Here is a 69,537-nt window from a genome sequence, read left to right on the forward strand (position 1 = left end):
TCTCCATAAATGTTGCCCCATTCACCCTGTTACTCAGATTAAAACCTAGTCACCCCATCTCCTCTCTTTCTCTTAAACCTTCCATCTAAGCCACTCACAAATCCTGCCAGTTCTACCTTCAAAATTCACAAGGTTTAGAATCAGACCACTACACCCTAGTTCAAGGGTGACAGTAATTTTAACACAATTAAAATTTATCGTCTTTATACTGCTTAATTTACGAGAAGGTCAGAGTCTCCCACCCTCCCCAAGGTCACCTCCTCCAGGCAGTTGCTGCCCCCTTTCCATGAACGATGGCTCACTCAGGGTGGGTACAAGGGAGCTGGGTTGATGGGTTGTAGGTCACTCAGAAAGCTTGGTGGAAGTGGTACTTTTTAAATGGAGTGTGAAACATAGAAGGAATTCTATTCCCAGGTCACTGCTCAGATATTCCGGAGCACTACCTCCTCAGGACTTTTTAGATACTGTAAAAGTGGCTATCTTAGGACCCTCTGTTCTGATGTCTATCTGGTCTTCTAAATGGGGGATAGAGACATGGTAGAAATCTTGGCTGATTCCATGCTGGTCTCCACCCAGCCGAGAGAATGACGAATTCATGGTCAAGGAGGTGATGAGTGGGAAGAAGAGGTTTTGGACTTGGAGATCCCATTTCCAAGGGGAGAGTGTGGCAGGTATGGGTGTGCTGGCAGGTGAAAACAGTCTGTGAATGTCTCATCTCCGAGTATTAAAAAGGGATGTCTCTCCTTGGAAATACCCAAGTGTTACTGACTGGGTGGGGCTCTATCCTATTCCCAGGCTGAGTATGTCCTGAAGAAATTTTTATTGATTGGTGTGTTTTAGTTTAGTGTTTTTGTAAAGCACATGAATATTAGCAGAATGAAATTCTTCTTTTAGGATTGATCATAAAATCAACTTGTCATGTCCACCTATACGGATGTAACTCATCATTTTTAAAACTCCAATGGAATTCTCTTCTAGGAAAAACATGTGATTTTGGAACCTTGTTTAGTCCTTGAAAATAACAGATGTATGACATAGGATTAGTTTGTTCAACGTCAAAAAAGAGCCTTAGGGCTTCCCTGGTGGCGCAGTGGTTGAGAATCCGCCTGCCAATGCAGGGGACACGGGTTCGAGCCCTGGTCCGGGAAGATCCCACATGCCGCAGAGCAACTAAGCTCATGCGCCACAGCTACTGAGCCTGCGCTCTAGAGCCTGTGAGCCACAACTACTGAGCCCAAGTGCCACAACTACTGAAGCCCATGCGCCTAGAGCCCGTGCTCCACAACAAGAGAAGCCACCGCAATGAGAAGCCCACGCACCGCAATGAAGAGTAGCCCCCGCTCGCCGCAACTAGAGAAAGCCCGCACACAGCAACGAAGACCCAACACAGCCAAAAATAAATAAATAAAATAAATAAATTTATTAAAGAAAAAAAAAAAAGAGCCTTAGGGGATGAATCAGGCCTTGAAGCTCAGCTCTCAATCCATTCTTCCCCAGGGGCTTGGTGTCCTCTCAGAGATCTGAATAGTCCTAGTTGTTGTTCCTTGGAAATGAGCAGACACTGCTTCCTTTTCTCTAATCTATGGAAGGGTCACCAGGATAATGCATCCACTAGGCTGGAGACCAGCTTTGGGAGAACTTGAGAAAGGCAACGGGAGAAGACCATGAAAGGAAGGTTCCAGCTACACAGTCTGGCTATGGGAAAGGGTAAGATAAGTTAGGGCCAGGAAGACCCAGGACCCACCTCAGGGGGCTCAGAGGCTGAATATGAAGGCAGAAACCTTGGCATCTGGTACAGCCCTAGGACCTGGAACAACACTCATAATATGTTATGAGACACGAAACTTATCTGTTGGATGAATGAATGGAGGGTTTGCACAAGCACACTGCTCTATGAGAAACTCCTCAAAAATACCCCATTCACAGCAGGGCAGAGGAGACTGAACAGTTGTCACCCCAGGCTTATTTCCTCCCCCTTTTAGCAGAGAACTAGCTCAGCTTGTCTGAATTAGTCTACATAAAACAGGCTGATGTCAGTGGCTAAGCTTCAGAGGCTTCTTTTTACAAGGGCACTTCCTGACCAGGAAGATTTCATAATTTCATAATTGTCCAAGTGTTTCCATTCGGCCTATAAAATGAAGGGCATTACAGGGGTGTGGTGCTTCTGGAACCTTCTCACATGTGTCCAGTCCAGCTGTGCCAGGCCTGAGCCCACCTCTGGGTGTGCTCTGTGGCTTCTCTGCTGGTAGTTTCTCCCTAATAAACATTAATTGCATATGTATGCCCTGAGGCGCTTTACTGATGGGTGGTCCCTGCCCCTTGTTCATGACAGTGGCCCCATTCAGATCCTCCCAGCCCCAGAAGGCTATCTTGGAGGACAGCTCCAGAGTCTACAGAAGACTTGGGACAAGAAGAGGGAGGGATACAAAGAAGGCAGAGAACGAACCGAGGGAAGTAAAACCCACAAACGAGAGAGAGAATAGTTTTTTGGAAAGAATCATGCAAAGGGTTTAGAAGAATTTATTCCTGATCTGATACATCTGACTGACAGGCCAGCCAAATGCATTTTGTTTGATTCACACAGCAGTTAATTAAGCCAACTGTGAACAGGACCTCAAGCTGCAGGATGAAACTCTCCTACAGTATTGACTCAACCATGTACCCCAGGGTCCAGGATCCCACCAGCTGAACAAATCCCACCAACCATGACAGATCTGTACTCTAGAAAGCCAGGTGGCTTCCCCCTTAAGTCTCTGTATTGACCTTTCCTCTTGGCCCAAGGCATTAATCCAGGTGGGCAGGGTGTATTAGCGATTGCAGACCCCACTTGCTCCTGTAAGGAGGAAGCCTAGGGAGATTCTGTCATCCATAACAACCTGGCCTGTGAGCTGAGGCTGCCCTGAATGCCTTCCAGAGCCGAGGTGGTGTCGTTGGTCACTTCAGCTGAAATCAGGGACAAATTTTCACACCACCTTTTCTAATTGGATGATTCCCATTGCGGGGAAAATGCCCTCAGGGTGCACATACATAGTGAGTCTGAGAAAACAATGGTAGCCTCATTTTGAAGAGCTCTTGGCAGTTGTCTGAGGGCTACAGGAGCCACTGGTGGCGTTTCTTTAAGCACTCAAAGGTCTCTTATGACACCCCCAAGATACAAGTCACCTATGGGCCTGATAGGATGGAGACAGGTGTCTGTATCCAACAGAACCATGAAAGATTAAGTCTTTCCCTTTTCTGAGTTTCCCCAGCATACTTAGAGAGGTGTGTATAGCCTTTGATCCCTCTTGGGGAAAGGGAGACCTCTGCCCCGCCCCTAAGAATCTTTCTCCTTAAAGGAGCTTCAGTGAGGACAGAGGGGGATGGAGGGATCAATATCATGTCTCACTGAAATGCAAATCAAAACTACAATGAGTCATCACCTCACAACAGTTAGAATGGGCATCATCAGAAAATCTACAAACAATAAATGCTGGAGAGGGTGTGGAGAAAAGGGAACCCTCTTACGGCTGTTGGTGGGAATGTAAATTGATACAGCCACTACAGAGAACAGTATGGAGGGTCCTTAAAAAAATAAAAATAGAATTACCATATGACCCAGCAGAGAAAACCATAATTCAAAAAGACACATGCACCCCAATGTTCATTGCAGCACCCCAATGTTCATTGCAGCACTATTTACAATAGCCAGGTCAAGGAATCAATCTAAATGTCCATCAACAGATGAATGGATAAAGAAGATGTGGTACATATATACAGCGGAATATCACTCGCCATAAAAAGGAACGAAATTGGGTCATTTATAGAGACGTGGATGGACCTAGAGACTGTCATACAGAGTGAAGTAAGTCAGAAAGAGAAAAACAAATATCGTATATTAAAGCATATTTGTGGAATCTAGAAAAATGGTACAGATGAACCAGTTTGCAAGGCAGAAAGAAAAATGGTACAGATGAACCAGTTTGCAAGGCAGAACCAGTTTGCAAGGTAGAGAACAAACGTATGGACACCAAGGGGGGAAAAGGGGGACGGGATGAAATGGGAGATTGGGATTAATTTATATACACTAATATGCATAAAATAGAGAAATAATGAGAACCTGCTATATAGCACAGGGAACGCCACTTTGCTGTACAGTAGAAACTAACACAACATTGTAAAACAACTATACCCCACTTAAAAAAAAAAAAAAGCATGTCTCAGTGATTTACTCCTGGTTTGCTGGTTTCCTGTGGTGGCAATCTTGGTGCTTTATTAACATTATTTTTGTAGACTTTTAAATTCTATCCTGTATTTTCTGATGGATTCTTGGATGAAAGACTCAAGTAACATACACTGATTATCAAGTGCATAATTTATAAGCAGAAATTTAGTTGTATAATATGTAAGAGACACAAAGGACTTGAAGCAGTGTAGGTAGACAGACATAAAATAAGTTAATAAAAGTGAGCCTGTCTTATTATGTCAGTTTATGACAGATAACATTAAAACCTGGAATAACTGTGTGCCTACTTTTAAAGGAATTTTGTGTTATTTTAACTCAGTGCTTAAATTTGGGGCTCTGGAATGAATTAACAATTTTCCACTGAAATTAAACTTAATTATGCTTTTAACTTAGGAGAATTTGCCCCAAATGATGTTTATGGTTTTTTTCCTCTTCTGATCTTTGTTATAAGCATTTTCAAATTTAAAGTATAATGAATATGCATATATATGTGATCAAAATTTTAACTGCTAACATTTTGCCATGTTTGCTTCACTTATTACTGTTCTGCAAATGTTTTTGAGAATAAATTACAGCTATATTGACATTTCACTCCTTAGGTTTCTCTGAAAACTTCTCTGAAAATATGACATTTTCCTATATAACTAGTACAAAATTATCACACCTAACAAAACCAACAGTCATTCCTTAAACTTATCTAATAATCAGTAAAAACGTGTTTCTCAAGAATAAATTACTCACCTAAAGTGGGGAAACATTGTAATCCGGGATATAACCTGAAGATATAATATTTATATCTCTAAGAATCTATAATAGTTTTCCTGTGAAAAGAAACAAAATAGCTCCCTTACACATAGGAAATGATAAGTGACAGAAATTTTCATTTTGTCCAAAAAACCTTTAGACAGCATCAATGGAAAATTGTAAATTTCACTGCTATTGTCTGAATGTGCATCAGGATGGACAATATGTCCAAAGTTCCCAAAGGGGACTCTTTTTCTCAGGAATTAGTAAGAGTCCCTGAACTGGAGACACTGCACATCTTTTCTCTTCTCGTCAGATACACACCAGTGTGTGAGGTGCCCAGACCATCAGTACTCAAACCCAAATCAAAACCACTGTCTCCCAAAGAAAGTGACTTCCCTACCTTATCAAGACCCACTGAGGATGGCTCTGGCCTGCACTGCTCTATGCTTCTCTGTTCTCACAGCTGTGGTCCTTGGGGTCTCTGGGAAGCACAGAGACACTCCCATCATCAAGGCCAACAACCAACCCACAGCTACATCCTGCTCACCTCCTTCTTCCTGGGTTCCCTCTGTTTCTTACTCTCCATTGGCCTTCCCAACACAGGCATTTGCATACCTCAGCAAACAACATTTGCATTTGTGTTTACTGTGGCTATTTCCACTGTTTTGGGTAAAATCATTACTGTGGTTTTGGCTTTCAAAACAAAGGGAAAAGGATGAGGCAGTGGTTGATATCAGGCGCACCTGACTCTGTCCTTCCCATCTGTGCCCTGATCCAAGTCACTATCTAGAACCAGATTGGGACTCTCTCCTCCTTTCATTGAAATGAACACACACTCTGACCCTACACACATCACTGGTTGCATTAAGGGCTCTGTCACTGCCTTCTACTGTGTCCTGGGGTACATGGGATCCTTGACCCTGGGGAGCACTGCTGTGGCTCTCCAGGCCAGGAATCTACCTGACACCTTCAACGAAGTCAAGTTCAAGCGTGCTGGTGTTCTGCAGTGTCTGGGTCACATCCTTCTCTGTCTATCACAGCACCACGGTGGCCATGGAGATCTTTTCCATCTCGGCCTCCAGGGCAGGACTACTAGGCTGAATCTTTGCCCCTAAGTGCTACATTAGTCTTCTGCTGAGTCCTGATAAGAACATCTTGCAAGGGATAAGGAGTAAAACAGGTCCTAGAGCCAATAAGCATTCCAAAGATTTAACTCATGGCTCTCAAATAGATGAGTAACAGACACATGAAAATGAATCACCATTTTTATAGAGACAGCGAATCAAAGCCAAATTTATAATTTCTCTTTCTCAATTAACAAAGGTTTTTTTTTTTCTATGTGCTCTAGTAATACCAGGGGCACAGCCATGCTCAGTCAACAGTTCCTGAAACTTCAAGGTCATCTTGGATATTCTGCTCACCAACATTAAATCTATTGTCTATTTACATGTACAAGAACTTCATTTTACCCTCCACTTCTTGAATGAATTTTCTAGCTTATGCACTGATAGTTGGTACAGTCTACCAGGTGGTCTGCTATTTTAACTTGGTCCCCAAAACCATTAGGCAGCATCAACAGGAGTTCATGCTCATACTTAAATAAAATGATCTTTCGCATACTAATTTGGGGACTTATTCTGCTATCTCTTCTTCTAATATAGTTAGTTTTATTTTTACCTTTTAACTATTCAGTTTATCTGGTGCTTGTTTTTGTGGTCTGTGGAGGAAGCTACACCATCTCTTTTTACGAGAGAGAACTGGAGGGCATGTGGTTTGTTACCTGCCCTGAGTGAGTTGGGTCTACGTGACCAGAAGGGCCTAAAGTGAAAGACTGAAGAGGGTTTGGGGCCAAAAGCCCCAACTCTGGGGAGGCCCTACATGATGACAGGGTACTTTATAAGTTGAAGATGTCACAAGCAAGGAGGGAATAGAATCTTAGCTTCCTGGGAGCCTGGGAATCCTGTGGGGTCTGTGCCATCCAGGGGCCAGTTATAGGACACACAAGATTAGAGACACACAGAGGCTCATCAGAGGGAAGAATTTCCTGCACGTCAGAGCCACTCAGCATGAGAGATAGAGGTAGGAGAGATGGGATCTGCCCTGAGCTCACACTGCCCACCATCTGGAGTGACAGGAACATGCAGGGCATGAGGGAGTTGGAGGGAGTCTCTGAATTAGCCCAGGGCAGGGAGGATGAAACCTCACCAGTTATATTAACAAAGAGAATTTAATATAGGAGCATTAACCAGTTATGTGTTTTTTATTGCTGCGAGAGCAAATTATCACAAATTTTGTCACTTGAAACAACACAAATGCATTCTCTTTCAGTTCTGTAGGTTAGAAATCCAACACGGCTCTCACTGGGCTGTGTTCCTTTCTGGAAGCTCTAGGAGAGAATCCATTTCTTTGCCTTTTCCAGTTTCTAGAGGCTCTCACATTCCCGTGCTCCACTCCTGCATCTCCCGGGCCATTCCTCGGTGGTCACATCTCCCTCTGATTCTCTTCTGTCTCCCTCCTCAACTTCTAAGGACCCACATAATTAGATTGAACCCACCCAGATAACCCAGGATCAGCTCCCCGTCGCAAGGTCCTCAACTTAACCACATTTACAAAGTCCCTTCTGCCATATAAGGTGACCTATTCTCAGCTTCCAGGGATTAGGTTGTGGACATCTTCGGAGGACAATTATTCTGCCTACCACACCCAGCAACTGAAGAACTAAAAAGGCAAAAAAAAAGAATGCTCAGTTATATAAAGCAGCTTCCTCTCCCTAGGGCTGGAGGAAGAAATGGGGGAGGCTAAAGATATGAAAACATAGAAACTTGGAAGACGGGCCCTATGGGGAAGGAACCCAGAACTCTGAGAAGGGGGTGCCTCCCTCGGGCATCAAGAAAAGAACTGCCGTCCCTCACAAGGTGGAGGAACCTATGTTTCTGATACAGACGCTATCACTGTGTGCTGGATTTGTAACTCCAGTCAGAAGGTTGTCTTAACAGGGAAAAAAGCCACACTCCACGGGGCTGTGGCCCTATATGCTCCTGATGAGATCTCTGGCCGCTCCTCTCCAGGCAAGGATAGTGCTTTAGGCTGTTCTTTTTAGGTTACAAAGGTGCCGTTTCAGCCAACACTGGCCCTACCACGTGCTTGAAACTAACCTGTGTTGTTTCATTTGGTGGACATTCCACACACCCAGGTAGCTGACCCTGCTGAATAATGCCTTGTGGAAATAGAGGTTTTAGGATGAGAACTACTTCTCCTTACTGTGAGGGATGCTGCCGTTGGGGAAAGGCCACAGTTAGGACAGTGACATTGGGACTGGTGCCCAGCAGGTACCCTCCAGGCTCCCCGGCCCAGCCACGTGGTGGCAGTAAAGCAGTTTAGAAGACAAGGGTGGACGGGGAAGGAGATCACCACACACCAACTAAAGAGCTGTGGACGCAGAAGTGCTTAAAGAAAGCAACCAGCAGGCTGTACAGACTGCCTCCCGCTCAGGCCAATTTGTCCTAAAGAGCCTTTCCAATGACAGTGTGGGGGACTGAGATATGCAACCTGAAGCCTGGGGCAGAAGGAAGTTGACACGCAGCAAAGGCGACCCCTGGTGTTTTGAGTGGCAGTTGCCTGACAGTCACGGCTCAGCATACCCCATGTGAGGGCCAATTAACTTGGCTTCTAACTGGGCATAGGTGGACCATGAGAGACCAGCTCCCCTGTGTTGCTCCTCCCCGGCACATCTGTTATGGGATAAAGTGGGCCCTGCCCAGCAAGCACCTGTTATTAAATGAAACTGGTACATCCAAGAAAGGAGTAAACCAGCCATCAATCGACTCTCTCACCTGTGTGAATGGGTGACCCTCAGACGTGGGGTTTTCAGTACACCAAGGTCCCAGAGGATGCCTGGGCCCGATGCACAGTCAGACCAGTTATATTAAACAGTCCACTGTGGCTGGGGAGCCACAGGAAAAAGCCAAAGCATGCGGAAAGGAAAAAACTCTGCCCGTGGACAGAGATGCAGACTGGTGCTTGTCCTGGAAGACACCCCCTGAACACATCTTGTTACATTTTCACCAACTTGCAGCCAGTAGCCAATGGACATCAGTGTAGCACCTGACAACCGAACAACCTGGATCGAATCCCAGCCCCTTAGGGACAAACACTGTGGCAGCAGACTGCACAGGACCCATGCACTCTGTCCATGACCCCTGGAAAAGGATGCTTTGGCAATGAACATCAGTGGAACTGACATGCTGACCAATTCTTCATCACACAGGTAAAGACCACAGCCACCTGGATACATCATCACAAAGGGCATGGCAATCAAGCCATAGATCAAAGCCTGGCAATGCCAGCACCTGAGGCCAAGGAGGCCTGGCTAATGTGCCTGACTGGCAGCTCCACCAGCAAGTGACAAAGAGAACTCTGGGGTGCACGGTCCAGTGCACTAGACCCGGCCAGTCCTGGCAAATAGACTCTAGAAATCCTTTACCCTTGTCCCAGGGGTACCACTGGGTGTTGACTACAGTGATACCCTTTCTGGGTACAACACAACAATTCCCACTTGCAGAGCAAATGCAGGCCATACCATTTGAGAACTCCTAAATGTGCTGCTACATATTTGAACTCCCTGAACACATCTAGTCAGACAGTGATGCCAGCCTCATGGTCACGAGTGCCAACAGCAGACAAGTATCTGGCACTCATGGGACCTTTCATGTAATGCGCCTTCTCCCGCTTCCCTTTTCCCCTCCTGTGCCCACCTTCAGCTCTGCTCTGCCACCCACAGGTCCCGTAGCCTGGTTTCCTGAAGGCAGTAGTGATGGTCTGGGATGAGGTTGCCAAAACATTCTGAGATGACAAGCCTGGGGCTTCCCTTACCTCATGCCTATGCTTGCTGGATCAGGCAATTGTGGACATTGCTGATAACGAGCATGAGTATGAGATGACAACTCCTAAGGTGGTCCTGCCAGCATGGCCACCACGTTCTGGGATGCCACATAGGAATCTCCCAGGGATGAATCCAGCCAGAGTAAGAAATGGCGAGGACTTCTAAAAGGGTCAAGTCCCGGTGCTGCAGGGACAGGTCATACATATACTGACCGTGCAGCCGTGAAAGGACAGCTGCTCCGCTGGTGGGGAAGGAGCACCTCGGACTCCCGAAGGTCAGAGACATTGGGGAGGGGGGCGTTAGCGACTTGGCTCTCACCTGCAGGACACCTGGACCAGCCTGTCATCTCAGAATGCTTTGGCAACCTCGTCCCAGACCATCACCACTGCCTTCGATCTAAGTCCTGGACACCCACTCTCGGGACACTCTGAACTGAGGACTATTGACTCGGGAGGCAGGATGGCCTCCACCAAAATGACAAAATAAGATTAATTTTCTAGTTGCTGATATGATCTCCCTCAACGTCATCTTATTACTGCTGGTGCCCTGTGGTCTCCCTCTACTGTCAGAACAAAACAAGAACAAAACCAAACTTCTCTTGTGTGCTTCCTCCAGACCACAGCTAGTGCTCTAAACTGAACTAATTGCTGGATCTGTCACCCCCAACCTGGTCCTGCTGATGGGACCACCTCCCCCTCTCCTGGTCTCTTGCCAGCCCCCCTTGGATCTGAGGGGGCAGGCCTCATCCAGGGGCACATGCAGAGGTGGCTTTGGGAAAGACTTGCCCATCTCGAGGCACCTCCTGTGCATGTGGGGAGAGGGGAGGTGGCCCCGACTCCTGGGCTCCAGCTCACCCCCCAGGTGGAGCTTGGGCTCTGGTGTGAGGCTGTCTGGGTTCAGTTCCCATCCTGACCTAGCCGCTCAGTCCTGTGTTTCTCCAGGAGCAGAACATATGTTCCTCCGCTCCAGGTCTCCTCCTCCTTCCTAGATGGCAGAACAATAGTGCCTAGCAGCAACCTTCCTTACACACAGCGCAGAGGACCCAGTTAGGGGAAGGACTTGGCCGAGGTCATGGACAGGTCAAGGCCTTGGCAGCCTGGTCCCCATCCCTGGTTCTTGCTCACAGTGAGATAAAAGCCAGAGCTCACTTCTGCACAACTCTTGACCAAGCCAACCAGGAAAGCCCTGACCTGCACTAGGACCCTGAGCTGACCTGAACCTGACCTTGACTCTCACTCTTACTTCAATCCTAACCCCTAACCCTAACCTGACACTGACCCTGACTCTGACCTTGACCCTAACCCTGAACTTATCCCTTCCCCAGTGCCCACAGGAGGGCAGTCCCTGCCATTCGCTGACCCCACAGTAAGCAGCCATCCCTCTGGGAGCCCCAACAGCTGAGGCCATGTGGCCCTCACTCAGGTCCCTGCTCGGGTTACACAGCATTGCTCTGACTGCTCTCTCACCCCCACCTCAACTCCTTCCAGCCTTCTCTGGGGCTGCAGTGGGCAAGGGGCTGCCCAGACTGTGCACTAGCTCCCAGCACCCTCAGGGGTGGTCTGAATAAACAGAGACTTGGTCAGAACTCGGATCCGGTTCCCCCTTCTCTCGGCCAAGCAAGTACAGTGAGCTGTGTGCCTGGTGAACTGGGGGGAAGCAGGCACCCACCAGTCACACACCAGTAACGTGATGAGGCCGGGGAAGGGGCCCTGGAGAAGGGCTGGGGAGCGGGGAGACTCCCGCCCTGGGACACGGGGCTTCATGAGAGCTGGGCCTGCGAGGATGGAGCAGCCTGCGACCCAGTGGGACTGGAGGAGGACATTTCTAGGGGACAGAACAAGGAGGGGCAGGAGCTGGAGAGCAGGAGGTGGCAGCTGATAGGTTTGACTGTTGAAGGGAAGTAAAGGGTGGGGGGGGAAGCAGGGGTTGAGAGGTTGCATGAGAGACTGCATGCAGGACCAGGGCTGCACTGGGGGAGAAAAGTGGGGGGTTGGGGCGTGTGACTCGGACACATCTGCTCACTGAGAGGCCATTTAATAACTCTCAGGTGTCTCTGTCTTTCTCAGCCCCAAGTCCAGGCCCTTGAGGGCAGGGCCAGTGTGGCTTTTTGTAGCCTGTCAGAATGCCGTCAGTGAAAAGCATCTCCCTTGGCCTCTCTCCTCTCAGGCCCTGGTGATCATGAAGTCCTGATTGAGATTGATTGTGAAGAATTTTACCACTTCCTCACGATCACTGCTGAAAGCAGAATCCTCATCCTGAAGAAGAGATGGGGACCAGAAGGACGGAGGACAGAGGCTGCTTTTGACGTCAGCTGGATCACCCGAGGCGCGAGAGTTCCTGGTTCCCAACCAGACTCACAGAGTGGACACCAGTGCTCTCACTGCAGCGAAGGGGCTCCTGCAGCAGCCGGGGGAGGCCATCACTGGAGCGGGGACTCGCCTGCCCGCAGGTGGCCATCTCCATCAGCCTCCCCAGGCACCCACACGGCAGGTGGTTACCTGGCTCCAGGTGTCTCTTCTGTAAATGAAGAACTGACCTCAGTTGTCAATTCACTCGCTAATTCGAAGGCCCCTGCTGGCTCTATGGCTGTGCTGAAAGGGTCTGACACAGCAGCCCGAGCTGCCCTGGGAATCTCCTGAAGCCCTGTCCAGGGGCCCCAATTCAGTAGGTGTTGGGGAGGCCCAGCAAGAGGATGGGTGAAAGGTCCTGGTGAATCTGCACTGCGGTGAGCGTGCACTGACCCTGATGGAGCCGGGGAGTGTGCGGTGCTCTCTGGAGTGAGGCTGCAGCATCGCACCAACTCAGGGCTGCCCTTGGGCAAGGCTGTTGTCACTTGTTAAGGGACAAGAACTACCTGACAACTCCTGGAGAGTTGCCATAGTCCTGGGTGAGGTGCATGCCCACGGCATCCTGGATATCCTTACCCTTCCTCAGTTCAACCCTCTTCCAGGGACTCTGCGGGGACACCACAGGAGTGTCTGGCAAAACCAGAGCCCAGGACTTTTCTCCATTCAAGCTGCCACATTTGGCGGAACGAGCCAGGGAAAGCTCACCCCCGCCCCTTCCTCTGGAGGCGGCAGTGCATGGAGGCAGCTGAGTCTCTCCACTCAATGCCCCACAGTATCTCTGAGGGTCCTTGGATCACCCCCTGCTAAATCCTTGGGGATTCGGCCTTGGGCCCAGGCTTTCTTGGAGCCTCCCTCAGGGTTCTTTTTATGGAAGGCACACCCAGAGCCAAGATGTGTGACCCAATTTGCTGACAGTCCAAGGCATGGGCCTGGCAGCTGGGGCCAGCTTGTCCTCCAGGGCTACGCCCCTGCATAAACCCACCCTCTCCCCATGCTTTGCCCTTGGACCACTTCAGAACACAGTCACCCTGCCTACTGTCACACATCTCCTGTTAGGGCAGGGGGAGCCCCTGCAGGCCACCTGGCCCAAACTCCTCCATGTGGGGAGGAGAAACTGAGGCCCGGCAGGGATGAAGCTGCCCCGAGACCCAGTTCTGTGTTTCTTGGTTCCACACTAGAACCACTATTTAAATAAACTCCTCCCCTCCCAAAGGCTAAGGAGCTCCCAATGCCTCCCTCCCCAACTCCTGTTGGGGTCCTGAGCCAGAGGTGCTTATCGGTCAGGGCATAGGCCAACCTCATGCCTCCGTTGTCCCTCCTGCACGCAGGTCCACAGAGGTCATAGGTGTGTAATTCCCTTGGCACCTGCTGGCAGTGAGGCAAGCAAGGTGAGTTTCCTCCCCTGCCCCCAGCCTGCTCCAGCACGGCCATGATATGCGGACTGTAGTTCAGAGACCTCCAAGCCCACGCTCTCAATTGCATACCCAGCAAGGGGAAGGGCCTTGCCAGAGGCCACCCAGCAGGTCAGGGTGGAGCTGGAGCTGTTTCTGCCTTGCAGCCCTGAGAGGCCAGCTCTGCCCTGGGGCAGTCGGGAAGAAGGCAGGTCCACAGGAGACAACTCATGGGAAAAAAGCCCAATAAACGGAGCCATCACTAGCAGCTTGGAGCCTCTGACCAGGAGAGGAGAAATGGAATGACACAACCCAAGACACAATAACTTCAGTTACAGCCCAACAGACCAAAGTCAGACTTACGGAAGGATGCCAGAAGTCAGCAAGATGGATGGAAGGCCCTTTACAGACCATGTAGTCCACCATTTTACAGATGGCAACACTGAAGCCCAGAGAGGCTCAATAACTTGGAGGCAAGGATGAGGCAAGGAGAAGCCAGGGGCTCCTTGTCCCCAGTCCATGAGCTGCTGCAGGTCAAAAAGGTCATCCGAGGCTGGCCTAGAGAGTGGCAGGGGGCAGGGGAGGGGAAACCACCAGCTCTGGGGCCACACCCATCGCCCTCACCCTCCTCCCAGTCAGGACAGCAGCAGCATCTCCCTGCGAGAAATTAAACGCTCATCTCCTCCAAGAGCCACCTCCAGGGCTCATCCTGCCTTCTGTCCTGTGGGCCACAAGGGCCAGACTGGGCCACGCTCACTCCACGGGAATTCCACGGTGGCCCCTCTCAGCTCTGCGGTTTGTCCAGGAGAAGCTGAGCTACCACGGTTCCCTGGAGTTCTAGCGGCTGGGCAAGCGATGCAGCCTCATGTCCTCCTTCTGGATGTGCTCGTAACAGGACTGGCGGGAGAGAGGCGAGGCTGAAGCCAGCTGGCCTGCCTGCTTCAGCCACATGCACAGGCTCTAGGGCCTGACACTGCGGTGCACCCACCTCCCGGGCCTGGACCACTGTGTCTCCAACTCAGCCCTCAGCCACAGTCTGCAAGGAAATGGGCCCTTCCCTCTCCTATTGTGCTCAGGGATGCAGCCGGGAACACACTCAGCCCTGGGGATCCGAGGGCCGGGATGCGCTGTGCCCACCTCCCCCCACCCAGCCCTTTTAACAAGGGCAAGAGCAGTGGCTCTGTGAGGACCCTTCCCATGGAGACACACAGAAGCTGTGAATTTGAGCTCATCCCCGTGATGGTGTCTGGGGTGAAAGGGGTCTGCCCCAGTGGCCAGGGCATTTCTGCCTGGGCCCACCGCCTCTGTCCCTCACCTCCAGGGCCGTGAGCAAGAAGTCATACAGGCCTCCTGTGTGGATAGGGGCCATCATATCACGGATCAGGTGGATCTCGGCTCCCAGGTGCTGGATTCTGGAGAACCACCGCCACCACAACGAGAGGGAAAAGGGGACCTATCAGGGACAGGCACCGAGCGGCCGGGAAGGAGCTCTGGCCTGGGTGGCTGGACACCTGGGGTGTGGTCCCTGCTCTGAGTTTGGCACCCACAGGACCCTGGGTGGGCCTCTCTGGGCCTCAGCTTCCCCATGTGTACCAAGAAAGGCTGTGTCCATAAACCCCCATGTTCAAAGACTTTGGAGTATGTCTTGGTTGGGGGTGGGCAGGGTGGGAAGGGAAGCTCCGGCAGCCCACCCCCAGCTGGGGCTCACTGGGCACGCGACACCACGTAGATGAGCAGCGGCAGCAGGTCGTCCATGGGCAGCTTGTGCTCCTGGCCGAGCACCCGCGACACAGTGGCCTCAATTTCCCCATATGTCCTCTCCAGCACCTCCAGCTTCTCCCGGGGGTCCACCGTGGTGCTGCATCAGGGTAGCTGGCTCCAGATCAAGGCCCTCAGGTTCAGTCCCCACCAGGGGCCCCAACACTCCTGCCACCCACGCCCACCCTCCCTGGGCTGTGGACTCACATCATCTTCTGCAGACATTCCGTGGCTGACAGGAAGCACTTGTCTCTGACCAGGGAGTATCTCTGCGTGGTTGGGGGAGTGGGTTAGATGAGGCCGCAGCCCCCCAGCTCTGTCACCTCCTCTTTCCCAGGGTCAGGGCTGGCCCCCGAGCCCCTCACCACCCACCCCTTCCCCATCACTGGCTTCACAACAGCTCTGCCCAGAGGGTTGAGTGACCCAGGGCAAGTCACAGATCCACTGTAAGCCTCAGTTTACTCAACTGTAAAGTGGGGTAAATGGACTCCAGGAGGCTGGGAGGATCAAAATGGAAAAAGAAGATAAACATCATAACAGCCAATGGTCACTGGGTGCCACCCAGTTCTATGTCAATGGCTCTTGAGTCCTAGGGCTTGCTGAAACACCAACTCCAAGTTCACTCCCTGAGTCTGACTCAGTAGGTCTGGGATGGGTCCAAGAATCTGCTTTTCTAACAGGCTCCCAGACGATGCTGATGTTGCCAATCCAGCAAACACAATTTGAGAACCAACGCCCCTTGTGTTCTGGCCCACATCTCCCGACAACAATCACATGAGGTAGTACTAGTACTGCATCAGGGACTACTTCTACAGATGGGAAAACTGAGGCACGGAGATCAAGTATCTCACCCAAGGTCGTACAGCCAGTAAAAGGGTGGAACCTATGCTTGAACCTGGTCACTGTGGCTGTACACTCACCCACATGGGAAATCAGAACAGTGCAGAAAGCCTGCCATCTCCTCCCTCACCCGCTTCTGCAGCTTCTGACCAGTGACCATGAGGCAGAGAGCTGCTCGGAAGCCTGGGCAAACCTGGGGGCCCAGCTCAGGATCAGGCCTCCCTCTCCTGGGCAGGTAATGGGCCCACACTCTCACCTGATTGGTCGTCAGCGTGAGGTCCTTGAGGGGCCACAGGTGCCTGAAATTAAAGCAAGATGGGAAGCTTTGCCAGGACCAGGGTGCGGGGTCTGAGGTCAGAGGGCAAATTCCCTGCATCTCCATGTCCCCCAGGAGGGCTGAGCAGGGGAAAGGGGCAGGGGATGCACAATGGCATCTGGGAACGCTTGTGTGAAGCCCAGGCAAGAGGAGGGCAGGAGGGATTCCCTGAGGGGCAGCCCTCCATGCAGCCCCAAAACACGAGTGGGACTGGGACACAATGAGGAGACAGACGGGCAGTGCTGCAGGCCAGGGGACCCTCCTGGGCAAAGTCCTGGGGGTCAGGCCAGAGAGCTCAGTGGTGCAAACTGCTCCAGGGGTTCAGTGAGCTGGCCCAGGCTGGTGAGAAGTAGGGATGCCACGCAAGGCAAGTAGAGCCAATGGAGCAGGGAGGCCAGCATGGAGGAGGCGGCACTGAGGCAGCAGGAGGGGTGGGGAGGACGGACATTTGCAAAGCCATGGACAACCAGGTCTCTGGGCTGGTGCCTGGTCAGATACAGGAAACATTCACCACATCGGAAGGGGAAACAAGGTTTTTTGGCAGGAGGGGGAATGGGAAGCGCCATCACCTTGAGACAAAGGGGACCAGGTGTGGGAGGAGAGAGTGTGTTCATGCCCTCAACACTGGTAGTATCAATGGATCAAAGGGGCATGGAGGAGAAAGAATATTTTGATGACTGAGGGGAGAAGGGAGGCCCTGACCTACTTCTGGAACAGTCCTCGGTTTCCCCTTGAGGATCTCCCCTCTCCCACTCTCAGTCCAAGAGCTGGGAGCAGGCGACCTTGCCCCAGCCCCAGTGGTAGATATTGAGGCCAGCCTGGCCAATCTGGGCCGCAGCCAGCATTCAGGGGCACATTCAAGACCCCAGCCAAGCCAGGGAGGAACTTCAGAGGCTCTGCTGGAGCTGTTGGGAAGGAGACACCAGCTCCCTGTGGGGCCTGAGCTGGGAGAATATAAACCTCGAGTGGCTGGTGCCATATTTGTCACCATACGGGGGAGCCAGAGACAGCCCAACAGAGAAAGAGAGAAGTTGCTTCCTTTATCATGCAGCTGACCACCCAGATCCAGCCACACCTGAATCCAGCCACACCTTAGAACTTCATGGGTACACAAGCCAATTAACCTCCCCGCTTTTTTGCTGAAGACAATTTGGGTTTGTACCCTCTGCTACACAATAACTCTGGCAAACGTGGCGTGGTAGGGAGGCTTACTTCTGTACGTCCAGGAACTCAAGCAGCTTGGTGTCGGGGAAGAGGCTAAGGTTGGCAATGCCCTGGCTGTAGAGGCTGTCCTCCCTCTCATGAAGAAGCAGGTAGAGCGTGAAGAGCTCCGAGTAGAAGCTGGGCAGGACAAGGGGTAGCACCAACCTGTGCACATGCAGTTCCCTGAGTGAGAGCCACCAGGACAGGTCAGGGTCAGCAGGGTGGGCGTGGGGATCTACTTGAGCTGCCCCTCAAAGAGCCCACAGAACTCCTCGTCCCACCACAGTGTTCCTGCCTCCAGCCTCCTCCATCCCGGAGAAAACCCTTCCCAGCCTGTTCTCAGTCATTTCACAACCAATTGTCATCTGTGACTACCTCACGCTCTCAGTTGACTTTGAGAACCAATATGGCAGCTGAGGCAGAATTTTGATCCCCATTTGATTGAAAGCAAAACCAGGGCCCTGATAGATGAGTGACCTGCAGCAAAGCTCTCAGCAGCCATTCCAAGCTAGTCCAGTTCTGCCTCCTAGTTTTCTGTGCTTCCTAGGACTCAGGGGGAAGTTCTCCCTAATGTCTAACCCCATTTCCCATGCCTCCTGCAATGCAGTAACAGAAAGACCTCTCTGATCAGGATCTCTGGGCCTGGAATCTGAAGGCAAATTGTAAGGTTTGGTCTCGGGGGACTGGGGAGACAGATTTAGTGACCCACTTAATTCCTGCTCTGTGTGACCTCAGGCTCAGCCCCTGCCAGGCCTCAGTTTCCACATCTGTGCACAGGGAGAAGGAGGTGTCTGAGGCAGCTGCTCACCCGCCATACACCCAAGAGATGAGGGTGGGATAACATGTTTAGAACAAAGATGCATTTGATGCACTGTGGCAGTGCCCCTCCCCAGGTTGCTCAAGGAAGAGAGGTCATGGATCATTCTGATTCTTGAATGGTCAATGAACAATATTTGGTCAACAGCATGAACCCCTAACATTTCCCAAGAAATACCCTTTTCCCCCGAGGGAGGGCCCAGGAGCAAAGGTATAAGGACTCCCAGGACCCGAGCCTGGCTGCACCAGGGCAGAGAACCCCACAGACCTAATGGGGGCAGTCACCTTGTCTCTGCATCTTCATCTTCCTCTGGGGCCTGGCCCTTGCACTGTAAGGCAACCTGCAGCAGACCCCTGCAAACCAAAAGGAGGGGTGGCGTGGCTGCCATCTCCCACAGGATGGGAGTCACCAAAGCCCAGGCAGGTGGGCTCCGCCCTCAGAACCATGGAGCCTGAGGCCTGCAGAGCCCAGCGGCCCAAACCCCAGCAGTGAGGTTGGGAGTACGGGATGTCCGCCTGAGTGTCCTGGAACCCTACAACAGAACTAACTGCAGCATCTAAGGTTTCAGTTTATAGTGTTTGAAGAGGTCACAGCTCAGCCAGGACAGGACAGGAGATGGTGTCTGAGCCCAGGTCAGGCTCAGCTTGCAGTGGGGTTAGAGTTCTCCTGGGGTCAGGGCTAGCCCAGGGCCTGGCTGGGGCTTGGACTCTGGCTGCAGTCAGGCCTTGCTATCACCTCCCCACCCTCTAACCCCTATGCTCACCAGCTGCATATTAACCAACCCACCCTGTTTCTCTCTCGATCCAGACCCAAGGCAAAGGCACCCTTCCTACCCAGGGTACCAGGCAGAGCTGATGCTTGGAAAGGGCAGAGCTCCCCCCACCCCCCGCCCTGGGGTCACAGGGCAGTGGTTGTCCCCATGTGCCACCAAGCTCACCTGTAGGCGGCCCAGAGTTCCTGGGCGTGCTGCTTCACCTCCTCCTGCGCCAGCCCCTGCAGGTGCTTGTTGGCCCCAATGCCTGAGTATGTGGCCTGGAAGGTCAGCATCAGAGTCCGGAGCAGCTTTCCCAGGGGATGCAGAGAGTTGTTCAGGGCCTGGGCAGGTGCAAAGGCAACAAAGAGATACTCAGCACCGTGGGCTGGAGCACAGCATGCCCACGCAAGACCCCACTTCTTAGATGGGAGCACCGAGGCCCTCTCAGCAAGGGCCCACAGGCAGGGCTGTCCCCTCTGGTCAGCACCCTCCCCTGGAGCCCTTACCTTCCTGAGGCACTGCTGCAGGGCCTCGGGCGCCCGGTGCTGCAGCAGCTCCTCCAGGATGTCCTCCATTCTGCCGGCGTGGTCCTCGGGGTGGGTCCTGGGGCACCACACACACACACGTCTCTCACCCACGCCCAGGCCTGCCCCCTCTGGGAAGCCTTCCTCCCCTGGCCCACTCAGAGTCCCACTGACCCCAACACTGAGCTCTGGATGCCCTATGGGTGCACACGCCCACGCACGCCTGGGCCTCACCTCTCGCAGCACAGGTACTCCTGGGACTTGCGCAGCTCCCTTGAGCTCTGCACGTGGAAGCCCAGCAGGGCCTCCTGCAGGTCTCCAGGGCAGCCAGCTTGAACAAAGTCCTGGAAGGGGCCATAGACGCCCTGCCAGCGGTTCTCCACGGGGAAGACGCCCAGGCCCAGCTGCCTGCGATGGAGGCAGTGGGAGACATGGATAGGGATGGAGCCATGCTGGGCAGGACCCTGTCCAGCCCTTGGAGAGGTGGGGATATCCAGCCTGGCCCAGAGTCAGGGCCCAGGTTGGGTGGATGGAGTGGGGGATGCAGAGCGGCCTGACCTCCAAGGCTCCAGGAGGAGAAACGGGAGGCAGAGAAGGGTCAGAGAGAATCTACTCCGTGGTAGAGAAAAGAGACAGGGGCACACAGAGCACTGGAAAAGAAACAGAAAGATCTGGAGAGCTGAAGGCCGAGTCCAGAGAGTGGGGTCTCGGCCTAGAGAGACCAGGGCCCAAATCCCAGGATTCCCCCGCCACGGGACCCCGCTCTCCCTCCTACCACACCTGGGTCCTTCCTGAGCTTGATCCTGTCTCAGCCAATAGGCCTAAGGGTCTGGCCGTGTATGTGTCTGGTGCAGTGTCTAATGGAGCACTGCTCTCCCATGTCACGCTCACAGATTTTCCTACACCTGCACCCGACCTGGGCTCACACCCCTAGGGTTTGCCATCCACTTTTAGCTCCTGCTGTCAGGGAAAAGAAACATGCAGGGACAATGTGTCAAGTAGTCAACATGTGAAATGCTGGCTGGCACCATTAGAACCACCACCCATACCTCAACAGACATAGTAAGAGTCACCACCTGAACAAGGAAGTTTTCCAAGGAAGTTTTCCAAGGAAGTTTTCCAAGGAAGAACTCTGTCCCCATAGGGAAGAAGTCCATCCCCTTCTCAAATACCCCATGATAGGGACAGTGATTCCACTTAGTAAGTTTCCTTCTTTACCCTGGCTGCCAGGGAACTCAAAGAGCCAGGCTAATGCTTGATTATAAGGCTTATCTGCACCTCCCTTTCTTGTAAGCTCAACTCACACTTTAATTTTCTGTCTTATTCTTGTTTGTTTTGTTTCATAAACTGTCTTGTACCCTTCCTACAAAAAAAGCAGGGTCTAAGCAAAGCCTACACATAGTATTTTTCTCCAGTTTTGTGGCATGTGGAGTTACCGTCACATAGCCCTTAATTCCAAGAGTCTCTGACAAGGGTTATGTGACCTGAGCTCTCTGAACTCTCCAAAGAGCTAAGAGGAGGTACAGAAAAGCCGTTCTAATGAGACCTGAGTCTTTAGGGTAGAAACATAGACACACACAGACACACCCCCCAGAAAGGCTTCAGAATACACAGGCCAGACGGTCAGTCTCTCACCTCTTGCGGGTACTGCCTGGATCTGGAGGGAGGGCAGCTGTGTCCAGCACACCCTGGGTATGCAGTCCTCTCCCTGCCCCACTGCCAAAAGAGCCCTCCAGGGTGAAGCCATTAGGGAAGGTGACCTTGCCCTGGAAGCCGGGAGACAGATGCAGGGATGTCTGTCCAGCTGCCCTTCCATCCCATCATGACAGGCCTCATGCCTGTCCATCCTGGGTCACAGAGGCTAGAAACTGATGGATGGCCTTCCCACCATCCATTCAATCTGCCCCACCCCAAGGGGCTCATAATCCTCCACCCCTGCAGGAGCCCCTGACTGTGCCCACCACCAAGGGGCTCATCTCTGAGGCAGGAAACGGCGAGGGAGACAGAGAAGGGACTCACGGGTCAGAGTGGGGAGGACCACCACTGGGTCCAGAAGTAGGCAGAGGCCTAGGGAGGACATGAGGTATCACCAGCCTTGAGGAGGGGCAATTCCTTGCTGCATGGGACTGTCCCATTCACAGCATTCCTAGTCTCCATCCATTAGATGCCATAGTACCCTCCAGTCAAACAGCCCCCACATTTCCAAAGGCCCCAGCAGGGACACAACTGCCTTCTGCGAGGTCAGCTCAGGCAGAAACATACTGAAGGACAACGCCTCCAGGGGCACCTGTCCAAGGCACTGATGGTGGTGGTGGAGGGGGTGGATCCCTATCTTGGGGGCCAGGAGGGGACACAGCCAGGAGACCACCAGCACCCTCTGCACCCAAGGCAAGCCTACCTATCCCCTGTTGACTCACACCCGATCAAATCACACCTCCGCAGCAGGGAATGGTCGCTGCACCCACCCCCTAGATGTAGTGGAAATGGGAGAGGCCCTCCCTTACCTGCTCCACCTACCCTCAGCCCTGGATCCAAGCAGGGAGATTATAGACCCCAGCCAAGGTCTCAGCAGGGAGTGGAGTAGGGTCTCAGTGGCTCTCACCTTCCCCACGAGGGTCAGGTCCCTGGCGAAGGTGCCCTCATACAAGGAGTCGTCTTCAGAGAGAAGGATCCCTGGGCCCTAGGGAAGGAAGCGGGGAGGGTAGGAGCAGTGGGTTAGGAAGGGCCAGAAGACTGGCGGTGGGGAGGGGAGGTGGGCAGTGACCCATGGGCAGAAGGGTCCTGAGCCTTGCCATACCTCCCAGGACTGTGCCTAGGTGGGATGCCAGCCCCTGGCCTGCTGAGCACTGAGCACAAGGCCCATGGACCTCGACCCTGGGTTACCCTGACCGACACCCTGGGACCTGGCTCCTCCCCTCCAGCAGCCTCTCTCAAGAAGCCTCCTGGGGGACCCTTCCTTCCCACCTACAGCTCAGGAAGTACTGGGCTTTTCCTGAACCATCCCCACTTCCCTGTCACTGACCCCGGGGACAGCGGAGCTGATCAGGCTCCTGTGCTGCATCGGCTGCCAGGAAGCTCAGAACCAAATGGGATACAATTGGTGTTCTACTTATTTCTGAATCTATTTTATGTGCCTATTCTTACCTTTTCTTCCTCCTTCAATCCTTTCCAGGACAAAGTATAGATAAACAAACAAGCCACAATATCAATAACAGCCATCAGGCCAGAGCCTCACTATGTGCCAAGCACCTGGCAGGGTGTGGGTGAGGCAGAAGGTGAGGGCTATGCCCGGGCGCAGGAGACCTGGGCTTGAGCCTCAGTTCTGATGATCAACAGGATGCGACATTGGGCAGGTTCTCTGACCTCTCCAAGCCTCACGTTTGTCACTTTTACACTAGGGACAATAACATGACCCCAGGGCTACTGGGAGGATCCCACGAGATCATGTTGGGAGGCTTAGCCCAGAGCTAGACACCCAGTTAGGGTTCTATAAACATGGGTAGTAGAGGCTGCTGGCATCCTCATTACTGTGCACTTCATTGTTGCTATTTTACTGAGTCATTATGATAAGTAGTTCACCTGAGCTGCTGATGGGAAAACTGAGGCTGGGAGGGGAAGGGACTTGGCCAAGGCCAGGGTAGGTGGGTGGCAGAACTGGATTCCTGCCCAGGTTCTGGCTCCCTCCAGCATGTCGGAACTCCGCTTCCTGCCCCATCCACCCCTGACCAGTCTCAGTTCAGCTTTGGAGCCCCCAGAGCAGGGAAAGGGTAGCTCAGGATGCACGTGGGTCACTGCACTCACCACCATCTTGTCTGCCTGGAAGGTCCCCTGGTAGCAGACACCTGCCTGGGTGACCATGACCCCTGGGCCATGGCGTTGGTCAGCCTGCCACATGCCAATATAGCGCTCACCCCTGGGGGAGGAGAGAGTAGGGCCAGAGTTGGATCAGAGTTGTTCCCATGTACCTTCTGTGTGTTCTGCTGGCATGGGACCGGGGTTGGGGGCAGGGGTCAGATAAGGAGCAATGACATGGCCTGAATCCACTCAAGTCAGACATAGGGCAGGTGAGGTCAGGACCTGCAAGAGGAATGAGGGTGGAGGAGGAAGGGAGCTTGCCTGGGGGAGGGCATCCTGGCAGGCTTCCCGGGAGAGGTGGCAGGAAGGACAGATGGAGTAAGGGTGCCATTTAACATATGCAAAGCCATTGAGGTAGGAGTGTACGATAGATACGTGGGGACGTTCAGCAGTCTAGAAGGCTGGGGGGTACACAGGTGGCATGGCAGGCATGAGGTCAGAGGAGCAGGCAAGGCCTCAAATGTCAGGCCAAGGACACTGGGCTCTGTCTCAGCCCAGAGAGCCTGGAAGGGCTGTGATCCTTTGATAGGACCAGATCAGGGGGTCAGAAACTCCTCTCTGAAAGCGCAGGGAGGGGCCAGAGTGGGGGGGCTCCTGCAGTCAAGGTCAGGGTCCCTCATCCTGAGCCTCAGCAACAACCGAGGGAGTAGAAAGAAAGTGAGGGGCTTCAGAGAGACTCTGGGGGGACAGACAGAATGGACCCAGTGATGACAGGGAACCCGTGCCCTGAGGCATTTGGTCTGTGAGGGCCCTCTCTGCCCCTCAATCCTGTTGCAGGGCTGCAGAGCACTCACCTGTCGCCGTCCTCCTCGATGCCATAGCCACTCCTCTGGCCCCTCTCCCAGTGGCCCGTGTACCTGCAGGGCTGAGGGGTCTGCGGGGTGCTCTCAAGGACCCCAAATCCATGCCGCAGGCCTTCCTGAAAGTAGCCCTTGTACACCTCGCTGGTGCTGTACCTGGGGAGGGTCACCAATGGCTGGCCCTGCCTCCCAGAGGACGAGCCTGTCCCACGAGCCTGTCCTGCCATCAGGCCAAGGGTCACTTACTCACAGATGCCATAGCCGCACATGCTGCCTTCCTGCCAGTGGCACTTGTAACAGTTAAACTTATCCTCGGAGGCCTGGGGCACCAGGCGGATGCCAAAGCTGTCAGTATGGGTGGGCAGGGAGGGAAGTCAGCACTGGGGCCACAGCCCTGGCCCAAGACACCTGTCACACCCCCTCCATGCCCAGGAGTGTCCCTGCTCTTCCAAGGGGGCTTCTCAGACAATGGGGAGAATCTGAGAGGTGCTGAGCCCCATCTTGCTCCCAAGAGCCCCTCAGGACACCCCATCTCCACCCCAACCCCCACGCACCCTGGGAGGGCCTTCTGGCCCTGGACCACTCCCTCCATGACCTGCCCCCCTCCTCAGGCCTAGTTTCCCCTTTAGGACAATGAGTGGAGCTGGGCCACATGGCCTCCAAGTTTCTGCTTGAGGTTTGGGAATGTAGGATGGGGCCAGGCTGGTGACAGTGGAGAGGGGTGGAAACCACTCCCTGCCTGCCCACCACACAGTCCCGTGTCAGCCCCAGCCTTACCCGTGCTCCAGGCCCTGGCAGAAATCCCCCACATGATTCCGCCCGTCTGGCCACTTCAGGGTTCCCCTGGAACACAGTCGAGGTCCACGGGCATCAGGTCCATGGGCACCAGACCCACCAGACCTTCAACACACACAAGACACCCAGCCAGCCTCCGCCACAGACTGTCTCCAAGGCCTCGATCCCCCTTGGACTGGACTCTCTGCCCCAACTCGGCCTTCTTCTCCAAGCTTTATGACCCCACATGGGCTCTCAGCCCTTCTCTACTCCTGGCACAATGGCCCCAGCAGCCTCACAGAGTGCGCTCCACACCCAGCAGGGAGAGCTCTGGAAGCATCCAGGTTGCCTTTTTCCCTTGGCCAACAGGAAGCTCAGAGCTAACCTTCAAGCTCAAGCCAAGTGCTAGTCAGTGGGGTTTCTACCATCCTTGTCTCCTCTTCTGACACAGCACTGCTTTTTCTGTGTTTTTGTTCATAAGCTTCCTCAAGCCCTTTCTGGAAGCAGGCAGGTTATCAGAAACGAGTGGAATGCTTGCAAGCGTAACCTTGGCGAGTCCTTTCTGCTTTCTGGGCCTTGGTTTCGCCAGCTGTAGCACAAGTTAGGGCCACGTTCTTCAAAAGTCTGTGGGGATGTGTCAACCTGCAACTGAGGCCAGGCTCACCCTAGAACCTGCCCTGAGGCCTGGGGAAAGTCATGCCAGTCTCTGGGCCTCAGCTTCTGCACCTATAAAGGGGGTGATAACACTCCCCCAGAGCATTCTTGTAAGGACTGATGAAGACAGAATGTCTGCAAAACATTTCTACCATCACCAGACAATGCTATGTAGACACGAAAGTTTTCTTCCACCCGCCTGAGAACAGAATGGTAACCGTGGGCCCTGCAGGTCGGCTTCCTGATGTCTCCCCCACGCTCGGTAGCCTCACTGCCATCAAGACTGTATCTGGCACAAACCTACAATGGGCCAGGTCCTGTCCAAGAGGACTTAAGAGAGACTCTGGGGGACAAACAGAATTCACCACAGGGGGTAACAGCCTTTGGTTCATGCCCCGAGGCAATTAGGTCCATATGGGTCCTGTCTGCCCCTCAGACTCCCAGGAGGATCCCTGCCTTGCTTGGCCCAGAGCCTCGGTCACTCACTTGCCATGGGGCCTGCCCCAGTACCACTCGCCCTCATAGGTGGCCTGGCTGAAGCGGCCCTCCGCACGGAAGGTGTATGCTCCACAGCGGCAGGTGGGGGGTTCAGAAGGCTCCAGGCCCGCCCCCAGCACCGGGAAGTCCTTCTTCCCACGCAAGGTCTGGCACACAGCCTGGGTAACCTTCCACTGCCAGGCCACCTGCGGGGGGACAGGGAAACATAGGACAGGCCACTGCTGCTGGAGACAGCCCCTCTAGGAAGCCTCCTGGGGCGGCATCAGGTATCACCCTACCCACACCCCACTCTTATCACTTGCGGGGACCTCCAATGGCTCCCGCGCTGCTCCCTGGGGCCTAATTCAGACCTGAGATACTTGTTTGCAGCTTCGGGCCTGCCCAGAGAAGCCAAACAGAACCTTCGAACAGGCCCCAACTCTGGCTTCACAGAGAAAAACACCTGTTCTCTTCGGCATTCTGATGCCTGAGCCCAGGCTGACCCCTGACTCACTCTGACCATGACTCCAGAGGCTTGACATTCCCAATGAGCCTCCAGGGTTGTACACCTGTGCCCTCCCTTTACCCTCCTGTCACCTTCCCTCACTCCCCTGACCCCACTCCCCGAATTCACAGTCCGCCCACACTCACCCGGCCCTGCGGGTCCTTGGAGCAAAAGGAGAACTCTTCCTCAGGCGTGAGGAGGTGAAACATGCACCTAGACAGATGGAGCTGATGAGTAGGCCCCAGCTCTGTCCAGGAGGGTGCTGAGGGAGGGCCCAAGTCAGAGCCCTGGGGTGGGCAGGTTACATGGGGTAGAGGGAGGGAAGGCCTGGGGTGTCATTGGATGGGGGTGCTCACCCGTCCTGCCCAGGTTCCACCCACACCAGCTTCAGATCAGAGGTGTAGACACTGTGGCCCTGGAAGAAGATGGGGCACAGGTGGGCAAGATGCTCACCTATTCTCTGGTCTGGCCTTGCTCCCAAGCACCAGCTCGCTGGCACATCGCTGGGTGTCCCCAGCATGCTCAGCGCGGCACGCCCAGCACTGAGTCCCACACCACCCCTGCCGGTTCCCCATCTCCAGGGCAGCTCCTCCACCTCCCTTCCCACCCGAGGGCCTGGCCAGAAACCCAGGATCAGCCTCCTGCACTCCCGACATTCTGCTCCATCAGGGCCACCGGAGTGGTCTTCTGGAAATGCGTGGATCTTGTTAGCCCCTGCTGGAAACCTCTCTAAGGTCCCTACGGCTGAGCCTGACACCTGAGACCACACAGACCACTCCCCTCCACTGCCCGGGCCTCCTCCGTTTGCCACAAACTCTCCTCAGCCTGAACCTTTGCATGTGCTGTTCCTTCTACTTGGAATGTCATCCCTGCTCTGAGAGCCAGACCAAACCTCCCTTCCTCTGGAAGATTTTGCGGAGTGACCTTTCACCTGGCAACAGACACAGGTGGAAGCGGTACCAGGCCCAGGCCTGAAGGGGAGGAGGAGTGTGCCAGACATGGGCCAGGACAAGAGAGGGTCCAGCACAGACAACAGGACGTGCCAAGGTCCAGAGATGGGAAAGGGCTCAGCACCTTTTAGTGACAGTATCTCTTCAGTGTACCTGGAGCACAGAGGGTGAAATCGGGAGTGGAGAGAAACTCAAACTGAATCAAAACCCCAAAACCAGGCTTCAGGAGACACAAGTTTGGATGGGCAAGTAGCATCCCTTCTAGGCCTCAGCCTCCCTATCTGCAGGGGAGTTCCAGGCTGACACTCTAGGGGGATAGAGAAGACAGTGCTCTGGCTATCACAAGGGCAATACAAGTTCAGGGGGAACTAGGCACAGCCAAGGTTATGGGCCACATAACAAATCCCAAACCCTAGTACTGGCTCCCTCCTGACTTCCGTAATGCCGAGAGCCCGGGCACTGCTGCTACATGGAACTCTTCTCTAGAAGCCTTGCATGTGCCCTGAGTGGTTCATGCAGCCCTCCTCAGCCACTATGGGCCACCTATGACCATTGTCTGAGGTTCCTCTCCTATGGGAGGAAGAGAACTAGGAGTTGTCTGCCATCTGCTGAAGGACAAACTGACAACTGTCCCATTTTACAGATAAGGAAACTGAGGTGAAGACATTTAACAGGGATGCCAGCTGTGGAGAGTTGAGACTGGAAGAGCCCTTCTCCATAGCCCACACTCCTTCAGGGATGGCTCCACCTGCTGCCCCCACCCTAGCACTCTGCCTTTCTGTCCCCATCACCTCCCCAGGCCCAAGTTCTCGCTCCCAGCCACATGTCTCTTTCCTACTCCTTTTTTCAACCAGCTCCCAGACCCCCACTGTGACCCCAAGACCTCTGGCCAGCCCCACCCTACCTGTAGCAAGACAAGGGCATCATCAAAGAGCAGCACACGCTCTGCCCTCAGCGGGGTGACCGTCACAGGTATGTCCTGGCTGTCTTGCAAGAGTCGGCGAGCGGGGGTACAGAGCACATCCTGGCGAGGCGAGGAGGGAGGTGCAAGGCTCAGGGACCTCTGTCCTGGATGCTGCCGGCCACTCCACTGCCCGCCTCTGCCCCAGGCACCTCCCCCCAACACTCTGAGCATCTCCTGGAGGCTCCCAGGTCAGTGATGGGCACTGGGGCTCCAAGGTGGGGGGGGTTCATTCCTGGCTATACCCAGCAGGACAGCACAACTTCTCTTGAAGCCTTACTTTGTCCTCCTCCACCCCATCTCAGGCCACGGCCCCAGCCAAGCCTCCATCAACTCTCACCCAGGGTTCTACAATCCCTGCCTCTCTCTGGCAATTTTTGTCCCCTTCACTTGTCCTCCTAATTCTCTGCACTGGGCCCCAAGCCTGTCACGCCCTGTCAGAGCACAGGGGACTTTCCTTCCTGCAGGGGCAATACAGGCAGTGACTCGGGGGTGCAATCATTCAGTGACATCCCAGGAGAGAGGGTCGGTTCTGCTGACCACTCTTCCCCAGAGCCAGAAGCTCACATCCCAGCCCAGGAGGTGCTCAGCAAATGGGTGAGGATGGCTGGACAGGGGAACGTCACAGACACCTGCTTTAGCCACTGCCCCCCACCCAGGTGGGGAAGCTGAGGCATGGAGAATGCAGCAGGCAGCTCAAGCTACCCAACGGGCCCCTGCCGGACGGCAACCCCTTCCCTCACTGCCCCTCAGGCCTCGAACTCACCCTCAGCCGGCTGCTCAGAGTGTGCCAGAGGGCCTGTGTGGCCATGGCCTGGTCCAGCTCCTGCCTCATGAAGGACTGCAAGTTCCCAAAGACTGTGGCTGCGTGCACCAACAGCTCCCGGGCGGGGTGACGCTGTAGGGGGACAGAGCAGCCGGGGCGGGGTATTATCAGAATCCTCTCCCACCCTGTGATGACTGCCCCAGCCCTGGCCTGGCCCCAGCTGGCCAGGAGGGCTGGGTCTAAGTCTAAGCTTTCCCTTTTCTCCCTGCCGGCCCCTCCTCTGGTAGTAGGAGGATGCTTCCAGGGGATTTAGGACCATTCGATGACTCCCCCAGCTGGGGCTGGGCCATGTGTCCTCACACCCAGTATATGATTCTACATCTGTTCTCCGGGTCTCTGCTGGCTCCACCAGGGCAGGGCCATGTACCTCAGATACCCCAGGGCAAGGACATGTCCCTTCAAACCCCCCAGAACAAGACCATGTCCCCAAGGCGTGGCCAGGTCCTTCTCAAACCAGGGTTCCCGAGTAGGCAGGTTCCCTGAGCCAGAGGCCCGTTTCTCCCGTCCCTCAGCTTCCCCACGGCAGACAGGCCTGATAACCAGCAACTTCCCCCCACTACCCGTCACCCCTGCTACCTACCTCCCCAACAGTGTCCCCGAGGCTCAGCAGGAGGAGCACGTACTGCTGCACATGATGGGTGAGTGGCTGGCAGAGGGCATGGACCAGCGCTGTGCCCACCGAGCCCTCTGAGTTCATGCCCGACAGGAGCTGCTGCAGCGCCTTCCGTTGGCCCTGCCAGTACTCTCTGAGTGGAGGGAGGGCCACACACCCCTTCACTCTCCCCTCCTCCGTTCCCGCACCTGCCACCATTGCCCCCTTGCCCTAGCTAATCCCCCAGATCCCAGGACCAGTCCCAGACCCCAAACCTCTCTCCCATCAGAAAAACAGTGGCTGAGTGACCCTCTTGGAGATTTGGTAGCAGTATCTCAGAGATTAAAGCCCGCCCTGAGTAGCAATTAGGAATGCTTCCCCGCCCCAGGGTCACTCCCGCTAGTTGGTATATGGATTCTGCTCACAGCCTCACTAGGCTTCCCTGCCTCTCTTCAGTGCGGATCAGCGTGTAATTGCTAGAGCCAGGATTGCTCAGGATGAGTCCCGGGCCGTGACACTCACTGCTCTGGGGACGTGGCTTCCCCAAGGCCTCCCTCCCAGACACCACCAACTCAGAGGCCCACTGCAGCACTCCGTGCTCACCTCCTCTTTACTGCCTTCTGAAAGGCCTGCACTGCCACGCAGCTTGTGTAGGACTCGAGGTACCTGTAGGTAGCACAGGGGACACCCAGCAAGCCCAACCCTCAGCTCCAGACCCAAGCCCCTGCCCTTTTGGTGTCCCCAGATCCCACCCACTGAGTGGCTGCAGCCCTGAGGGCCTGGCTCTGGGCACTGGTGACCTTGAGTCTTAACTGACCCAACTAGACAATTCTAACTCAAAGTCTCTTTTCCCTGGGAGGCCACCAGGCTCAGATCTGGGGTGCCTGAGCCTGCCACCAGGCTAACACCCAAACCCAGGGCTGAACCCAAACCTTTGCCGAAGCCCTGACCCAGGTGAGTCCCAGTGCCAGCCCCAGCCCCGCCTCGGCTATCTTACTCCAGGTGGACCTGCAGGACACGGTCAGCGCTGTGCAGCAGCAGCAGGGATTCCAGACTGATGGAGTCCGGGTGGCGCAGCCTCTTCTGCAATGAGTGCAGGCTTTCCTCCGTCACCTCCCACAGCTGCTGGGAGCTCCTGTGCAGCTGCTGCAGGAGCTGTAGGCACTCTCTGCCCCAGGGATCTGAGGGCTCTGGAGCTGGGGCAGGAGCACAAGCACACTGTGAGGGGAACAGGGCCGCTCCACCTTCCAGGGAGCACGCAGAGGCCCTGGGTGGTCACCCGACAGGCAGCAGCACCCCTGGCCCTGGAGCTGCAGCTAGGGTCCCACATCCCTGGGGTCCTTGGGACAGAACTGGAAGCCCCTGTGCCCCCTTGAGCTCAGCAAGGGATGCGCAGGCTACAGCAGTGGGCAGCACCCTTGTGGATTCAACAGGGGCACGTGTGCACCTCCTCACTAAACAGGGACAGCACTGATGACCTAGGGCCACCAAGTACAAGAATTCCCCCTGAGTTTCAGAGCTTCCTCAGGTCCAGAATGTGGAGTCCATAGGGTTCTGTAGTCTCCTGCCATTCACAGATGCACCAACAGAGCCCCCAAGAGGAAGGCACCTGCCCAAGGTCATTTCGCAAACCGGGCATCCTGCCTTCCAGTCATGCCCTGGGTGAAAGCAAGATGAGAATTCAGGCAGAGAATCCAGGCCTGTGCCCTGGGAGAGATGGAACATCGCCTCCGTTCACAGCAGGTCTGGGCTAGAATGAGGTTCACAGCCTGGTTCCCTGGGGTCCCTTTGAGAAGGAAGCAGCCAGCAACTGGGGGTGAGGGCCCTGGACCCATCCAAAGACACCCACACCAAATGTCACCGCTCCCATTTGCAGCTGAGAAAGCTGTAGCTCAGAAGGTCCAACAAGGGAGGACTCCTGTCCCTAGGACGGTTCCTGCATCCCCCACCCTCCCCTCAACTCACCGGCCTCCAGAAGGGGCTGGAGGACAAAGCTGTTGATGCGTGCGAGCGTAGCTGAGAAGACCTCCTCCAGCCGCAGCAGGGCTGCCTCCTCAGGGCTGCACATGGCCAGGGTGCCAGACTCAGGGCCTGAGAACCAAGCACAGATTAGAGTGAATAGCAGCCATGGGAGCAGGGTGCCCTCTCAGGCCATATGCCCAAAAGCAAGGCCCATGACCACCCTACCTCAGAACTGAGCAAGGAGCCCAGGTCACCCCAAAGGGGAGTTTCTGAACTGGCCAGTGACCCCTGCTCATGCTCCACTTGGGCCCAGCTGAGGGGAGCCCGAAGGAGTGGGAGAGAGGGCTCAGAACTGCCAAGGGAAGCATCTATTTTTTACCCAAAAGGCAGATGCTCCTTAAGCCCTCTGGCCTGCTCATTCCTCTGCTCAAACACCCACCATGGCTCCCAAGGGCTCAGAGTAACAGCTAGTAGTGCTCCGACCTAGCCCTCTCTCCAGTGACTCTCTGGAAACAAGGACATACTCTCGGAGGAGCACAGCCTTTATCTCAAGGCCATGGCTCAGGACCCCCTGTCACCCAATAGGGCTATGTAGGAGAGGTCTGGGGGAAGTGGGAAATTTCCTGCTGGAGCCATGAAGGATGGGCAAGAAATAAAGAGGCAGAGAGGAGGACAAGGCATGCAGGTGGGGGAACCATGAGAGCAAAGGCTCATGGGCATGAAGGCCCAGGCTCTGCAGGTGGTCCACCAAGAGCTGCCTAAGTGGCTAACAGACGAGCCATGGAGGGCCTCAGAGTGGGGGAGTGATGGGATTCAAAGTCAGACTTGGGGACACGGACTTGGTGACAGTTGCAGAGGAGATGATTCCAAGCCATGAGAGGGTGAGGTGAGTGTGGGCAGGAGCCAGACCCTTCATACCCCCCTGCAACCTGCAGGACAGGTTCTACTCCAGACATGGGGGCCATGGGGGTGGGCAGGTCTTTGGACCTCCTGCCCTGGACAGCGGGACCCTCCAAGAAAGCAGGATCACCTGAGAACGCAGCCTCCTGACTGGAGGGAGGGGGAGCAAGGGGCCTGGGTTCAAACCCACCCCCATAGCCAGGTTGCATCCTCCAATCAGACACAGCCCTCTCCTACCAGACCTGGCAAAGGAGGTCATCTGCCCAGATTACGTGACTGTACATCTCAGGGTTGAGAATTAGAGTCTTTTAACCCCAGACCCTCAGACTCAGCCTCTCTCCGACTCTGACACTCTGAGGCTCTGAGTTGGTTGATCTGGGTGGGGCTGTAGACATAATATGAGGCGATACAGACAGACCCAAAGGACCAAATGGGAAGGGGTCTCATCCCTCCCCACCCAACCCCAAAGACACCAAAGGGCATTCCAGGCCCCTGCCAGAGCCTACAGTTCCCAGGGAATTGGCTCTGGGGCAGAGTGAGATGAGTGCCTCAGAACTCTGGCCAAGGGCCCAGGCCCAGGCATTCCTGCCCCACCTTTCCTGCTGTTGTTGCTTCAGGAGGGCGAGGCCTTGGGAGGGAGAAGCAGGAAGGAGAAATGGCTGGACACCCAACTGCAGGCTTCTCTTTCTGCTGGCCCCCTGCAGCAGCCCCAGCCCCCTGTGGAGGACTGGGGGAGGGTTGCTCCAAGTCAGCTCAGACATACCAGGACAACACAGCCAAGGAGTCAGGGGTACAGCAAGTGCGGTCTGGGCCCATCTGACCCTCACCCATATCTCCAGAAACTGGTGGAATGGAAAGACCCTTTGGGAAGTGACCTTTCCACCCTCAGCTGGCAGTCTGTCGGGGTCTGAGCTGAGAGGTGAGGACACTAGCTAAAGGTGGAGGGGGGAGGGTGCAGCCAGGATGGGAGGTACAGACTAGGAACCAGATCAGGGTGAGCTGGGGACTTGCAGCAGATAACCCACTGTTGGGAGGCCTTGCACATCAGATCCCCGACACTTACCTGGGGCCCACCCCAACCAATGCCACACCCAGGGCGCTCCTCTCCCCCTTCGGCTTCCTCTCCTTGCCCCCATGGGGCTGGCAGAAGCTCCCCTACCCTGGACCCATGGCTCACACCTCAGCAGCTCCCACAGGACCCCCTTCTGACCTCTGCCCAGCTATTCGGACCTGGCCATGCCCCAGCTTATCCAGAGCCCTGCTCTTCTCTGGGCTTCAATCACCTCCTCTGTGAAATGGAGGTCTGACTAAATCACAGCTTTTCAAACTATTTTAGGCCTCCCTAGAAAGGATAAACCGGTGGAGGGGAGCTCCTCTGGGTATGGGGACCTGCTCTTCAGTCTCCCTTATCTCTCAGTGCAGCCTGGGGCCCCTGAGGATGAGTCTTACCGACACAAACTGGCAACACTACTCTGGGACCCTTCCAGGTCTGTGGCCCCAAAAGGATCTCTAACCCTAGGAAACCGAGTCACACTGCCCAGAGGAAAGGCCAGAGGTTAAGCATGGCTGGTGAGACGGTGGGTGGGGAGAAGACTGCAGTTGAGGCTAGACATCTGGTCTGGTGGTCCCGAGAGCCTCTGCTCCCAGGCTAGGGAGTTCTGGGGCTTCATCCCGAAGGCAACGAGGAGAGTGTGAGGGCAGGGGCCAGGCCAGGCATGAGTGTGCCTGAGTGTGTACACTGGCAAGGGAGGAGGAAGAGGTGCTGAACCTAACACCACAGGGACCCGGCAGGAGTCTCCCCTTTCAAACCCCAGTCCCACCTCCAACCCACTCCTCTCTGGTTAAGGGCATGGCCTCCTTACCCTCTCACTCCATCCAGCTCTAAGGTTCCTTAGTAGTAGACTGCACATGATGTACATATGGGGAAACTGAGGCCCAGAAAGCAATGGGAGGGCCCAGAGGCACTAACTGTAGAGCATGTACAGGGCTCAGACCCAGGCCTCTGGCTCCCAGTCCCACCAAGCTCACCTGAAAGGCTGGGCGACTCACCTTAGGGCACACAGCAAGTACCTAGGCTTCCCAGGCAGCCTTCAGGTTCACCACGGGGCGGGGTGAGGACAGACTGGCTAGTCTTGGCGTGTCCAGGTGAGTCAGCTGCCAGTCCCCGTGGCAATCTAACCAGCAGCCAGACCTGCTCTCTCTCTCTTGCATTCTTGGCCTCTGTCCATGCTGGGTCCCTCTCTCCCTTGCCTCCTCCAAGGCCTGGCCCCTCAGGCCCCTGGGCCACACCCTGTCATGGTACTCACTCTGTTATTTCCTGGTCTGGACAGGCAAGGAAGTGCTGCTTGCTGTGGAGGCTTTTTCCTGGGCTGCCTTGGAACCCCCTTGATCATCCAGCAAACTCAGTGGTAGGCAGAGGAGGGAGGAGCTGCCCAAGGGAGGATGCGCTGAACTGTCACAGCTGACGGGTCCCAGCCTCCACCTGGGCCCCTCCCCCCACCCTCCCCCCGCACCCCTCCTCTGCCCTTCCGTGGCTCCAGGCTTCTTGTCCTAGACCCCACCCCCCACCTTCCCAATCTCTCTGGTCGCTTTTTTCACAGCTTTCCTTCCTCTTCCTGGCCGGGCACATGCAGTCACTGGAATTTCCCAAACATGGGATCCAGTTCCCACCACCAGGCATTTGCCCATGCCGTTCTCACTGCAAGCAACACTAGCCGGCGTCACCTCCTCCTGGCAGTCTCTCAGGCTGGGTGAGGCCCCGCGGGGTCGCCCCACAGCCCAGGCCAAGCCCCTGGGCACTGCCCACGTGTTTGTCTGCCCTCGTGTCAGGCACGGGCCCAGGGAGGCTGTCCCGTGGTGACAGGGTGACCAAGGGGCAGGGAGGACGAAGCTGAACCCCGCTGGGAGGGAGGGGCCTTCGGACAAACTCGGACGGCCCGGGTGTGAGCGCTGCCGGGGACCGAGGAGTCGTGGAGGGCCGGCGCGCGGCGGCCCGAGGGGGCGCGGAGACTAAAGTCCCACCTGGAGCGAGGAGGGGCGGGGAGCAGAAGGGCTCTACCCCAGACGCGCGACCTCCAACCATCCCTTACCTGTGCGGCGCGGAGGCGCACGCCGGGAAAACCGCCGCGGTTGCTCTCTCGCGGACGCCCGCCCCACGTCGGCCCCGCCCCCGAAGGCCCCGCCCCCGAAGGCCACTCCACCCCAACCCCGCGTCCCCGCCTCGCCTCCCGGTACCGCTCCGAGTCGAGGGCGGGGGCCTGCCTGGAAGGAGGCGGGGTTTGGCGTCCATTCTCCCCCGCGCACTAGGGCTCTCCTGCGGTCTTAGTCTGCTGTCTTCCAGGGTCTGAAGTCTCCTGGGACGCAGTGGGGAGTGGGAGAAGGAGGAGAGGAGTTGGGAGCTTGACCCGCCCCCCGCTCCCCCCAACACACACACGCACACGCTCTTGCTCACGCCCAGGAGAGCCGGGGTGTGTCTAGGAAGCAGTCTTGGTTTCCTCGTCCCGGCGGGGTCTTTTACAATCCCCCTCCCCTCCCCCCCGCCCCCATTCTGACTCCCTGCGGGCCTAGGTGCAGCCCGGTGGCCTTCCTCCGCCCGCACCAGTCACAGGGGCCGGCACAAGAGGAGCACCAGATGGGTTCATGAAACCTGTGGCCGAGAGTAGGGTAAACCGAGGCTGCCCCCGGTGGGCAGGGCGTCCGTGGCCAGCGGCCACTCCTGAGTAACCTTGGGAAAGTCCCCTGCCCGCACTCCTGAGTCTCAGCATGGTCCGGTAGAGCGTGAAGCCAGCGGTTGTCTGCGCGCCAGGGCCTGCGACCTTGGAAAAGGTGGTGGGAAGCCTTGTTCCAGCGGACGTCCCGGCAGGGGGAGGGCGCACGGTTCAAGCCTGTAACAAAGGAGTCTGCTGTCTGCCTCCGGTTCTCCATTCACTTACCGAGGCACGCGGATTCCAGGGAATGACCCACGTCACTGCCCCTTTCACAGCTGACAACACTGAGGCCGAGAGGCCCCATCCAGAGACAGGCAGTGGAAATGCAGAAAGGATGGCCCACCAATGCTCTACTCAAGTCTGAGCTGGTGGGAGGCATGCCCCGTCCTGCCAGGCTGAAGAGAGATCCCCAGTGGAGTGGAGTACATGGCGGGTTGCAAGCGCTCCTTCACAGATGAGCAGGGTCTTGGCGGGTTTGTGAGTGGCCTGGCACATTGCGGTGGGCAGGCAAGAGGTCTCTGGGGCTTGGGAGGAAGGGCCAAGGGCTGAAGAGTGGCCATAGCCACATGTGGAGACAGCAAGGTGATCCAGGAGCATATGGTCCCACCACTTGGCAACAAACAGGGCAGGCAGGCCAGGCCCTGAGCAGGAGGGATCTAATCTTGTGCTGGGTGTCTCTGGGCCAGCCCTTCCCCCTCTCTGGGCCTCAGTTTCCTTATCTGTACCTGTAGCTGAGGGAAGGCAGTGCTGCCTAGGCTCAAGCAGGAAGAGAAGCGCCTTGTTGACTTCCTCCCCAGAGCCTAGATTTCCAGTTCAGCCACATCTAGGGGAATTGGAAGGCTGGGGGCTGGTCTTCCCTCACTCATTCCCCACTCACTGGGTAGCGTCACAGCCATTGCCAAGCCCAGTTTTACACCTGATAAATGGGGCAAGACCTGCCCAGCCTCTCTCCCAGCGTTGTTGGTAATTTGTAGTGCCCGGTAGTGCCCAAAAGACAGCCTCCACTTGGTCCACCTGCCCTTGTCCCCCTGCAGTACAGCCCAGGGCCCTTACCCAACCCCACCACAGATGTGCACACACCCACCTGCACCTCTCCTACACCCTCTGCACACATACATGACTCCACAGTCACGGGAATGTGGTGGTGTGTACACTTACCTGTGTCACACGGACGCATCTGCTATTGACCCACTGGCAGGGCCTCCATATCGCATAACTTGGGTGGCAGCTCTGTACATGTGCACATGTGTGCAGACTCACACACTGCTCCATGGAACGCACACTGAGAGACCCAGGCATGCAGAGAGGCCAGTGCAGAGTGCGTGTGTACTCCCACGTACTCGAGCGCCCTGGGACATAAACGCATGCCGATGAACACACAGGTCTCACCCAGGCCCAGCTCAGCCCCAGAGCTATTCTGGGCCAGGCCCGAGGCCAACAAGGTCAGAGACTGCCAGCTCCCAACAGGCCCCAGCCACTGTGTCACAGGCCTAGGCCACCCAGCCCCCACCCCCAGCCCAGGCTGAGTCCAAGATCCACTGGATCTCAGCCTGGCTCTGTGACTAGGCGGATCCTTGCTTCCTACCCACTGCTTCCCCAGAGCTGAACCTTGAGCTCTGAGGTTTCAGGCTCCAGAAGAGAATGTCCACAGGGTCCCCTGGCCCCTGCCAAATGACTCTGCCCACAGCTTCCAACCCAGAGGCCCTGGAGGCTGGACTGGATCCCTACAGGAAACCCATAGGAGCTAAAAATAATACACAAGGGACAAACAGGATTCTGCAGGCCAGCATTCATGCCACGATGCATGGAGGGAACACTATCTTCCAGGGAAGCCAGGCTGGAGAGCGTGGGGGTCCAGAGCTCTGCCACCCCAGACCTGATGGGCCCAACAGGGAGTGGGGTGCAGGAATATATGGGGACCCTCATAAGAAGTAGAAACAGTACTGGACAGTGAGCAGAGCTATGGGTTAGGAGCTGAAAACTGAGTTTGAGGCCCCAGTTCCTGAGTGACCTTAGGTAGGACACAACCCCTCTCTGGGCCTCGATTCTTTGCAAGTAAACAGGGGGGAGGAATAAAAAGGTGGAGTGAAGTAAGTCAGAAAGAGAAAAACAAATACAGTATGCTAACACATATATATGGAATCTAACAACAACAAAAAAAAGGTCATGAAGAACCTAGTGGCAAGACGGGAATAAAGACACAAACCTACTAGAGAATGGACTTGAGGATATGGGGAGGGGGAAGGGTAAGATGTGACAAAGAGAGAGAGTGGCATGGAAATATATACACTACCAAACGTAAAATAGATAGCTAGTGGGAAGCAACCGCATAGCACAGGGAGATCAGCTCTGTGCTTTGTGACCACCTAGAGGGGTGGGATAGGGAGGGTGGGAGGGAGGGAGATGCAAGAGGGAAGAGATATGGGAACATATGTATATGTATAACTGATTCACTTTGTTATAAAGCAGAAACTAACACACCATTGTAAAGCAATTATACTCCAATAAAGAAGTTAAAAAAAAAAAAAGGTGGAAAAGGCTTTAGCTTTCAGGATGTCCCTCTCACTATGGTGTTTAACACTAGAAAACTGGAAACGCAAATATTCGAGAATAAGGAATTGATTGAACAAAGTATAGTTGGGTCTTATACAATGTAATTTCACACTGCATTTAACAACAGTGACAGCAATAATCATAACGACTTGCATTTACTGAAGGCTTGTAATGTGCAGGTGCCATGATACTGTAGTTATACTCATTTTACAGATGAGGGATTGAAGCTTGGAGAGGTTCAGTAGCCCACTGAGAGCTCACTGCTGTCAATATGACCATGACCCATAAGTCTTCATTTTCAGCTTTAATAACTTCAGAAGTTATAAAGTATAAAACTACAAATTTACAAGAAACATAATTTGAAAGTTTCATTCCTTATATTTTCTTTATGCTAATTTCATCGTGAATTTTGGATAAATTTAATTCTTTTCTGTCAAGTTTTGCCATCTTCAAAGGGCAAAAAAGGAAATTTAAATAATTAAACTTCCAAATGGTGTCTCTTGTAAGTGTGTAGCTTTATACTTCTGAGGTTATTAAAGCTTAAAACTGCACTAAGCCTTTTGGGCCATCTTGTTATTTTAAGTCAGTTTGACTCCAAAGCCTGCATGACAGTATTGACACTGTGTTTGGGGGATGTGGGGATCTAGGATGTTGTATTGGGAAAAAGCTCTGGGAAAAAGGTATATGATAAATGGCATACAGTGAGATTTCAGCTGTGTTCAACAGCCTGCCGAGAGGTAAAGCCCACTTGGAGCAGAGGCCATATCAGGGGACACTGGGGACACACATGATTGTATTCCCTTTCAGATTTCTTCACTGGGCTTTCCCTACCTTTTGGATGGAAAGAAGCAATGACACCCTCCCCTCCTGGGCTGAGCTGTCCCATCAAGGAGAGCCAGCTTGTACTCATCACTCCCATAATCGTTAGACCATATAATCCTCCCATCAGCCCTGTGATGAGAGTCTTGCCCTCTCCATTCCATAGATGAGGACATCAAAGCAGAGAGGAGTAATGGTTTACTCAAGGCCACTGTCAGGCTCACTAACCTCAGCCCAGTCCAGCCAAGGCTTCTCTGACCCCATTGTCCCAAGGGTGACCTCCCTGGCTGGTCAGTGTGGCTTTCATAACAGATGGCCTGAAGAAATGGTGGGCAGAGATCTGCAGCAAGTGATTTGGGCTTCAGTGAAATTCTTGTTTGCCTGACGAGGGCAAGCCTGGGGAGGGTGGGGTGGCCCAGCCCAGCCCAGCCCACCCAGTCCCCAGACTTTGCCACCCACTGTCAAGGGTCCTCTCGATGGGCCAGCTGTCCTTTGCCAGTGGTTTTCTCATTTTCCTGCCTGCCCCGTCATCTAGCCCTGACGCCTGTAGGTATCCGCAGCTGGCCCTCTCCTCTCTGCTGCAGCCTGCCTTGGTCCTTGCCTATCTATGGCACCGCCAGGCAGGAGCCGCAAAAGACTCTGGATCTACAGGGTCCCCAGTTCTGAGGGCAGGCCCAAGGCCCAAAGCACCCCAGCCTGCACAGGTCTCCACTGGTGCCCTTGGTGATGAGGAATGCAGGGGTCCAACACCTGGGCTGCTTCTCAGATTAATAATAATGGAAGGAAGGAAGGAAAGGAGAGAGGGGGGAGGATGGATCAGAGGAGTCTCCCTGTCGCAGCCCTCCCTACTCCTCTTCCTAAGTCCTCCCCAGGTCTCCACAGCTCCTCCGAGCCTCCCTCCCTCAATCCCTGGGTTGTCAAGGCTCACTCTGAGGTCAGGACCAGAGTGCAGTGTGGGCCAGGTTCAGTGTGAGGTCAGGGTCATGGCTCAGACTGGAGTGAGAGTCAGAGCTCAGGCTGGGGAAGAGGCTGAGGATCAATCAGAAGCAGAACATGGTCCTCCAGCCCTTCCAGGGGGAGCCCACCCTGTCCTGTGGGGTCACAGATGCTGGCTCCTTCAGGAATCTTCCATCACACCCGCAGCTGGCTCCTCTGACCAAGGCATCCCCTGTTCCCCCTCTCCCTCCCCCCTGCTCTGGTGTCCAGAGTGACCAGAGCTGCCTCTGGGCAGGAAGCCAGCCCAGAAAGCCCAGGACATCCCCGAGCACCTGTCACCATGGCAACCTGCCTGCCATGCCATTCCCAACCCCCCCAATCTGGGTCCAGTACAGTTTTTCAAATTCAGAACGTCAGAATGGGAAGGGCCTCCTAGATCAGCAGATTCCAGCCCCTCCCTTTTGTCCCAAATGAATAAACTGAGGCCGGAGTGGGGAAGGGAAGGTGGGACCTGTTGTTCAAGGACCTGACCCCAGCCTGTCCTCCCTCCCACCCACTCCCGGCCCTATGTCGGTCTCGGTCAGGGTAGGGGAGTGCGGAGTCTGATCTCCGGAGAGGGGCGGGCCCTCCACCCAGAGTGGTGTGGGAGCGGGCAGCACAGGAACCAGACACCGACAATGAATAAATGATGCCCACTCGCAGCCTGCCTTCGACCAGATCGCCACCGCCGAGCGCCGGCTGGCCAGGGGGCAGTCACCGAGCCAAGGCGGCCCGGCCGGCATCCCTCGGCTCCCCTGACCTGCTGCCGAGCTGTGCGGAGCGCCGAAGATGGCGGGGCAGCGGCTAGGCGCGGGGCCGCTCTGGGCGCTGGGCGGCGGCGCCGCCCTGGGGGTTTGCCTCGCGGGGGTCGCCGGGCAGCTGGTGGAGGTGAGGCGGGGCGGCGCGGAGGGGCTCGGGGTGGCTGTCACCCTCCAGGCAGAGGGTTGGGGGGCGCCTTTCTGACCAGGAGCTGGTTTTTCCCTTCCTCTTGCCCTAGAGGTCCTGACTTAATGGGGAGACACAGCTCTATCCCAAGTGCTTCCAGGCTGTGGAGGAGACCCAGCCCCCAATCTTAGTGTCCTTGGTCGGATGGGAGGGCACAGCCTCTGATTTCAGGAACATTATTCTGATGGGGGAGACTCACTCTGACCTTAGGGATTCCCGGTCTGATTGGAGATACAGCCGGGCATCAGCGAGTGTCTGATGGGGGACGCTCAGCCCCTATATTCTAATCTTTGGTCTAGTGAGGTCGAAGGTGGTGGGTGGGAGGCAGGAGGGTGAGGACACCCTTCCTAGAGCAGCCATGTGTTGAGTTAGACTCCATGCTGCACACTAGGCCCTGGAGGGGAGGGGCAAGCAGGGCAGGGCCCAAGGACTCAGGGTCTTACTTGGTCCTGGTGATAACTGGGAGCTAGCAAACGTTTCTGAGCGGGCAAGAGCCATGAGTCCTGGTTTGGAAGGAGAATAAATCAGAAGAGGGCACATAGTTGGGAGAACGGTTAGTTGCTGCTCAGATAGCCCAGGAAGAGGTGAAGAGGACGGCTGGGGGGTTGGCCAGGAGCCTGGCTGGGGCCAGGGAGGGAAGAGTGGGGGCCATCTGCAGCCTCCTTGGCTGGCCCCTCTGTACCCCATTCCTGCTGAGCCAGGAAGGGGAGTCAAAGAGGCTGACCAGACCCAAAATTCTGGAGCATGAGGCCGGAGGGAGAAGGCCCAAGAGGCAGGACAAGGGAGGAGTAGGGTCGGAGCCTTGTAGGCAGTGGCAGAGTGGAGACAGCAGGGAAACAGAAGTGTAAGAGACGGCCAAGCGCCCAGGAGAGCCCTCAAGGGGCAGGTGCTGGGGGACAAGATGGGGGAGGGAAGACAGGGCCTTATCCTTGGGGTCTGAGGGGACACAGCCCTGAACTGGTGGGTCTGAGGTACATGGAGACAGAGCCCTGCATCCCCTGTTCCTGCTGCTGACCAGGGGGTGTGATCAGAAGGCTGGGCTGGAGTCAGATGTCAGCTCTAGTGTCCCTGTAAGGGGAGCCAGGCTGGCTTGAGCCCCATGGAGTGTATTTGGTCCCCTCACCAGCTGCCCTGAGGCCTCAGGCACAGAAACTGAGCTGGTCTGGGTGTAGGAGAAGCCTGAGCGTGGGGGTCAACTCACTTCTGAGCCAAGGATTCTTCCCTCAGCCCCCAGGAAAACATCTTCTCCCAGCCCATCAAGGGAAACTGCATTTCAAGTCCATCTGCCTGCCATCTGCCTACAGCCTGAAGGAGGGCCTGGCTGAGTCCAGGCGATCCAGGGAAGCACCAGAAAGATGAGCAGGGCTGGGGTCCATGGCACCAGCCCCCCACCCACAGGCATCACCCTCCATCAGCCTGTGAGGTTCTGATGGAGGCCAGGCCTCCAAGTTTGAGTTCAGACCCCTAGCAGTGCCCACAAGGAGATGCCCGACTGTTACCTGTTTCCCTCTACCCAAGACCCCTATCAGGGTGTCTTGAACAAAGCTGAAACAAGAATGTGTAAGAAGTGAGCTCCTGGCTGCCCAGGCTCTGAATCTGAGATCTTTACCGTGGCCCTCAGAATCTTCCAGTTATACAACCCAACTGGGCCAACACACTGAGCCTTAGTTTCAGGGAACCCTGCCACTGCCCAGACCTTGGCCCTGACTCTACAGATGGGTGCCAAATCACATGCATGTGTATCCAACCGCACGTGCCCTATACCCACAGTGCCCAGCCCTAACCCCATATGTGTGCTCCAACCCCACACACATGTGCCAGACCCCACATACATGTGTCTGAGCCCACAAATGGGTCCAGGCCCCTGGGATGATGCTGAGGAAGGATATCTTGTCAGTTTTACCACTCAGGTTGTGTAGAGAGCTTCCCAGAGACCGCTGGAACCATCCCACTCAAGTTAACAGATGGAGAAACGAGGCCTAGAGAAAAGAAGTCTCCTACCCCAGTTTGCCTTGGTTAAGAGAAAAGAGCCGGGAATCATGTACCACTCCTGGGCACACAGATCCTCTGAGTTACCTGGGACAGGTTGCTGATCCTCTCCAAGTGTCCCCAATACATGCTGAAGGGTGGTGTCCATTAGATGAAGAAGTACCTGGCTTTTGGTAGGTGCCCCATCCATGCTTATGGACCAGAGGAAAGACTGGACAGATGGTTGAGCTGTAGGTTGCTTTTCCTTCCCAGAGAGCTGGAAGAGACTCCTCATGTCTGTCCTTATTTGGTTAATCAGGGGACAAGGCACTGCACAGATGCCCCAGGATCCCCCCTCCCTCCAAGTACTAACCCCCGTCCACACCCCTCAGCCAAACTTGGTGACAGAGATAGGTTCATATCCCTTTCAGCCCCACAGGTCAGGGATAGGTCTTGCTCCCACCCACCAGAGCAGGGCCATGTCCCCTCAGACCCCCAGGACAGGGTGGTGTCCTACTGGGAAAGTGGGAAGTGGTGCGCTGTGCTCTGCTCACGATTGCTCCAGCCATGCTTACAGCTTTTGGCCTCCAGGTGTCGCTACTGCATTTCAGACAAATTATCTAGACCCATTTTGTGAGGATTCTGGCCTAGCCTTCTGGTCAGAGGCGGTGACTCAGGTAGGACAGGTGACTGCTGAGGCCACCTGGTGGGAGTCCTGGTCAAATAACAGAGTCACGGGGCCCTGACTCCAGTTCCACACCCCACCCCACACTGGAGGTACATGTGAGCAAAGTCCCACAGGACAGGACTCGCCTTGTCTCTGGCCTTGGTCCTGAGACCCCATCTGCCTGTGTGGAGGAGCCCAGGGCTGGAGCAGGAGGAGAGAAGGGTCCTTGAACCTGATTGGGACAAGCCATCCACCTTTGCCCCTTGGGCTTTGGTTTCCTCAAGCATCAACCACCCTTGCACTCCAAGTTCCCAGATCCATGGTTCCGGGGCTCTACCCTCTTCTCGTTCTAAATCTGGAACTTCCCAAGGTCTGAGGCATTGTTTATGAATGTCTAAGACACTTGATTCTAGGAGATTCTGAAATGTTTGGACTGAGTGACTGCTTGCTGAGACCTGGGCCTCTCTCGGCCCCGTCCCAGCCCCTGGCCTCTGCCTGGCTCATTCCACTCTCTCCTGACCCACAGCCCAGCACGGCCCCACCCAAGCCCAAGCCGCCCCCGCTGACCAAGGAGACGGTGGTGTTCTGGGATATGCGCCTGTGGCACGTGGTGGGCATCTTCTCGCTCTTCGTGTTGTCCATCAGTGAGTAGCTGCTCCCCCCATCACCGCCCCCTGCCACTGCCACAACACAGCGGGAGCACGGCACCGCCTCACCCCCCCCTACCCCCCGCTCCACCCCCAGGGGCTCAGAGCAGCAATTCCGGGCAGTGCAGGCAGGCCAGGCGCCCACAGGAGGCCCGCTGTGGTTTCTGGCACCTCCTGATCCACACAAAGTCCCTGTGGAGGGCTGACAGGCCGGTGGTGACCTGAAGTATTCTGCCCGACCGGGGATGCAGCCACATGGCAATTATGGTAATTACAGGGGACTCCACTGAACCAGGACGAAGACGTGTCATTTTTCCCTATCGTTGGCCTCCTCATGCTTTTTCTGCAGTTCGGCCAGCTTAAAACACCCACACCCAGGGGCCCCAGCATAGGCCACCCTTGGCTGCAGCTCAGCCCAAAGGCTCCCCAGACGCCCAGCAAATGTGGTTCCCAGGCTGCAAACCCTGCATTGTCAAACACCATTTCCCTGGAATGACTCACACCCACCTCAGTCAAAAGCAGGAGACCCCTTCCTCTCTTGGACCTGGGAGTTGCTTGATGCGAAGTCGCAGCAGAAGCCGGTTTGGCATGCTCCCTTCAGTTGTCCTTCCAGAGTTGGGGTCTGGAGTTGGGGAAAAGGGGGCCGAGAAACGCCGACTGGATGGCAGAGGCCGCCAGGGTACAAAGCAGAGTCTGACAGAGGTTCCTACAGGCCAAAGGGAGGAGTGGGGCACAGGCAGTAAAGAGAAGGAAAGCACACTCTTCCAGTAAAGGGTTCATGGAGGAGGGGTCCTCCAAGCTGTAGATCGGTAGGATGGATGAGTGGTTTTGTGTTAGGCAGCTGGAAAGGCGTTACAGGCAGAGGTACAGCGTGGGCAGAGGTGCAAGGAAATGGCCTTCACACAGGTCTCAGATAACCCCTATAAGACGTTTACTGAGTGCACCCGGGTCAGGGGCTAAAGGAGCATTTAAGTTCTAGCTGGAGCTATCCTGGGGGCAGGGCTGATCACAAGGGCCCATCCAGATGCGGGGGCTCCAGGGGAGACAAGGACCTCTAATTTGCATGTGCTTCTCTTGGCACCAGAAGTGCCCTTCCACCCCCACCCCCCATGTCTTCCCGGCTGGAGTGGGAGCAAGATCTGAGTAAGAGGCTGCATTTTGTTCCTAGCCAAGGCCAATGAATGATCAGTCAGGCTTCTGAGTGGAGGCCCCACAGAAAAACAGGTGTGGCTGCAGCCCCAGCTCAGGTGTCCAGAGAGGGGAATAACACCCAGTACCAAGAGGCAGGGTTGGGGGAGGTATCTGCCCTGCAGGGGCCACAGGAACAATCCAGGGTGCAGGTCCAAGGAGCAGCTCTGGGGCACCGCAAGAAGCAGGGATGAGGGCACCATGGGGCCTCAAGACACACAATGGTTTCTCCAGGGCTCTGCTTGGCCCTAGATGGTAGAAGTACCTGGGGCCACATAGGGAAGTTGCAGTGTCAGGCCCAAAAAGGCACTTGGACCTCAACCACACAGACTGACTTCTACTCCTAAACCCATTTCCTAGAGAAAGGTAAGGGATAGTCCCAAAGGCCTCTGAGCAACAGGTTAGCATTTGTTACCCTCTATGCAGGGCTCTAGGGAGTAGGGAACTCCATCTCCTGGGGAGGAAACATCTTTCCCCCTTCCCTGTCTGCTTGGGCCTAGGTGGTACAGCTGTTTGTGGAGCATCACCCCCAGAACCTTGTGGAGAGAGCTGGAGTTGGATAGGGTACCTCTTCGGGGTCCCCTCCAGCCTGGGGACTCCTATCCCAAGCCCCTGCCTGGGCCTGGAACTCGATCCAAGGAACTTTGTTCCTCTCCTCTTTGAAGAGAAGCAAACAGGCCAGGCTGGGTGGGGCAGGCCTGGAGTGAGGAGCGGTGCTTGAGTCCTGCTCTGACTGCCAAAAGCTGTGGCTGAGCTCCCTTTAAAGCCCAGGCCTCCAGCCTTTGCAGAGAGCATGGGCATGGTCCTGAGGAGGTACCTGGTGGGGTAGCTGGAAGAGGTGGTCCGAGCCAGTAGGGTGGAGGTCCAACATTGGACCTCTGGCATACAGGGGTCTGGAGAGGACCAGAACCCAGTTCTTTGGGTAAGAAAGGCAGACCTACTGCTGGGACCCTTGCACAATTAACCCCCCACCATGTGTTCCTGGATGCTGTTGACACCCCATCCATTTATTCAGGAGTCCAGTCCTGTCCTCAGCCACAAAGGCTTTGAAACCATCTCATTCATTTGTTTTCTTTCATTCTGTGAGTCTGGGGGAGATTCAGTGGGACCACAACATTGGCTGAAGGGGTTGCACAAGATGACCCCAAGGGGTGCTCCAGCCCAGGCCACATGGGTCTGATCTATCTTCCCCAAAATAGGCCTGACTTGTCCTGCCTGGCCCTCCTGCCCCTAGGAGTCTGTCAGGAAGTTATGTCTGGTCATCTGATTTATAATAGGAAGCAGCTCCATCCCCTCCCCTGAGGCTGGGGCCAAGGTGGTCAGACTGTAGGGGCCTTAGAAAAATAAACTCAGTCCAGCCGGGTCCTGCCAGCCCTGCCCTGCCCATCCCTAGACAGGCCAGCTCCATGCCTTGGCCCAGCTTGCGTGGGCACAGCTGCCCTGAGCCAGAAAACCACTCCTGGAATAACTCTGTCTGAGGTGAAGGCCCTGGGGCAAGGTCTGTGCCCTCTTTCAGGCTCTCACAGCCAGGAGCAGCCCTGGCTTGTCCTCAGGGAGGTTGAGGAGGATGCAGCCATGTCCCCCAGGGTCTGAGGTGCTCTCAAGAGCCTGGGGAGGAAAAACTAGGATGCACAGGAGCCCAGAGGCCTGGGTTAGAAGCACAGGACACCCTCCAGGAGGCTGTAGCTTGAGTCATGGTCTAGCCCACTGCCTGCCCTCCAGGACCTCTCAGTCTAGTCAGAAAGACCCCCCAGAACCAGGACTGGTAACACAATATATGGGGCCAGTGCAAAATGAAATTGTGAGCCCCTCTGTTCAAAAATTATTAAGAATTTCAAGAAAGTGACAGCAGAATAACAAATCAAGCACAAGGCCCTCCTGAAAGTGGGCCTACTATGTGAAGCCAGCCCGGCTCAGGAAAGATATTCTGAAAATCCCAGAGCCCACAGGGGTTTTGTCAAAATGTGGAGCCTCCTGAGAGTGTCTCTTGGGTAGGACACACATAGGTAGATGGAGACAGGCCTGAAACTTGGGAACCATTCCTGGGGTGTCTGAGCTCTGGCCCTTGCCAAGCCTGCTCTGTCCTCCCCGTAGTTATCACTCTTTGCTGTGTCTTCAACTGCCGCGTGCCACGGACCCGGAAGGAGATTGAAGCCCGGTACCTACAGCGAAAGGCAGCCAAGATGTACACGGACAAACTAGAGACTGTGCCACCCCTCAATGAGCTCACAGAAATCCCTGGAGGTGAGCAGGCCTGGCCCCCAGCCCCGCCACCCTCTGACTCTGCCAAGCTGGCCAGTTCCTCGATCCTGCCACCCAGAGTTGCCCTATTGCTCCCCTCCACCTGGTTCAGGGAGGGGACCCAGCCCTGTTTCTGGAGACCAGAGCAAAGAAATGGGTCAGAGTGAGGCAGGGAGAACAAGGAGCTATTCTGCAGGTAGGAGAGGTTTGGAAGGAAGAAGGCATGAAGGGCTGGACTGGGAGGCTCTAGTGCAGGCCCTAGGACCCTGTCTCACTCCTGTTGCACCCTTTTTCCTCTGCTCCACAGAGGATAAGAAGAAGAAGAAGAAGAAGGACAGTGTGGATACAGTGGCCATCAAGGTAGAGGAGGATGAGAAGAATGAGGCCAAGAAGAAGAAAGAAGAGAAATGAGGAGAGCTTCCTGGAGGTGGAGGCTGGGGCTAGCCGGCCCTGGGGCTCATAGTCCTGGCCAGAGTCCAGACATCTTAGACTCCAGGCTCATACATGGACCATAGAGGTTGCAGAACACCCTCTCCCTGCTCAGAGGGGGTTGCTGAGGCCCCGGACCCTGTCCTAGAGCCTACTGGGGCAAGGATATGACTGCACCAGGTGTGCTGCCTCCCAGCCTGGACTCCACTCCTTTCACCCCATCCACGTGGCCGCTCAGCAGAGGTGGTCTTGGGCCACTGTCCCTCTGTAGATCCAAAGTGGCCTCTACCCACCCAGACATGCCTCTGTCCCCTCTTCTGCCAGGAACAGCAGTGGCTAAAGGGGTAATGGGATGTGGGTTTCCTTCTGGAAGGGGATGGCTGACCTGGATGGGCTAGATGTGAGGCCACACCAGGCTGGCCATGAGGAGGGAGAGGGTCACTGGGGGAAGCAGGGGCAGCAGAAGGTTCTCGGACTTAGCTGGATAGCAGCTCTGGTGGTGAGGGGGCTGCCCCAAGCCTGGCAGGGGTTCTGGCCCAGGGCAGTGAGCAGAGGGAGACCAGAAGCAGAACCCCCAGCATAGCAGATACCGAGCTCTAAGCAATGGATACACTTGTCTTACACGCTGTGATGCAGCTGAGGCTGCTGGAGGGCCTAGCATGAGGCCCATGGGCTCAGGGCTAGGGGCTGCAGGGGTGCAGAAGGCTGAGGCCAGTGGGCCAGAGAGAGAAGGGCCCCATCTTGGGAATCCAGGGAAAATTTGAGAAGCCAAGGGGGACTTTGGGTTTTTCTGCTGGGTTTTTCTGCTGGCCCTTTCTAGGCTCAGCTGTGGTAGCAGGTGTCAGGGCCCCAGGAGATCACCGCAGGGGGCAGTTAGGGATTGAGGCAGCTACCAGCCTTCCACCTGCTGAATATAACAGCACACAGCTTCCTCTTCCATTCTTAACTACGGTGCCTAAAAGAAGCACTGCTAGCCAGAAGGTGAAGGCTCAAACTTGACCTGGGGACTGAATCCTTGGAGAGGGGAGATGCAGAGAGGGGTTTCTAGATGGCAGCGAACATCAACTGAGGTACTCAGACCTTGGCCTGGAGACTAAGGAGACACCGGAGATTTCCGAGGCAGGGGGAGCTGCTGGCAAAGCTCACGCTGCCTCTGCAGCCTGCAGAGATTTGTAAATAAAGCTGAGTGCCTTCTCATACCCAAGTGACCTGAGATGACCCCTCAGGATGCCCCATCCCTGGAGCATTTACGTGGAGGGTGGTGCAGTGATCAGTGATAGGTGGTGTAGGCCAGGCTGACGTTCCCTCTCCTGACTTTTCTCCCAGCCTGAATTCGGATGAGCTGGAGGGAGAGGTGGTGGCCAAGAGGCAGCGGGTCAGCTGCAGCCAGTGGGGCTTAGCCCTGAGGCAGGGCATCAGGACCAGGGAGGAAGCTACCTGCTCTCCACTTGCCTCTGCTCCACACCCTGGGTTTCAATAATTGGGTGCTTGGGACACAGAGGAGTCAAACTTGGATTCTGATCTCGACCTGGACCATTATTACACGAGAAGAGGGAACCAGGCTGACATGGGGGAAGGAGCATGGGGTCTTAGAGCCATGAGGGGGCAGAGAGATTACAGAAGGCCCTGCTGTGGAAGCTGAGTACTCACTGCGCCACCAAGTGGGAACCCTGACTCTGCCCTTGGGCTCCAGCCTATGGGCTTCTCATACATATGGCTGTGGCAAAGATCATTCTACTCATACAAGCCAGAGCCCTCCTGTTGGCTGGGCAGCAGAAGCCCAGAGGAGCAGGGACCACTATAAGTCAGAGAAGCAGCTGGTAATGCCTGGGGTAAGTCCAGGCCCGGGCTACATCTGCCCTGCCAGCTGCCTCCCTGACCTCTGACCTGGGCCTCCACTAGCCCTTTATGGACAGGCTGGTGGGAATAATATCTGATCCCAGTGGGCATCTGCCCCAGTCTCCAGACAGCGGACAGGGCTGGAAGGTCAAAGTCCACTACAGTGCTTCAGGGCAATAACAGGATATGTTCTAGCCACTGGCCAGAAGATGGGCCAAAGTCAAGGAGAACACACTTACCTCCCCGGCCCAGACAGAGCTGCACCCTTATGCCCAGCCTCACATTGTGTCCTGGCAGCCCCAGCTTCAGCCTGACCCTCCATCATCTGACCCCAATATCTAGGCCCTCCATCAGCGGACCCCAATATCATCCCTACACACTCCCTCCACCTTCTGTGGGAGCCACCCTGAACCTTTGGATGGAGGCGGATCCTGGGGCTCTGTACTTTTCAGTATAAACTGCCCGGAGTCACCCATCCCACCCCTGTCTGGTTCTCTCATCTCCCACTGGAGCAGGCCCAGGAAGGAGGAAGCATGGGGAAGAGAAACATTTAATTGAGCACCTAGTCTCTGCCCTGCCATGTGGGGCTGTGAGAGCTGCACCCGTAGCATTCTAGGCACAGAGGGTGAGGAGGGGCCTGGGCAAGGGAGGGTGCACCCAGAGACAACGGCACGAGTATCAGAGGACAGCAAGGAGGTTGAGGGGCAGCAGGAGTGCCAGGAGCAGGGCCCTGGATGGGGCTGGCAGAGTCTGCCCGTTGAGGCGTTCCCACTGCTGGTAGGAGGAGATGTGTAGGTAGATGGGCAGGGCCTTGCTCTTCTTGCAGCCTGGGCCCCAGCTCACCATTCCCACCAGGTACCATATGCTCTCCACAGGACAGGCCAAGGGCTCACCACTTATCTCCTGTGGGGAGGGGTGGGGGAAACAAAAAAGGAGGCCAGATGTGGTCCAAGGGAGACTTAATCCAGCTCAGGAAGAAGCAGGGTGCCCTCACATCAGACCTTCCCTGCAGCCCCCGAGTGTCACATAGCTGAGGGGTGCCCTTGAGGTCCTGACCCAGGAGACCTTCCTCAAAGGGCTCCACCTCCCATCTCTCTCTTGCCAGTTCTCCATCCCCCATCACTTTAACACCCACCCTCCATCTTCCCACTACCTCCCATTCTTCTCCCTCATCTCCAACCTCCATCCCCACTCCCCATCTCTCTCACCCCAACCTTCATCTCTTTCCTCCCAATCTCCATTCTTCATCAAATCTCCCCTCCCCCATCTTCTTATCTTCCCCCTCAGTCACCCCTGCTCATCCCCATCCCCTTCCCCACCTCCCCGCAGGTCCTGCCTTCCCTGTGCCCCCAGCCCCATTCCTGGCCAGGTGCCCTTGGAGGCAAGTGAGCAAGGGGGAGAGATGCTCACATAGCAAAACTGTTCCTGTTGATGTCCTTTGCACAAATCATCTGGGAGTTGATGATCTGAATCAGAGAGGGGATTTTGGAGAACCTGTGGTAGACGCTTTCACACTCCGTGCTGTTCAGGATAGTGACTTCCTTCTCCTGGATGGTCCTGAACTGGGGCCACACACCTGTGGGACAGGGTCCCCCATTCAGGCTTAGCGGTTTCGCTCCTGCCCACTGCCGCCAGCCTTGTGTCCATCCTCCCTTTGTTCTTCGCCACTCCTCCAGCCTCTTCTCCTTGCCACACAGCAGCTCTGGAGATCTCTCCAGGCTTAGGCCACCCATCACTCCAGCTGATGCTTCCCAAGGGCCCCTTGACATAGAGACCTTGGGAGCAGGCTACCCATGATCTGGCCTTGTTGGACCTCGTCTCACATCCTGCAGAATACTATCCATTGAGTCCATTCTGATCTCAGCATCTTGGCTCTTGTGTTCCTTCTATCCCCAAAGCCTACCAGGCCCATCTAAGGTCCAAATCCTGCCTTTTCTTCAAGCTTTCCCCAAAGGCCTCTTCCTTCTCTAAGCTTCCCTAGACTCCCCTCCGTGGGTCCCGGGCACTCTTTACTCCCCTCCCCGCTCTCTCAATTGTATCTCTGTCCCTAGTCTGAGCTCCTAGGGGACAGGTGACTTCCAACCATTCCCAGCCATTCCTCAGATAGGCCATGGCAGGCAAGACAAAAAGCCACCCCACTCCAGGCTGGAGACCCTGTGGGTGCTTTCAGGCAAGCTGACTCTATGAGGCCACAGGGAAGGGCGCCTCTCTTGTGGGAAAGGGATAGGGGTTCCCTGAAGGAAATGGACATTCTTGGGGCTCATAAGGAAATGGTCCCTTGGACGGCCCTGGGACAACACTCCTGCTCTTTGGGCTCCTAAATTGGGATGATGAGGGATTGAGGGTCACTCCTGGGGGAGGGAGCCATGAGTGGACCCTCAGTGACTCCCACCTTCTGGGTGCAGATTGCCCTTAGCCAGCCACATGGGATCTTCTGGGGAGCCTTTTACAGACACAGAACCCTGCTCCTCTCACCTTGGCTGTTCTGCTTCAAGACATGGATGCCCTGGGATTGTGTGCAGACAGCAAGATACTACTCTGTGCCCCCTCTACCTTCAAGGAAGTCCTATTTACAACCCTGGCCTGGGCCTGAGGGTTCAAAGGCAATCTGGGTCCCCTAAGGCCTAAATGGCCATGATACATTCACTGCTGAGACCCTCAAAGGGAAAGAGACCTCAGAGATGAGAGCCCGACGGGGGTGGGGATGGGGTCCCTGGGGGAGGTGTCTCAGAAATATCTGCCCATGGTAGACCCTGGCCTGCACCCAGGTCCTCTCCCACACCACCCCACCCTGCTGTGGGGAGGCTCCGACTTACCATCAACCCTGGGGAGTCCCCAGCCTGTCACAGTGCAGAGGGCGTGGTCCTTTAGCATATAGTCCAAGCCAGGCAGGCAGATGGGCCAGACATACTTGTTGTACTTGAGTGGCCGCTCAAGCTTAAGGAGGGCAATGTCATTGGCCTGGCCGACCCAGGACCAGTACCGATGGGACCGATAATGGCTGTTCACGATGACCTGCTGTGCCAGGACGTCGACAGTAGACTTGGATATCTGGTCAACCCATGGACTCCCCACCCGCACTGAATAGGTAACATCACTCCTAGGGGAACAGCGAGGAGAGTCCTCCATCAGCTCCAAGAACCCCATGCCAGCCTGCACCCCCTACCCTCCACCACACTGTTGCACCCTGAGCAAATCCTGGTAGGCCACCCACCTGCTTCAAGCCCCAGAGCCCACTCCTCACAACAGATGTGAATGGGGCCCTGCACACACACTGTGTGGTCCAGTCCTCACAACAACCCTTCATTTTATGGAGAGGGAAAATGGGGCTCAAGTGACTGACTCAGGCTACACAGCTAAGAAGTGTGGAGCTGGGACGTGGACCCAGTTTTCTCTGGTTCCAAACTCTGGACTCTGTCCAGCATCCCATGCTGGGCCCTGGAAGTGACAGAGACCTTGTGCAATCAGCCCTGCCTTGCCCTCCAGCCTCCTTTCTCAGCGTGTCCCTTAGGCTTGGAGCTCGCTTCTCCACTGGTCAGCCCTCATGGCCAGATGTGACCCTCAGGCCGCTCCCTGGCCCCAGAACATGGGCATGCCCACTCTCTCATCCCCACACTGACCAGACTCCCCTGTGAGCATCTATCTTCTTGTCTGTCTTCCCCAGCAACCTGAGAGGAGTGGTGAAGCCCTTTTCTGCCCCCAGTGCCCAGGCCAGGCCTGGTTTCAAAGAGTGGCAAGGCTGTTGGTTGAATGAAGGAAGGAATGAGCAAGTGAAACAAAGGGTGTGGAGCAGAAGAATTAGGACATTCTTTCTGCAGATAGGAGGAAGGAGGCCTAGACAGTGGCTGCAAGCCTCCATTTCCTATCTATGGAATGACTGCTGCACAGGACTGGAGGGGGCCAGGTGAGGGGAGGAAACCCCCAGCTCCCAGGAAGGAATCTGCAGGACTCATCCCCCACCTGCTCAGAGCTAGGGTGAGGTGGGGCTAGGACTATGGTGTCTGCCACTGATGGGCCAGCTGGCAAGATGACTGGGGCCCTGGTGGCTCCAATGACTTTCCACTCATCCATCTAGGCCCTGCTCCTACGTGTTCCAAATGGATTAGAGGATTGTGAGATCAATGTAAGTGGGCTGTCACCAGCGGCTGTAAGGGCTAACACAGAAGATGGAATAGCGGCATGCACAGCAGGGTGCAGCTGGGTCCTGTGTGTGACTTTCTGTGACAGTTAAATTCTGTGCACTCAGTTCCAGGATGAGAAGTATTTCTTATGTGGGTCTTACTTCAACATGACTGGAAGCCACTGCTGGAGAGAATACCTTGTGGGTGTGCCCCGAGACACACAAGGGAAGGCTCCCTGAAAGCCCTGCTGGAGACCCCCAAAGGCCTTGGCTGGGAGCCTGGATCAGGGACTGGGCCGGATGGAGAGGCGCTGTCCCCATAGACCGTTCAGGGAGGCAGGACGTGAGCACACCCCAGGCTCCCCCCACCTTCCTTGCCTCCTACCTCAACAGCATGGGAGGCCTGGCCCACAATAGGTGCTCAATAAGCACTGGTAAAAGGAAGGTCCCCTCTCACTCTCCGTGCCCCTTCTTCCGCTGTCCCTTAAGGTCCTCAAGGATGCTTGGGCACCCTCCTCCCGCGTGGAGGCCACAGTACTCACGGGGAAGGAACTCATCCTCGTCGGCTTTAGAAGCAGAGTACTGCAGGGTCCTGGGCGGCTGGCTAGTGGCGGCCTGCCGGGGGAAGCGACGTCCGCCTGAGGGACAGGTGGCACTGGGGGCACAGGGGGCGCCAAGGTCGGCAGGGGCACCCGTGGACAGTGCCCCCTGCACTTCGCCAGCGCCCAAGCAACCTGTGGAAGGACGCAGAGGATCAGAGGTGGAGGCCAGGCCTGTGGGAGGAGGGGCGGGGGCGGGGCTCACCCGAGGGCTGCAGCAGCAGTAACAGCAGTAGCATCAGCAGGAGCCCGGCGTGGGCAAGGGCGGACGTCCGGGGGCGCGGGGGGCTGTGCCTGCCGGCCGGCGCCCCACACCAGAGATCCATCCCCGAGAAGCAGCGAATAAGCCGCGGCGCTCCTCTCGCGACGCCGCTCCCGGGGCTCGCCCCACGACGGCGCCCCCCATTGGCAGCCAGCGGCAGCTTCTGCGGTGTGGTGGGCGCGGGCGCTCCCGGCCCCGTCCGCGCGGCGCCCCTCAGTGGCCCCCTGCGGTGGTGCTCCTGGTGTCCCGGCCGCCCTGTGTCTGGCTTGCTGGTGCTCAGGACTGCCTGGCTTCTGGCCACGCCTCTGCCCTCCTGGGACCCCGTGTCTCCCAGTCGGCCTGGCCAAGCAGTTTCCTGGAGTCCCTTAACCTCACCTCGGCCGGTTCTTGCACCTCCTCCTCCGGCAGCCCACTTCCATCCCTACCCGGTGAGATGAAGGCCCAACCCCTGGGGCTGGCATCCGGGATTTCCAAACGGTCCCACCTGCCCTCCAGCCTGGTAATTACGGTGGGGCCTTGCCCCAGGGCACTGAAATTAAGCAGATAGAAATGTTTTCAATAATAATTTTTCAAGAGTGCATAATTATAAGCATTGTCGCCATTCAGCAAATGCCCTTCCCTTACAGATCCATCTGCTTAGAAAGATGACACAGGTGAGGTTTCCATAAACAGAGAAAGAGGGATAGTAACCATTGGGCCTTTCTGGGAGCAGAAGGCCAGGTGGTATGTTGGAATTTGGGGAACACTTTGATGACTCAGTGACACAGATGGATAATACAATTAAAAAGTAGTCTGGGGAAATCCTATGAGAAGCTTTCGTTCAAAGCTGTTGGAAAATTCTAGCCTAATAAATGATAAGGTGAAAGTTAAATCAAGCCAGGACAATCTAACATTTGCCAGGTCCTGCTGTCTTGGGAGAGACAATAGGGCTGGCCATTCAGTACTCCAATCTCCAGCAAACCACACCTACTACACTCTGGAGCCCGAGGGCAAGGGTAGCTGGCCACTGTGAACCTGAGGCCTACCAGGTCTGAGGGGCCCCCATGCTACCTTCCACAAGGGTGGCAGAGCTCTGCCCTCTCAGTCTGGCTAGCTTGCTCCTGTCCTTCCTCTTCAGAGTATGATGGAGGTCACTAAGGCAGCTCAGGAGCTCAGGGTGCAGTCACCTCACACAATCACCTAAGCAGGCACTCTGCCTTGCCCCTCCCTGCCCCCCGTCATCACCCATACCTGCCAGGGAGGGAGGAGGAACCAGTCAGGTTCTGTAGACTCCTAGGGTGATATGAGGGCTTGGGAGAGACCCACATGTTCTGAAACCAGGTCCACAAGTGCAGGTCTGGTCATTGTGAGTTTCTTGGGAAGAGGCCAACCCTCACAGTAAGGCCTGAGGGAAAACTGTTGGGTCAGAGACCCAGGAGAGGGTCATGGGGACCTGGGGATTGCTGGAGTGCTGGGATGACTAAGCAGGGAGTGAGATCACAAAGTCCAGCTCCATATTTGGCAGAAGAGGAAACTGTAGCCTAGAGACGGGAACATGATGAGCACAAGTACAAGGAGGACTATCAGGGAGGCTCCCCTTGAGAGGACAGCCAGGCCTCTTGGGGGTGGCGAGGCTTTGAAGGGTCTGGCCATAATCAAGAAGAAAGATGATGACGTCAGTGACACAAAGTTCAAGAGCATCTTCATTGAACAATTGAAAAAACAGTGGCTCTGGGACCCTCTCCCAGAGTACTCTGCCCTGATGTCCTGTGCTCCTCCAGTCTCCACTTCTCCTGAGGACAGACAGAGGGGAGGAAGAAGTGGCCTCCGGGAGGGACTGCCCTGGAAACATCACTCACAGGAGCCACAGGGAGCCCAAGGAAACCAGCAGAATGTAGCCAGTGAGGAAGACCAGGCTCAGGAAGTCTGGCCTGGCCCTACTGACGAACCTCATGTCACTGATCTGTTTCTTGATCCAGTCGGTGAAGTAGGAGGTGCTGGTGTAGATGCCCGGGAAGCGGCGCCGGCTGCAGCTAAAGCTCCAGCTCAGCACCCCCATCCGAATCCACGTGTGGTTCACTTGGCAGACAAGGGAACTGCCAGAGTTACCCTGTGGAGGGGAGGAAGGGAGACATAAAGGAGGCAGCAGGAAGGCCTCCCAGCAAGTCCTGGACAAATAAACTTGCACCTTCCCGGGCCATATCCTTAGCACGAGCTGTGTTAGGCCCGTGCTGTCCCTGATATCGAGGCATGGCTATGAACTTGCTCTGTGACATGGAAGCATTGCACTGGGGCCCAAGCTCAGGATCACAATGGCCTCTCTCTGCATTCCCCTGCTAACTCTCTGACCATAACTAGCAGTCCCCTCCTCTGCCTTCTCTTTAAATCGTGGTGGGCCTCCAAGGTGTTGCCCTTGACTTTCTTCTTTCCTACAATCCTGCTTACAGAATGAGCCATTTGAAATGCAAACCTGCCCCCTCTCTTTTTGTGCAAAGCAGGTGCATGTATAAGAATAATGTTTACAACAGCATACATCAAAAGGTAGTAGCTGTTATTTCTGCTGATGGTGGGTTTATGATTTTCTTAAAACTTTCTTACATTCCTCTGTATTGTTGAAAAGTTTTATAAATCTGAAAAACAGCTCATGCTCTCCCTCCCTCCCTCCCTCCCTCCCTCCCCCACATATATGTATATTTTTAAATGTAGTGTAAACCAAGATTTATAAGATATAATCTAATGAAGAGTGCATAAGACATGTAAGGAAAAAATAATAAAACTATACTTAAGAACACAAAAGAAGACCTACATTAATGTACAGATATACCGTTGTTCTTAGATGAGGCAACTTAAAACAATGTAAAAAAGTCAGTTCTCAACATTTGGCTTCCTACAGTATGGAAGACTAGATCCCCTTTCCCACCTTGCTGAAGATAACTAAATATGTGAGATTTTAAATGCATGGGTGTGCTGGCAATAAAATAAAGACTCCTCAGAGTGCAAAACCCAAGGGAGGGCTGAAACACAGAGAGCCATCAGCAAAGCCCAGAAGATGACTTTTGCCCCAAGGCCATAGGCCAAACCCAGTGAAACTGAGCTTTGGTTTTCACAGCCTCATTCGTGGGTACAGAAGACAAAAGGCAAAACCCAGGGCCTGCCCAAGGAGGGGAGCCTAAGAGGAAACCTCCTGCAAAAAACTATACCTCCCAGAAAGGACCACACCTTCCGAGTGAAGATAAACTAGGAACACCTGCCCTCATGTGAACTTGCAACTTGAATTCACACTGTCTGGGTGGTTAAAAAAACTTGAGCCAAGAACGTCGTTTAAAGAGGTCCTGGGTTGGTTTTATGTCCAGGTATCTGGCAGAAGCAAATATAGATTCTGACTGAAGGAACCCACCTTCAAGCCATGCTTCAGCGAACTCCCACAAAAAAACACTCTAAAGAACATGTCCTCACTCTTAAAACATCACCCTGCACACAGGGAAGCTGAGGCACCAAGAGCAAATGCCAGCCAGCAGAAAAAAAACAAAAGCAGCATCAGAGCCTTCATGGTTTGAGATTCAGAAATCATCACATGGAAGCCTCAAAGTTTCTGGTAATGTACTATTTTATAGGCTTGGTGCTGAGGGTGTGGATGTTGGTTGTGTTATTCTTTATTCTCCATACACATTTTATAAATATTCTTTTATCTGTATTCAATAGAGAGTAAACGAGTCAAAAATTATAACAATGTCAGTTCTCTTTATGTTGACCTCTAAAGTTCAAGCGATTCCAAATAAAATGCCAGCAGGATTTTTTCAGGACCTTGACAATCGGATTCTAGAATTGATATTGAAGGATAATAGTCCATGAATTCTATGACAGGTTTGAGAAAAAAAGAGCAAATTGGAGAGGCTGGGGACTGGAGAAATATCTAAACAGGGTTAGATATATTTCAAAGCTATAATTATAGAAACCACGGTACTAGCATAGAAACAGAAAAATAGACCAATGGGGCAATGGAGAGCCAGCCAGATGCCTGCAGGTGGAGGAAACTTGGCACATGCTCCAGAAAGTGTCATGACTGTGAGAAAGGAGGTCTCTGTTGTAGAGTGTGGAGAAACTGATGGAGAAAAATGAAGTTGGACCCTATCATAACAAAACTCCAGAGGAAATAAAATTCTAAATGTGAAAAGTTAGAAAGATAAAGCTAATTAAAAATGTAGGGCCATGACTTTATGACTTGGGATGAAGCACATGTTTTAAAATAAAACCCCACAAACCTGAAGAGGGCAAATGTGTTAGGCTTAATTATATCAAAGTTAAGACCATCTGTTCAATGAAAGACACCAAATCTCATTGAAGATAGATGATGAATTAAGATAGGGCATTTTCTCTGTCTAAAACCAACTAGAGGTCAATTTTAGCATATCTAAGGAAACCCTGAAAATTAATAAGCAGAGAAAGAGTGGAGGGAGACTTGAAGGTTTCCACGTCTAGGCTGACCCAGTTGTCAGCTCCCAGTGTCCAGACCCCCATGCTCCAGAGGAGGGAGATGGAGTAGGGCTTGGTGAAGTTTAAATCAAATTGACTTTTATTTATTTATTTATTTATTTGGTTGCGTTGGGTCTTTGTTGCTGCATGTGGGCTTTCTCTAGTTGCCGCGAGCAGGGGCCACGCTTCACTGTGGTGCCTGGGCTTCTTATTGAGGTGGCTTCTCTTGTTGCAGAGCACCAGCTCTAGGTGCACGGGCTTCAGTAGTTGTGGCACGCAGGCTCAGTAGTTTTGGCTCACAGGCTCTAGAGTGCAGGCTCAGTAGTTGTGGCGCACGGGCTTAGTTGCTCCGCGGCATGTGGGATCTTCCTGGAGCAGGGCTTGAACCCGTGTCCCCTGCATTGGCAGGTGGATTCTTAACCACTGTGCCACCAGGGAAGTTCCAATCAAATTGATTTTTAAATTGAGACTTATAATAGACAAGGTATTTAATAACTGAAAGTAACTGAAAATTATGGGCTCTGCCCAAAATGATGTTTGGAGAAGGGAGGAAGATTTGACACAGGGCATATGGGGGCAATGACTGGAAAGAATAAAACTATTTAATGTGGATTCTCGAACAAATTGAGATTCCTCAACAAACAAATACAGGAGGGGACTGTAGCACAATATCATTTATGCAAAGTAAAATATACGTATAGCAACACTATGCATTTTTCAAAGATACAGACGTCTTTAAAGACATGTATTAAACAGATTTCAGTAGGGGCCTTTTGTGGAGACAGAAAATGGAAGATTAAGGGGAAAATCAAGCCAGTGAGAGTCAAGCTAGTGATAGAGATATGGTTGACTGGACTCTGGCAATCCAGAGAAAAAGAGAACTCAGAGGGAGAGAGAGAGAAAATAGAAGAGAGAGAGAAAGATCTTGTATGTGGACATTCTCTTACCACAGTGAAATTAAGCCAGAATCCAGTAACAAAATGTGAACCACCCCCATCAAAGAAAAAAAAAATTAACTTTCAAAAATGTTAAAATGAAAACAGAATTAAAATCTACAGTTAGAGTGTAGAAAGATAAGAAGGCCATACATTGCAAAGCCCATGGGATGTGGGCCTGAATTTCACACAGAAGAGTCTTAGTCTAAATACTTTAATACCAAACAAGAGAGAATGAAAATAAATTATTTATTATCATCATCAATTATTTATCACTGCATATTCAGCTGAAGACACTTGAAAAGGAATTAATAAAGACAAAAAGCAGATGTCATGCATTAGAAAGCAAAAAAATCATAGACTTGAGGAATAAAATCAATAAACTGTACTTAAAAAACAACAACAAAATAAATATCTTGTAAGTCCTACCAAGAAAAACTCAAAGAGAAGGAAAATTCAAATACTTTGTGGTATAAGTAGAAAAGAGACTAGAATCAGATCCAGGGAAAATACACTTTCTAGTATCTGAAGACTATTTATAACTTTCTCTTTATGGATTTAAAATCTGGATGAAATGAATAATTTCTAAGAAAATCCAATAATCATGGACAAAACAACTTAAAATATTGCTCAAGAACTATCCCTTCAAAGGAAAACAGGCCTATGTGGTTTCGCAAGCAACTTCTATCCAGCATTCAAGGAGCAGATAATTTATGTTATTTCAAATGTTCCAGAACATAGACTGTGCTTTCAAGTGAAGCATAGTCGTGATTCTGTAACTTGACAAAGGGGGTGCCTTCCTCAACACACCTTCAGTGGAGCCCAGCCTCACTGGAGGAAGACAAAACAAAACGCAAAGGCTGCGTGGATGGTATCTCATAGGACTGCTGTTTCAGGGCCAGTACCTTTCCTGGGCCATGCACCAGCACTATCCTGTGCCTGGCCCAGAGCCCAGCATGGGGTGTCTTGTTGGATGAACAAATAAATTAAACGTATTCTAAAAAAAGATATTATAAATCTGAATCCAACAGATGAATGAAACCAAAGTGCACCATGACCAGGGAGGGCTAATCCTGGAAGGCAGGGTAAATGGACATGAAGAATCTGTTCACGGAACCGACTCAGCACCCTGAGTCAGAGTGTAGAGTCATCGTGATAGCTGCAGAAAACACATTTTATGAAGCATAGCATTCATTCCTGAAATAAAATGCCACAGTGAAACAAAGGAATGGCTCTCTCCTCGACAGATGATATGCCATGTTAGCAACATGCTTCATGATGAAGTGTGGGAAGGACTTCCAGGAAGGTCAGCAACAAGAAAAAGCTACAATTCCAGGTTGCTTTTGGGGAGCAGTACCCAAAATAATGAAAAAAGTAAAAATCATGAAAATGAAAGAGGCAAAATCATCACTAATTGTAGCTTATATGGGCATAGACCTGGAAAGCCCAAGAGAGTCCAACTAAAAACTCTTGGATATAATAGAGGGTTCGGTGAGCTGAACTCCCAGATGTTTTCAACAGATGAGTCTGGGGGATGGAAATGAGGCAAGTGAAAAGGAAGGAAGGCTCTTGTCCTGCTGAGGAGGAAGCAGTAGACATTGATTAACTCTAGGTGTTAAGTCAACTTTAAATACGTGTGTGGAAAATATCTGTAGTAGAATGACATTGAGCTATGACAACTTTTAAACCACTACAGGGGAAAAGTGGAGTGGAAAAAAAAAATCAAACCAATACATAAAGTAAGGGGATAAAAAGAAACATTCTTCTTGGTAAATGGATTAAAGGAAAGCCTCCCAAATGTGTTGAAAAATATAGCACTGAGCATTATACTGTTTATAAGAGACATACCTAAAACAAGATAGCACAGTGTCTCCTGGAAGACAGAGCAATTGTTCTGGAATATGATTCTTGACATTGCAATAAACAAGAAAAAGAAGTAAGAGGCATACATATTGAAAAGTAGGAGACAAATTTACCATTGTTTGCAGATGGTATGTCTCAAAATTAAAGAGAATCCATTATATCCACTATATCCAGGAATTTTGCTTATTACAAAGTAAATACACAAAAAATCAATATATAATACAAACAGAAAATACACTGAAAAAAACATTTTATACTACAATAGAGATGTAATATAAAGTATCTAGGAATAAAGTTAAGAAGCAGCATGAAGTAATTATATGGAGAAAGCTATATAAACTCCTGCTCTAGGGACACAAATAAAATAGAGCAAAAATAGAGTCTATTTCCCTAAATCAAACTATCAATTTCTACAAAATCACCACATGATTTTCCCTTTAATATTATACTGAGATTGTTCAAAAGAAAATGGAAAAAAAAACCCCAAACACATGGAGACTAAACAACATGCTACTAAAAAACCAATGGGTCGGCTTTCCTGGTGGCACAGTGGTTAAGAATCTGCCTGCCAATGCAGGGGATACAGGTTCCAGCCCTGGTTGGGGAAGATCCCACATGCCACGAAGCAACTAAGCCCATGCGCCACAACTACTGAAGCCCACACGCCTAGAGCCTGTGCTCTGCAACAAGAGAAGCCACTGCAATGAGAACCCCATGCACTGCAGTGAAGAGTAGCCCCCGCTCACCGCAACTAGAGAAAGCCCGCACACAGCAACAAAGACCCAATGCAGTAAAAAATAAATTAATTAATTTTTAAAAAATGGGTCAACAATGAAATCAAAGAAGAAATCAGAAAATACCTTGAGACAAAGATTGTTCAATTAGAATGACATGGGAGAAGAGCAAGGTAAATTCTTTAAAAGAAGAATAATGAAGGAGGACTTGCCTTACCACATACAAAAAGGAATTATAAAGCTACAATAATTTAAAAAGAGTGGTGGTGGCATACGAATGAGACTGCAAAGGGCAGAAATACACAAAAATAAGATGGGAATGTATGATATAATAAAGAGGGCATTTCTAATTCATTGCCAAAAAAAAGTATTCAATAAAAATTATTGACATAACTGGCTACATTTGGAGAAAAATAAAACTGGTTTCCTCTCTCACCCTTCTAGATGAATCAAAATTAAAATATTTAAAGAAAAGAATTAAGAACATGTATGAGTAAAGAATTTTATAATCTCAGGGTGGGAAAGATATTTCTAAGCACAGCACAGAAACTACAATCATTAAGGGAAATAACGATAAATATGAACATATGAAAATTTTAATAATTAACTCTATGGGAAGAAATCCACACCAAAAAAAGGTAAATCATGGACAAGTAGGGTAAAATATTGTAAAGCATTTCACAAAGGGTTAAAACTTCTGGTTCCTAAAGGTTTTTTTTTAACTTTTTATTTTGAAATAATTTAAGACTTACAGAAAAGATACAAGTATAATATTTTTACCCAGACTCACTAATTTAATGTTTAACCATATTTGTTTTATCTTCTCTCTCTCTCCATAAGTATGTGTGTGTGTATACACCTATACTTATGAACCACTTAAAATTAAGTTGAAAAAGTCATGATGTTCCTTTACCAATTACCACAGCATATAATATCTACAGTTTTTACAAATCAATAAAAAGAAAAGTAGTTTAACAGAAAAACATGAGCAAAGGACAGGGAAAAGTGTAAATGGTACATTGAACACAACAGGCATCTTCATTGGAACCCCCTTTGTCCCTTTAAAATGTATTTAAGGGGTGAGTTCTTTCCCTGATCCTGGGTAAAAACTGGGCAGAGTCAGAACGTTTTGCTCACTGTGATTAATGTAATCATAATCAGTATGATTACGCGGTCACATAAACATCTCAGTTCAGAAATCAGAATATCCATAGCCACGCAATAATCACAAAGCTAGACTTGATTTAAAGTCAAACTTCTCAATAGATAACTAATTAGGACCACTGTATAGCACAGGGAACTCTACTCAATACTCTGTAATGGCCTATATGGGAAAAGAATCTAAAAAAGAGTGGAGATATAGATATAGATATATAGATAACTGATTCACTTTGCTGTATACCTGAGACCAACACAACATTATAAATCAACTATATTCCAATTCAGCCCCATTTACTTCAGCACTCCCCTCCTTTGGGGCAAAAGCCCCAGTGAGGGGAGAAGGAAAAACACACTTAAAGGGAACAGAGCTGGCTCAAGCCCGACCTCAGAGTTTCCGCTCTAGCAATGTGGGAGCAGACTCCACCCCTGACAGGGCGGCCACAGCCAGGGAGCAGAGAGGAAGTCCCACCTCACACCCTGTGCAGGCTCTAGCTCCTCCATCACCAGCCACACCCTCTATCAAAGTGATAGTGGCCAGCACACCATGAGGAAAGACGTGGTTGGCATCCGCATCAAATCTGGCCCTCACACCAAAGACACTGGGCACACACAGTCTATGTAGGGACACCCCCACATAAAAACACCACTTCAAGACCACAATAGATAACTGTTTCACCTAAATTCACAGAAACAGAGAAAGTTAAGTAAAATGAAAAGAAAGAGGAACTACTCCCAGCTGAAAGAGCAAAAGAAAACCCTTGAAAAAACAAATAATGAAACAGATAATCAGTCTACCAGATGCTGACTTCAAAAAGTTGCTAATACCCGCGTGCCACAACTACTGAAGCCCGCATGCCTAGAGCCCGTGCTCGGCAACAAGAGAAGCCACCGCAATGAGAAGCCCGCACACCACAACGAAGAGTAGCCCCTGCTCACCACAACTAGAGAAAGCCTGTGTGCAGCAACGAAGACCCAACACAGCCAAAAATAAATAAATTAAATAAATAAATTTATTTAAAAAAAGGAGGAAATTTCAAAAAAGGTTGCTAATAAAAATGTTAAGTGAATTAAGAAAGAGTATCAATATAAACATAGATGCTTTTTAACAGGGAACTAGAAACTATAAAGAAGACCTAATCAAAAGTAGATAATTCAATTTCTGAGATAAAAAGCACTCTAGAAGCAATGAATAGCCAACTAAATGACAAAGAAGAACACAAAAGAGATCTGAAGATAGACTAATGGAAAACACCCAAAAAGAACAGCAGACAGACAAATGGAAAAAAAAAAAAGAAAGCAAAATATGAGATCTATGGGATAATATAAAATGTGCCAACATATGCATAATAGGGGTTCTGGAAGGAGAAGGGAGAGAGAAGGGGATTGAAAATGTATTTGAAGAAATTATGACTGAAAACTTCCTAAGCCTAAGGAGGAGGAACAGATATCAAGGTACAGAAAGAACAGAGGGTCCCAAACAAGATGAATCCAAACAGACCCACACCAAGACATATCATAGTTAAAATGTCAAAAGTTAAAGATAAAGAGAGACTCCTAAAAGCAGCAAGAGAAAAACAGAGTCATGTACAAGGGAACCCCCATAAAGTTATCAACTGATTTCTCCGCAAAAACTTTGCAGACCAGAAGGGAGTGACATGATATACTCAAACTCATGAAAAGGAAAAACCTGAACCTAGGATACTCTACCCAACAAAATTATAATTTAGAACAGAAAGAGAGAGAAATAATTTCTCAGACAAGCAAAACTAAAAGAATTCAGCAATACCAAACCTAACCTAAAAGAAATGTTGAAGGATATTCTCTAAATTGAAAAGAAGAAAGAATCTGTAGGAAAGGGAAAATCCCAATAGGAAAAACAAATATATTGTAAGGATTGAAGATAACTTAAGTAAGCCAGTACATAGAATAAAAAAAACAAAAAATATTGTAAAAGCAACTATAACTACAATAAACAGTAAAGGGATAAGCATGAAGATATAAAATATGACATCAAAAACCCAAAATCTGGAGGAGGGGAGTAAAAAATGTAGATCTTTTAGAATGTATTTGAACTTGAATGACTTCAGTTTAAAGCAAATAGGTATAATTATGGGTCAATATACATAAACCCCATGGTAACCACAAATCAAAAACCTACCTATTGTAGGTTTTGTATACACAAAAACCAAAAAGAAAGGACCTCAAGAATACTATAAAAGAAAATAATCAAACCACAATGGGAAAAACAAAAAGAAGAGGAAAGGAAAAAATAAGAACCACAAAAACACTGGAAAGCAAGGAATAAAATGGCAATAAGTACATACCTGTCAATAATTACTTTAAATGTCAATGGACTAAATCCTCTGATCAAAAGACATAGGGTGACTGGATACAAACAAAACAAAACAAGACCCTTCATTATGTTGCCTACAAGGGACTCACTTCAGGGCAAAAGACACACACAGACTAAAAGTGAGGGGATAGAAAAAGATATTTCATGCAAATGTAAATGACAAGAAGGTGGGGGTAGCAATACTCATATCAGACAAAATCGACATTAAAACAAAGACCATAATGAAAGACAAAGAAGCATATTATATAATGATAAAGGGATCAGTACAAGAAGAGGATATTACACTTGTTAACATATACACTCAATACAGGAGCAACTAAATATATAAAGCAAATACTAACAGACATAAAGGGAGAAATTAACAATAATACATAATAGTAGGAGACTTTAACACCTACTGACCTCAATGGACGATCATCCAGAAAGAAAAAACAGTAAGGCAACAGAGTTCATAAGTGACAGGACCAATGACCAGTTGGACTTAATTGATATCTGTAGGACACTACATCCAAAAAGAAAAAAAAACGTAGAATACACACTCTTTTTCAAGTGGGCATGAAATGTTCTCCAGGTTAGATCACACACTAGGTCACAAAACCAGCCTCAACAAATTTAAACAGAATAGAAATTATGTCAAAGCATCTTCTGACCACAATGATATAAAACTAGGAATCACTACAGAAAGAAAAATAGGAAAAAGAACAAACATGTGGAGACTAAACAACATGCTACTAAAAAACCAATGGGTCAATGGTGAATCAATGAAGGAAATCAGAAAATACCTCAAGACAAATGAAAATGAAAAACACAACTTTCCAAAATCTTCAGGGTGTAGCAAAGAGTTCTAAGAGGGAAGTTTATAGTGATACAGACCTTCCTCAAGAAAAAAAGAAAATCTCAAATAAACAACCTAACCTACCACCTAAAAGAATTAGGAAAAAAAAAACAAAGAAAAGCCAAGTCGCAGAAGGAAGGAAATCATAAAGACCAGACAGGAATAAGTAAAATAGAGATTAAAAAAAATATATATATATATATATATATATAAAAGAATGATGAAACCAAGAGCTGGTTTTTTGAAAAGATAAACGAAATTGATAAACCTTTATCCAGGCTCACGAAGAAGAAAAGAGGACCCAAATAAACAAAATAAGAAAGAAAGAGGAGAAATAACAACCAATATCACAGAGATACAAAAAATCCTAAGAGAATACTATGAACAGTTATATGCTAACAAATTGGACAATACAGAGGAAATGGACAAATTTCTAGAAACATATAGCCTGCCAAGAATGAGTCAAGAAGAAACAGACAATTTGAACAGACTGATCACTACAAGTGAAATAGAATCTGTAAAACAAATAAACAAACAAACTCCCTGCAAACACAAGTCCAGGTCTGGACAGCTTCACTGGGGAATTCTACCAAGCATAGGAAGAACAGGTTACACCTATACTTCTCAAACTATTCCAAAAAAGTGAAGAGGATACTCCCAAATTCATTCTATGAGGCCACCATTACCCTGATACCAAAGCCAGAAAAAGACACTACCAAAAAAGAAAATTACACACCAATATCTTTGATGAATATAGACGCAAACATCCTCAACAAAATGTTAGCAAACTGAATCCAACAATACATAAAAAGGATCATACACCACGATCAACTTGGATTTATTCCAGGGTCCCACGGATGGTTTAACATACACAAATCAATCAATGTGATACACCACATTAACAAAAGGAAAGACAAAAACCACATGATCATCTCAGTAGACACAGAAAAAGCCTTTGATAAAATTCAACATCCATTCATGATAAAAACCCTCATCAAAGTGGGTATCTCAACAACACATGGGAACATATCTCAACATAATAAAGTCCATTTATAACAAACCCAGGGCCAACATAATATTCAACAGTGAAAAGCTGAAAGCCTTCCTCCTAAATTCAGAAACAAGACAAGGATGCCCACTCTTGTCACTGCTATTTAACATAGTATTGGAAGTCCTAGCCACAGCAA

The 69,537-nt window shown here is 52.6% G+C and overlaps 3 protein-coding genes across 7 annotated transcripts; 1 reads left to right on the forward strand and 2 right to left on the reverse strand.

The window, feature by feature from the left end:
- Positions 1 to 6,264: 6,264 nt before the first annotated feature.
- ALS2CL (ALS2 C-terminal like) lies at positions 6,265 to 36,251 on the reverse strand. 5 transcript variants are annotated; one of them, XM_036867972.1, is made up of 28 exons: positions 36,148 to 36,251; positions 35,365 to 35,486; positions 32,162 to 32,287; positions 31,194 to 31,392; positions 30,800 to 30,862; positions 30,185 to 30,350; positions 29,545 to 29,676; positions 28,722 to 28,841; positions 27,224 to 27,282; positions 27,014 to 27,080; positions 26,372 to 26,604; positions 25,235 to 25,357; positions 24,704 to 24,802; positions 24,452 to 24,613; positions 23,604 to 23,715; positions 22,405 to 22,482; positions 21,438 to 21,568; positions 20,037 to 20,210; positions 19,785 to 19,881; positions 19,462 to 19,619; positions 18,809 to 18,877; positions 17,717 to 17,890; positions 16,445 to 16,487; positions 15,556 to 15,617; positions 15,299 to 15,448; positions 14,906 to 15,002; positions 13,954 to 14,487; positions 6,267 to 12,368 (listed from the first exon to the last, which is right to left on the reverse strand). In XM_036867972.1, exons 3-27 carry the CDS (start codon positions 32,262 to 32,264, stop codon positions 14,428 to 14,430), a joined length of 2,931 nt encoding a protein of 976 aa, XP_036723867.1. In that variant the 5' UTR covers positions 32,265 to 32,287; positions 35,365 to 35,486; positions 36,148 to 36,251; the 3' UTR covers positions 6,267 to 12,368; positions 13,954 to 14,427. The 5 variants fall into 5 exon arrangements, with proteins under 5 accessions (XP_036723872.1, XP_036723868.1, XP_036723870.1 ...); XM_036867974.1 differs by having other exon boundaries at positions 6,269 to 12,368; positions 25,235 to 25,300; positions 26,372 to 26,568; positions 36,148 to 36,250; XM_036867973.1 differs by lacking the exon at positions 30,800 to 30,862 and having other exon boundaries at positions 6,266 to 12,368.
- A 5,402-nt stretch (positions 36,252 to 41,653) lies between these two features.
- On the forward strand, positions 41,654 to 50,396 carry TMIE (transmembrane inner ear). Its single transcript, XM_036869445.1, has 4 exons — positions 41,654 to 42,000; positions 45,219 to 45,336; positions 48,622 to 48,771; positions 49,076 to 50,396. The coding sequence occupies exons 1-4, from the start codon at positions 41,902 to 41,904 to the stop codon at positions 49,177 to 49,179; spliced, it is 471 nt and encodes a 156-aa protein (XP_036725340.1). The 5' UTR covers positions 41,654 to 41,901; the 3' UTR covers positions 49,180 to 50,396.
- A 1,318-nt stretch (positions 50,397 to 51,714) lies between these two features.
- PRSS50 (serine protease 50) lies at positions 51,715 to 56,081 on the reverse strand. Its single transcript, XM_036870177.1, is given in 6 exon segments — positions 51,715 to 51,939; positions 52,447 to 52,469; positions 52,472 to 52,612; positions 53,853 to 54,136; positions 55,614 to 55,890; positions 55,961 to 56,081. Coding segments are annotated over 6 exon segments (1,071 nt in total).
- Positions 56,082 to 69,537: the final 13,456 nt, after the last annotated feature.

Source organism: Balaenoptera musculus, chromosome 11 (assembly GCF_009873245.2).
Source record: "Balaenoptera musculus isolate JJ_BM4_2016_0621 chromosome 11, mBalMus1.pri.v3, whole genome shotgun sequence".
Lineage (NCBI taxonomy): Eukaryota > Metazoa > Chordata > Mammalia > Artiodactyla > Balaenopteridae > Balaenoptera > Balaenoptera musculus.

What these genes read in the sequence shown, in the direction of transcription:
- ALS2CL (XM_036867972.1), bottom strand. Translation starts at nt 32,264, where the DNA reads ATGTGCAGCCCTGAGGAGGCAGCCCTGCTGCGGCTGGAGGAGGTCTTC. An exon ending in TCACGCTGACGACCAATCAG is followed by an intron (nt 15,618 to 16,444) that starts GTGAGAGTGTGG and finishes CCAACCACGCAG; the next exon opens with AGATACTCCCTGGTCAGAGA. An exon ending in TCTTGCTCACGGCCCTGGAG is followed by an intron (nt 14,488 to 14,905) that starts GTGAGGGACAGA and finishes CTCTCCCGCCAG; the next exon opens with TCCTGTTACGAGCACATCCA.
- TMIE (XM_036869445.1), top strand. Translation starts at nt 41,902, where the DNA reads ATGGCGGGGCAGCGGCTAGGCGCGGGGCCGCTCTGGGCGCTGGGCGGC. An exon ending in GCTCTTCGTGTTGTCCATCA is followed by an intron (nt 45,337 to 48,621) that starts GTGAGTAGCTGC and finishes TCCTCCCCGTAG; the next exon opens with TTATCACTCTTTGCTGTGTC. An exon ending in GCTCACAGAAATCCCTGGAG is followed by an intron (nt 48,772 to 49,075) that starts GTGAGCAGGCCT and finishes TCTGCTCCACAG; the next exon opens with AGGATAAGAAGAAGAAGAAG.